This window comes from Paramisgurnus dabryanus, chromosome 17 (assembly GCF_030506205.2).
Source record: "Paramisgurnus dabryanus chromosome 17, PD_genome_1.1, whole genome shotgun sequence".
Taxonomy (NCBI): domain Eukaryota; kingdom Metazoa; phylum Chordata; class Actinopteri; order Cypriniformes; family Cobitidae; genus Paramisgurnus; species Paramisgurnus dabryanus.
Window position 1 is genome coordinate 11,983,105 of NC_133353.1, and position 70,293 is coordinate 12,053,397.

Sequence of the window (70,293 nt, forward strand, 5' to 3'; positions counted from 1 at the left end):
ACTACAGTATGAGGGTAGTATGTACTGTTGTGTGCTCTGCTACAGATACGTTTTTGAACCAAAATATCAGAATATTGGAAAAGTAATCGGTTACATTTACAAAGTAAATAAAAATGAATGAAGGAACATGACAACAAAAAGAAAAGCTTTTTGAAATTTGTCTAAGATGTTTTATTTTTACACCATTGGGATCTGTAATAGATTTATTTAACAGTACAGCAAATCAGAACACAATGCAAGTCAAGGTCCAGCATTGTCTATTATGTTTTTATAGGCCCCACATGTATGTTTGCAGGAAAGATGTTTCTGACTGTGTCCTACCCGGAAAGGCAGTGTATTATGGTTAGCCCAAAAATAATAACTTAAGAAAGCTGGGCCTAACATTGCCCAACATTTGGTTAAATGTTAATAAGGTTTAAAAATGTATTCTTCCCTTGCACATTCATCTATTAATTATTGGTATGAACTGGTGAGTACAAAATGTTCTAATGCCGTAGGTTACGACTTAGTCAGTACCCTCAATGTCCTCTATGGTCTCAGGTAGACACCTGCCTCGTGTCTCAGGTAACTGCCAAGCCACCAAACTAGCCACAAGTGCCACAGAACAGAGGGTGATCTGAGGGAGATACCTCCAAATGCTGTCCAATAACAAGACTAGAGGAGCCAAAGCCACACCCAGACGACCCAGGAAGGAGTTATAGCCCAGCCCATTTTGCCTACAAGAAACCACAAAAATGCATTGCACTTTCATATAAATTGTACATTGATAATTGATTTCCATAATCATTACGCAGTTAGCTCCAGTTAAACTCCATTAAATATTTTTAAAATGTTTAGTATTTATTAAAGGATAATTCAAGTTAAAAATATTGTTTGATGGTTACCTGAGAACAGTGGGGTAAAGTTCAGAGCTGTATAATATAATTGTAGCAAAAGCACCAACTAAAAAACCTTGTCCCAATACAGCTACAACAGTACGACCAACCCATTGATCTTAATGAGAAAGAGAGAGAAAGAGAGAGTGAATAAACACAAAATGCAAAACTTAAGCTATAGAACATGCCATTATATGAGTGTTTGTCTTATTTTAAAATCAGTTTACACCAAGGCTTATTAATTTTTCATTTCTCTTGACATATTACAGTGTTTCTTTGTTACATTTTTTTCCTTGTTAGCCCATCATTGGTCTCACCTCTGGGTACAAATATGTTAATCATTAGGCAGATTCCACCCAATAGCAGGCCTCCTGTCTCTGTTTTACGTCTGCCAATCTTTTCAAGCAAATAATAGATGCTCAGTTTAACTGGAATCTCAATGCCTCCATACACAAACTGAGTCAGGTACAAGTTCAGCCCAAAGTCTGCAATGTTGAGGCTTATTCCATAGGTGGCAGTAGCAACACAAAACCTGTTGATGATGAAAAGCCATTAAAGGAATAATTCACCCAAAAATGAAAATTTGCTGTTGATTGACTAAACTTCCGGTCATTCTGAATGTAGGAGACTTTTTTATTTAGTAGAAAAAAGTAAAAAAGATTTTAAGATGAAACTGTGCTTTTGGGGATTCATACAAATGCAAGTTCACATGTATAGAGCTTTCAAATAAAACGAGACAATTAATATATACATTTAAAACTGTTTCTTAAATTCATGGTGTAAAGTGTATTTGAAAAGATCAATAAAACTGTGAATGTAAAAATAATTTTTTAATTGAATAATAAATAGACAATTTTAAAACGATTTGATTCATTATTAAAAGGGGACATATCATGAACATCTGACTTTTTCAAGTGCTATAATTGGGTTCCCAGCCTTTCATCCTAGAAAATATGAAGAAGAACAACCCAGTAATGTAGTTTTTAAAAAATAATTCTCTGCAAGCCTGTAAAAAAATTGGTAGTTGAATTTGGCTCCCCTTGTGATGTCAGAAAGGGAATAATACCACCCCTTAACCTGCACTATCCAACCATGGCACTGCCATTTATTGCAGAGATCAGCTCATTTGCATTTTAAAGGACACATTCCAAAATGGCACATTTTTGCTCACACCTACAAAGTGGCAATTTTAACATGATAAAATAAATTATCTAGTGGTGGGCCATCAGGACCTGAAGGGCCTTCTCTGCTGGCCCTATAAAAATATTTTTTAAGAAAGTTTTAAAGGTTAAATAGTGCACTATTTAAGGCTATATGTTTTTTTCTCCCACATCTAAGCGTCACAAAGAGTCAGTTCTTCTAAATAAAAAGTTTGATCTAGTTCACAAAACTAAATAATCTGTTCATGATTCAAGCTGATATTTTTTAGTTCAACTAACTGTGTTGGTAATACGATTTCTCACTGAAAGGAAGCATGAATAAAAGAAAACACTAGCATATGAAACAGAATGACATTAATATATTACATACCATATGGTCCCTGTGAACAGAGCAAGTCTCCTCATTTTAGGAGTTCTGAGGAGATCTAGGTAAGAATGCTTCCTCTTTTCTGTGTCAGTAACAGTGATGATAGAGAGAGCCTATAGGAAGAAACATATTATTATTCCAAAATTGCTTGAGACAAGCTTTAACCATCATGAATAAAATTAACATTTTAAATATGAATGAAACGGTTATTGTTGTAGGGTACCCTACATGGACATGATCAACAGGGAAGAGGGAAGTTATTTTACTCACCTCAGGTTGAATGTTTAAGATTACTTCCTCCTTACAGTTTACAACTGCACATCTATGAAGATAATAATGAGCTTCTTTTATCTTCCCATTGACTATCAGCCATCGAGCTGACTCTGGAATCCACCTATATCAGGAAAATTGGTAGATGAACAACATGGGTGTTAGGTCTTAAAGAGCTACACAGATCCAAAATCGAAAATTACGTGTATATACAGTGTATTTTAAAGTACAGTAGTTAAACCAAAAAGTGCACAATTAATAAAGTTATGCTTCTAGGTAGTCGACTCTGAATCACTGAAACGAGTTGTCATATGTATTGAATCTCCTGCCTGTCTCTACTTAGATACGAACACTTTGCATAATAACCTCTGCCTACAGTCTACCCCAGGAAAAACGAAAACTGTAACCTGCCCACAGACACTTCAGCTAGTTAGTGTGTAGACATCATGTCGAGAAGACAGCTTTTTCAGCTGTAAAGGCAAGTTTGTGTTGTTTTCACTACCAAAGGATGAAAATACGAAGAATCATAGGTTAAAATTACTTTTTCAAGGAGGGATTTACTAAATGTTTGGCTAGTAAGAATCAGTGGTTAAATTTTTTGTATTTGGAACAACATGTCCCACAACCTGTAAGTATGATTATTACGTTATGTGTTTATTTTCCCCAGATTGTTTTAAAATGTCTAGTTTACGGTAATGTCTTCTCAGTAAGCCGCGCTAGCGACGCATGTTGCAGTTAAACTACTGTTTAGATGTGGCCTTGTTAGCTTACATACTTGCTTAAATGAGTGTAAAACTTGGACTAAAGATGAATGATGTGTATTTATGTGGGTGTTTAAACTCTTAATTTACTGACAGTGAGTAATGTTAGCAAGCGGCTAACGCATGTTGCACTTACGGTTTTGCTATGGTCTGGTTAGCTTACATTCTTGCTTAAAGGCACACCGCAGAACTTTTTGGCCACTAGGGCCAAAAAAGCCTAGCGCCCCTAGAGGCCACAAGCGCCGCAGCACTGTCAAAGGAAAAGAACTGGCCAACCTTAAACTAAACTAAACCTTTAAAAACTAAACACTAAACGATCAACATTTTGAGGCATCAGGGAGAAACGCAGTCATGTTACATCTTTTTGATGAGGAACTCGTGGCAGAAACCATTTCTCAATCTGAAGGTTGCAGCCTCCGGATGTCGTATTTCTAGGCTGCATACGTCATCTGTATTATTTAAGAATATTAAGAATTATAAAGTTGACTATTATACTTAGTTAATCGTAAATTGTTGCAGTATGCTTATGATTTGCGAATGTAATGCTCAGTTTATCTTAATAAACCAGGCTTGATGACGTATGCAGCCTGCATATTTGACCTCCGGAGGCTGCAGCCTTCCAATTGAGAAATGACTAGAAGTATTTCCTTGCCTTTTTCGAAACAAATATTGTTGCATCGTCCCTCTCTCCCTCGCCACCAGGATTTTCCGCAATGGTACTCGTTTTTTCTCTCTTTTGTGTGAAAATTGTCGCTCCAAATCCAAGTAAACCGATGTGTTTAGGTCTGCCGCTTTGTAATACGTCACGCGAGTGACAGCGGAACGCAGCAAATGAGGAAGAGAGAAGAGAGAAACGCTCGGATCTGATTGGTGAATGAATAGGGATTGGTGAATGAATAGGGTTTGGTTTTACACTGTGTGAGTTTGAGCAAGTTTGACTGCTATAGCATCCTGGATTGTAATGTAAATACCATAGACAGTAAAAGAAAGTTAATACATGAATGCAGCTTCTGAATACAGGGAACTATATGCAAGATAATCGCCTTCATTTATAAAGAAGATCGCATTTATGTATGAAGCAAGATCGTGAGTTGAAAAATTGCCTTAAAGGGGAATCAAACCCAGGTCACCCGTGTCATAGGTCCATAACACTAACACGGTGCCACAGAGTCACATGATAGAAGTTGCGCTCTACACTTGTTAAGTAGCCTCCAGCAAAATTCACGTCAAAAAAAAATTGTGTTGAGGAAGTGGAGGAAGTGACGTATGCCGTAAAGCAGTCGAATTTTGTAGTTTTTTGTGCTCTGGTTACTACCCGAAACCCTAAGTTTTAAAGTATGAGAAAAAGCGATAAAGACCCCGTCAGGCTATGGTAGACATGTCATTCAACCTATTTAAAGTCGTATTTTTTTGAGTGAACTATCCCTTTTAAAGCGTTCTGAGAATTTGCAAACATGCCTGCTGAAAGATTTATCCGTAGAAACTGTGTGTTTACCACCAGAGGATTGTGCACAGAAGTAAAGGTGAAGTGACGGCCACTGTCAACCATCTCCAGTCTCTCACACAGAATGCAATCAGAGATAAAGAGGTGCTTCCACAAGCCCACGCCATACTGTCAATAACACAGACCAGTCTTCTGTGCTTAATGTCAACCCACTCCACATCTAATACAAAAAGTATAAACATGCACATTTTAGTAAACTGCTACATCTATGAGAATTGACAAAATAATTGAACATTGTTTATGAACATTTTGGGTATAGCAACCTCTGTCTATAGAAATATTTTTTTCAGCTGTAATTATTACATCACAAAGAAAGACCTTAACAAAAACAAAATGGGTACACTCTGTGTGCAGTATCTCACTGAGTACAGATGAGATGATGATGATGCCAGTTATGGTGAATCCCGTAAAGAACCTTAGCACTGCAAACATGATGAAAGAGGAGGAAAAAGCGCTGGCCACTGCAAAAGCCATTCCTGATACATACGACACCAGCAACATCGGCTTACGCCCAAATCTACAACAAAAGCTATGATTAATCAAGCAGATTTCTTATAAAATGGGTTTAATTAAAAGTTATAACTGTCAAAAGTTTTGTTAAAGCATGGTAATAGACTCTATGCACTGTCACTTCCGCGTTTTGTCTCAGTTGTACTGTAGCTTCCGGCGCAGCGCTTATCGCATACTGTTTTAATAAGCGCTGTCAGCATGTCATTTTACACTCGCTACTTGCAAGAGCTTCCCCGGATTACGGTGAACGACGTCAACCGAATTGTGAGGTTGGCATCTGTCACTCCTTTTAGTAAAAAGGAGAAAGGATTTAAATTGTACATTTCGAGTTACACGGACAACTTTGAGGGTATTCACAAGCGTACAAACTAGCTAGGTAACGTTACGCTTCGTTGGTAAACGTTCCTTAGAGTCAGAGTTTTGTTTTCTTCCTATTTTACCTTTTCAGATTGTCTGTTTTTATATTTTTGCAAGTTGTGTTGTCATGTTAATACACTGTTACTGTCACTTTGTGCATTTTTCAGTTTCTAATAAGGATCACGTAACAGGAGAGATAAGTGTGAAGGCGACTTGTTTCAGATCTATGAGGAAGACAGAGAAGCCACATAGTCTGAGAGTAGGCAGACAAACATAGACATGTTGTTTATATTTTAAGTTTATTGTCTTATTAAATTTATAACAATTTCTTCAGTACATTTATGCAAGTATCTTAAGTAAATGTTTAGCACTTTAAAAGCTAAATAAGTCATTGTTTATGCAAATGCTCGATAATTCGGGGTCTTTTAATTGACATTTTGTCATTGTCCATTTTTTTTTAATGAAAACTAAAATTTCTTCTTTAGTACCTCCTATGATAAACTTGAGAACATGTAAGTGTACTCAACTGTGCAATTTTTTAGACATCAACAATATAAATTAAAACACACCTTTAAGATACTATCTCTCAAAACCTAAAGTAAACTCAAACCTTACTTTTAGACAAAAATGGGTTTAAGTTTACTACAATTGGTAACTACATACATTTCAGTTCATATTCATGGTCTCTCAAAGCAGAATACACAGTTGAATACACTTAGATGGTCTTAAGATTATCCATAAATGATGAGAGAATTTTCATTTTTGGGTGAACTATACCTTACAAGCTGTATCACAGTTATTTACATGTTTACGTTAGTGGCGCTCAGCTGCATCAAAGTTATTTACATGTTTACATTAGTGGTGCACTTTACAAGCTTAGCTTTATGAAAGTTATTTATATTTTCTCTTGTTTACAGAAACACTGTATCAGTTATGTACATGTTTACAGAAACTGTATCAAAGTTATTTTCATGTTTACATTAGTGGTGTACATTAAAACGGCATCAAAATTACTTATTGACATTGCTGCATTACAGTTTTTACATTAGCATTGTGAAAGAAATGCTTCTGTTACTCGATTACAAAAACATACATAGCAAATACATTTAATTTACATAGGTTTCTCTGCCAATCAAAATGTATCCATCCCATACAAAGTCTTTAATCCATTGCCCATGCTTTTACCAAGGGCCCATTCTGGTAGTTGACAAGAAGGCAAGCAACAGTGTATAGCTGGTTTATGCTTCCTGTGATTGAAAGAGGGATGACAGCATCAAACAGTTTGTGTTGCTTCACCCTGCGGATGAGACGCTCAACGTGGACCCTCAGACGAGCAATGGACTGCGTCTTCCTTACCTCATCAGCCGACATTAGGGATTGACCCTGTTAAAATAAAATGTAAAATACAGTTTACATACATAAAAAGTACTACATTTGTGTTCCTTACCCCTCCCCACACATAATATATATTTATAATGTAAATAAATGATAGGAAGAAATAAAAAAATATATATTTACAGATGCATTGCCTGTTGCTCCAACTTCACCACTTCTTGTAGCTGCTTTTGCCCTTGTCACACGAACCATTCTGTTGGTTGCAGGCTCAATGAGTCTCCAGAACGCCATGAGATGACTGTAGGTCACAAACCTACATAAAACGTTGGGCATGTTTGAGATAATATACATCTAAGGTAATGTAAGCCCAACAGTTTTAGCTAACTTTCATACCGAAATGTAAAAATCACACCATGTCTTGATATGTCATCTTATAATAATGATATTAAAGCATCTGGTAATTTCCTATCTTACCTAGTAAAGAACCGTATGTCATCGTCAGATGCAGCAAAACGCCCCAAGCAAAAACTGTGACGGACAGACAGCTCTTCCACTTGCTTCTTCAAGCGCTTCACCTCCTTTCGGAGTTCTTCAGTTTGATCTAAAGAAAGATCGACTGCCGCCGGAACGGGAGATGAACAGTAATCATGTTCGCACCTTAAAGCGTGTTGAACTCAAAACTACAATGTTGTATAAATATAACAAACTAAAACTATTATGTAACTAAGGTTGATAATATGTATAATATTTTAAATTGCTATCGCTAGTTAGTTGAAAATGACAAAAAGACCACACTACCACCACGTCTTGCTATCGGATAATGCTAGACCGGAAGCCAACGTAAAACTGAGATTTTGGCGGAAATACGTAGGCAGTAAGGCGTGCATAGAGTCTATTATAATACTAACTACATGCATATCACAATTATGTTAAAGAGGACGTATCATGAAATTCTGACTTTCTCCATGTTTAAGTGCTTTAATTGGGTGCCCAGTGCTTCTATCAACCTAGAAAATGTGTTAAAGCAGACATATCATGCTTTTAAATCTGTCCTTTTTACATATAAATAATCTATTTGTGGTCTATATAAAGCGAAACTGCAATGCTTGGGTCTGAATTCCTCATTATTATAGCCCCACAGGCCCCCTTTCTACCCCTTTTCTGATGTGCATCTGAGAGCAACTCATTTTGGTACTGTCTTTTTAAATGCACGTCATACCCTGCACCCTCTCCAGGTTGCAGAGGTGACACTCGGTTAAACTCCGACCCCCTCTGCCATTTTTGTAGTTTTATAGCAGAGATACGATTATCTAGCGGCACAGAAACTTTTTATTCACTCGTTATTCACAAAATGTCAACAACGGAAGACTTGTCCATCCAGCCTTACATGTTCGAGCCAGAGTCGGAAACGGAGCAAGATGAAAATGAAGACGACGAACCTGCAGAACAACGTCTTCATATGGAGGTATCGCAATGCTGTGTTAATGCCGTTTGTCAAACCGAAGGCTGCAGCCTCCGGAGGTCGCATTTCTAGGCTGCATACGTCATCAAGGCTGTCTTATTTCAGAATATTAACAATTATAAAGTTGACTATTATTCTTAGTTAATTGTAAATTGTCGTCTCCAAAGATATAAGTAATTGACCCCTCAATCAGACGAAGTCTATCGGCAAATCCTACTTTATACTGGTGGAGGTTGGTGAAATAGTTATCCTTTAAGTGCTTCGCGCACAAAAAAATGACATTTCCGTGAAATATAAAACTCAACCTGGCACAGGTTCAAAAACCGAACCGAACTCCTCTCTCGTAACTTCTGCATCCTTGAGCTTGGACTACAATATTGCAGCGAGAAATTGAAAATGGCGGATTGCTCGTAGTGTTGGGCTGGAAGTCGATGTCCTTATTTGGCAGTTCCGCTGCAAATACTGTGACGTAATTGTTCAAAAATCGTAATAGATAAATCAGAACAGGTTGGAAAATATGACCAAAACAGAATATAAAGATATCAACAAAGCACCTGAAGAGACTAATTTCAACTATTATGTACTTCTAAACACTACAAATATACAACAAAATGCATTTAAGAGCTAAGAAAGTGGATTTAGCATGATATGTCTCCTTTAAAGATCAGCCCAGCAACTTAGTATTGGTAAACTGTTCTCTGCAAGCATTTGGAAAATAGGTAATTGAAATCTGGCTCCCCTTGTGATGTCAGAAGGGGATAATACCGCCCTTTAATCAACACTATCCAACCACTGCCATTTAGTGCAGAGATCAACTCATTTGCATGTTAAAGGACACACACCCAAAACAGCACATTTTTGCTCACACCTACAAAGTGGCAATTTTAACATGCTATAAAAAATGATTTATATTGTATTTTGAGCTAAAACTTCACATATGTATGTTTTATTTGACATCTTAAAAATGTCCCCTTTAAGAAAATTTTTGACTTTAGAACATTTTAAAGGTACAGGTCTGTAATAGTCTTTTTTTATCAATAGAAGTATTACCTGTCACTCAGACCTCCAAAAAATACTGCTCCAAACATCACTCCAACAAAAAAGATGGTGGCAACTGCTTTATTCAGCCCTCTGTTATCACATACCAGATCCCACTTTGCAGAGAGAGAGAGAGAGAGAGAGAGAGAGAGAGAGAGAGAGAGAGAGAGAGAGAGAGAGAGAGAGAGAGAGAGAGAGAGAGAGAGAGAGAGAGAGAGAGAGAGAGAAAAGAACCTACTTTACAACCTGATCAGAGATAGTTAACCGATATACCACACCACCTTCACATTTACAAACCAATAGACATATATTACAAATGTTTTATATACATTTGTTTATGTAAAACAGTCGGATGCATGGGAATAACCTGTAATGCAGCAACAATTCCTGAGGAACATCAACAGATTTACATCAAAGGATAAAAGCATCTTACCTCTGTGGCCAGAGTGCTGATGAATGTACTGTTATCATACTCCCATCCATTCTGACACTGAACTACAGGAAGATCTGTGGTGCTGGATGAGTTTGACAGCAGATGAAACTGAGGATGAGAGAACATGAGACAGGAAGCAGGAGTCCCATCTTCCTGTGCTGGAATACTGACAGTCAGTCTCTCCTCCCAACTTAGATTGCAAAAGATTCCTTTAGCATCCAGGTGACTGATGTCACAGTGATGAGACGGGATGGCAGCAATAAAGTTGGTTAGCAGGAAGTGACATGGAATTGTAAATCGTCCTATAAAACTGATGCAAACAATCATCTTCTGGAATCTGCCAAAGCCATTGATCTCAGTAAGAAGATCTTCAAACTTCATCCTTCTTTTTGAGTCTTTTTTGTCTTATTGTAAAAACCTTGACTTATGAAGTGGTTTAAAAAATGTGTCCGTTTTAAGCCAGAGGTTGCTTGTACTTTGGTCATTTAAAAAATGCTGAGGTTGTATACTTATCTAGGTACATATTGTATACTGAAAGAGTTAATGATTTGGAAAACTAGATTGGTTTAGGTCAGAAACGTCACTTACAAAATGACAATGCATTACTTCTAAATGTTAATTATTGTTTTTTAACCAACTAATTATTTCAGAAAAGAAAGGTGTCAGAATCCTGCCAGATCCTTGTTGGTATTTAGATCTAGTTTAGCATGGCAGGGTTCTGACAGTACATATGTTCTATGTGGGAGATGAGTGGTTTAGTATTGGTTTATTCTGACCATGCATTTCCCGGGTCTCGTCACTTTTTCCCCGATCCCTTACTTGTGATTATTTTCCAGGTGTATGTAATTTACTTTGTCCCTATTTATTGTCCTTGTGTTTGCTGTTCTGTGCACGTTCGTCTTGTCACTTATCCTGTTGGTTTGCCTGTAGTAAGTTGTGATATCTTAGTTGTAGTCTGTTTAGTGTTTTTTGTAAAGTTTAGTGTTTATTCAGTATCGTGTTTCCCTTGTCTTGCTTTGCCCCCTCGTGGGTTTTGTTTTCTGTTTTACCCCGTCTGTTTAATAAATTCCTTTGTTGTCAACGTCCGCATTTGGGTTCGTGTCTTGTGTCTCAAGAATCCTGACAAAAGGTACTTAAACAATTTCTGTACAATATGTTTGTAACAAATAAGAGGCATAGAAATAAATTCACAGCGATTCAAATCGAAATGTATTTCATTTTAAACGTTTAATATTAAATGCATTTGGCAGGCAAAATATGTTGTTGTTTTCTATACAGCTCTAATAGTTTAAATTTACACAAACACATTATAAGCACTTGGAAACAATCCAGATTACTGGTAAATAAACAGCATCACACAGTGGATCACACCTCTTTTTTTAGTCATCCAAGAAGTGATTTTCTACAAGAAGTGAACTCTACAATCAAAGCATTTAGCACCTGCACTGATAAAGCGATGTGTTTCTGTAACGTAGGGTCAAAGGTCTGCCTTCCACATGACTTTAACTCTCATAAACACATCTATGGCCATAGTTTGTAAAATGTTTCCTTACAAAAACCGTGAGTTTGTTTTGGAGCTTTAAAAGTAGGAGGACACTATTTAATGTCATATAAAGCTGAAAAGACTCGTTTGGCTAAAAAAGAAATCCTAGGATTACACCTATCCTAGGATTTCTTGTGGGTGGGTAAAATATTGGAAAAGAATCATTTTGAGATAAATATTTTCTTACACCCTCTATTTTGATATTTTTATCTAAGTCTTGGCCACTCTACTGATGAAAGACAGGGGTCATTTGGTGATTTAGAGTTTAGACGAGCAGTAAAAACATCAGTTGTTAAAACCATTAGGGTGCGGAGGATTGGAAGAGACAGAAACTGGAGGGCTACTGAAATAACATTGCAGCAATTGTCATTTTTCGTTTGTTGTAACTTTCTCAGCTTCATCCTGTTTTTCATAATGTTTAATGGGATTTTTCCTATGTAATAAAAAAGACACAGGACTTTAAAGAACACACAAAGTGAACACAATAACTATACAGTCTGTTTAATAACTTTACATTTGTTACATTTTCTGTAAGTTTGTAAAGAGTATTTTTTAAGTTTTAAAATATTTGAAGGTTAGTTATTGCTTCGTTATATGTCAAATGACACATTGAATCAGCTATATACTCACTTTGTACCCTCAATGTCCTCTATAGTCTCAGGTAGACACTTTCCTCGTGTCTCGGGTAACTGCCAAGCCACGAAACTACCAACGAGTGCCACAGAACAGAGAGTGATCTGAGGGAGATACCCCCAAACACTGTCTAAAAGTAAGACCACAGGAGCCAAAGCCACACCCAGACGACCCAAGAAGGAGTTATAACCCAGCCCATTTTGCCTGCGGGACCCACACAAATGTATTACACACACCCACACATATATATTGTACATACAATGTAAAGCTGTTATTAATTCTGACAGTGCAGCTACCTGAGAACAGTAGGGTAAAGCTCAGAGCTGTATAATACAATTGTAGCAAAGGCAGCAGCTGAGAAACCTTTTCCCAGTATAGCTACCACAGTACGACCAACCCACTGATCTGAATGAGAGAGAGAGAAAAAATCAAATTGTTGAAATTATAAAATGTTTGTTTTCAACTCCTAAACAGTTGTCCAATGATTTGATAAATAAATAATTGATTGCTGAGTATTGTAACCCTAGTTGAAGTAGCTGTTTAGTGATCATGATATTTTGGTTTGCATACCATTGCATGAATGAATGCCTGACACACAATATGTTATAATATTTATGATAACAATCAAATGATTAATTAGTTAGAAACTAGTTGCTATGAATAAAGGTGCCTTCAGTTGTCTTCTTATGAATGACTTGTTTGTCAGTGTTGCTAATGCAAAGTAGGCCCTTCGTTACCGGTTGCATGTGTCAGATTTTTGCATCCTGACTGATGGCAGCCTAATCTTGCATATAATGTTTTGTTCCCACAACCACTTAGTTATCACTTTCACCTTATTATCACTCTGGCAAGGTGCTCCAGCATGCTGGAAAAGGCATTGTTCGTCACCAAACTCTTCTCTTACGCCAGTGAACTTGGCATGCAGGTATTTGCATCCCCAAGCATACACGCGAGTATTTAACGAGCAGCAGGTGCAATACCAAATCAGCTTTTTTCGTTTTGAAAGCCGGCAGATATCTGCACGTCAGAATCTCTTTACCTGCTTGGAAAACTCTCTGTGTGTCTGAAGTTGGTTTGGATGGACAGCACCACAGCGGAGACTCGCAGTTTATTTCCACCTCTTTAATATGTTCATTTATTTTGAGTTAAGTGTGTGCGTTGCCTCTCCCCTGCGTGCTTCATCATCCACGGACGCCGACTCGGATTTGCTCCCTCCTTTGGGTAGGGTTGCGGAGCCCATGCTTGACCCTGAGATGGCGGCCATGTTCGCTCGGGGTGACAGCAGGAGGCTTAGGGTGGACGCAACCTCCCCAACTCAAATCGTCCCGCCTTCTCGCACAGACCCAGTGCAAAGTCAGGGAGGACAAGGAGCATATTCTACTGGTAAGGCCTTACTGGACCACCAGGAATTGGTTCCTAGAACTCATGCTTCCCATAACAGCCCTCCCCTAGTGGATTCCCCTGAAGAAGGACCTTCTTTCTCAGACAGGGGGCACATTATGGCATTCGAAGCATTTATCGCAGGCGGTATCTAACACTATCTCTGCAGCACAAGCGCCACCCACGAGACAGGCTTATACACTGAAATGGAACCTGTTCATTGAACGGTGTTCTTCTCAACGAGAAGACCTATGGAATGCCTGATCAGTGTTGTGCTTTTGTATCTTCAACATCGGTTGAGAGGAATTAAAGTTGAAATCACTGTGATTTCCGCTCACCACACCCTGATAAACGGTAGGTCAGTGGGTCAGCATGACCTGGATATTAGATTCTTAAGAGGTGCGTGATGGCTAAACCCTTGGGGCACCCATCTATTCCTCCTTGGGACCTATCCATGTTGCTGAAAGCCCTACAGGATGGTCCTATTCAGCCTCTGCACTCTGTGGGCTACGTGCCCAAGGTTCCCAACACTCCTTTTAGAAGCCAGGTGGTAAACCTGCAAGCGCTGCCGGCAGAGGAGGCAGACCTAGCAAAGGCTTTGTTATGTCCTGTACGTACACTGCGACTGTACGTGGACCAAACTAAAAGCTTTAGGACCTCAGATCAGCTCTTTGTCAGCAGAAAGGGAAAGCTGTCACTAAGCAGAGGATGTCCCATTGGATAGTGGACACAATCGCCCTTGCCAATCAGGAGCAGGAGCAGGGCATCCCATGCCCTTTTAATTTAAGAGCTCATTCTATGAGAAGTGGGCATTATCTTTTGCATTAGCTTGTGGTTCCTCGCTGACAGACATTTGTAGAGATACTGGCTGGGCAACACCTAACACGTTAACTAGATTCTATAGTGTTTGTGTCGAGCCTATATTCTCTTGGGTTCTTTCCTCAAACCGATGAGAACCCTAAAGGTCTCTACACTATTGGGCCATTATGGAACGCCATTAGTAAAAAAATGCCTACAAAAAAGTTTGGTACCCCTCCATCCCCTTGACAGTCGATGTTGTGGAGCATCGGCTGTCAGCCTCTCACTAAATGTATTCTCTAAAAACCTGCGTTAGACTAGGCGTTCACATTGCATCCCCCATGAGGGTTCCTATGTGTGTATTTCCTTGGAGTTAAAATGTACCACGTTTTCCCCTAGCAGAGTCCACTCTGCGTCTCTCTCTCTCTCTCTAGAATGTGATATTACTTAGAGAGTTTTCAAGGCTAATGACCTTTAGGGAGTGGCATTCCCTAGTTCCGCCTGAAAGGGTCAGCTTCAGTGGGGCTTTGGTAGGGATTCCCAATTAGTTGGTCACAATGTGACATCACAATGACCAACCGAAAGAGATCGTCTTGGTTATGAATGTAACCCTCGTTCCCTGAACTGGGGGAATGGAGATGTCATGTCGCCACAGTTTGTTGTTCCATTGCTGATACCAACCAGGCACTGATGCTCGACTTTCTTAGCAAAAATAGCTGATTTGGTATTGCACCTGCTGCTCGTTAAATACTTGCATGGCGGATTTAAATACCTGAATGCCAAGTTAATTGGCATTTTACTAGCTTCTCAAAGTAGATTGGTCCCCCAAAGCACGTTCCCAATTCATCCATCACGACGTAATCGAGACGTTCTTCACTCTAAAAATGTCTGGGTTATTGTACAGAACACATTCTTTATTTCTGACCAATCTGCGCTGTTAAACGTCACATTTTAGTATCGGTATAGCTTGCTTGGAACTTCAACTAAGGTGTTAATAAAAAAGTATCAGGTACTAAGTGCTGTACACACAGTGGACCCCCCCCAAAAAAGTGAGCTTTACCGGGACACACCATATAAAGCGCCAATAGTTAATAGAATGATTACAAGTGTCACAAGGTGACGATCTTTTGGGCGGAACCGAAAGTCGGGAAACTTTGGTTCCGCCCGGATGTTTCCGCCCAGACCGGGAAGAGGAAACACCGGACATCCGGTAGCATCGCGAGGGCTGTAATCAGCGAAATGGAGTACAGCTGTGGGCGTTTAAGAGAAACGCCGGTTGATTGGAGGATGGCAGCACACAGAGGAGTATTTTAGACCAGTGTAGATCACAGTCTGGGTGTCTAGTGTGTGAGTTGAGGTACGGAGCTGTGCTCGTCCGGTACACGTTGGCAGTTGGTTGCACTTTCTCTCTTTCTCTCTCGTAGTTCTCAGTGGATGCTACCGTAAGAGGAAGCCCTGTGGGTAGAAGAAAACACGAGATTGTGACACGCTTGGAGTAACCAAGGAGGAAGGAAACGAAGCAGTTTGTAAACTATTTTCCAAGAGGACCGCTGTGAGTATTGGCTCTGGATTTAACTGAAACATAACTACTAACCTGTGTATTATCGAACGCCTCCAGGAAGGCGGCCCTACCCCTGATCTAGCGTGGTAGGTGAGCCGCAGGAATAAGTGGATTGAGCAGCCGTAGCAGCAGAACCAAAAGCTCCGACCGTAGTACCATCGCCCCCATCCGACCTTAGTGAAGTGGAGGACGTCGGACGTCTTGTGTGTACACTTGTAGTGTGGTGGGTGAGGCTATGTCATTTTGAAAAACCTTTCACGTTGAAGTGGTGCTGTGTATTTGCTGTGGGTTGCTGTGCAAGTGCTGTGTGTCTTGTCAGACGTACCCCGCATCATCCTTCTACTGAGGAGGAGACGGAGAGGCTGACGGTTGTGAGTAACCTTAATTATTGTGTGCTGGGTGCGATTCAAGTGTAAAGTGACGGCGTGGGTTTTGGAAGGCGCCCCGTCTGTGTGTCGACAGTTACAGAGTGTGGCGGTGAAGACTTGGAAGCTGGCAGTGCATGTGTGAGTACCACCTCGAACCTGTATATTGCTATTTTACCTGTGTGTTCTATCTTGTGGCAGAGCGAGAGGCGAAGCAGTTCCGCCGCCCGTGGCCTCTACAAAGGGGCGCCCCTGTCCGGTATTCGATCGGCCTACGGGCATTGAGGATAGGGCAGCGCTCGGCCCGGTGAGACGGTGTGACAGTTCGCCCCTGCTGATCAGTGCATCCGCCGAGAGGGTTTTTGCCCCCGGCGACCCCTAGGAAAACAATCGTCGTTTGCCTTTCTGTGCAGGCCAGCTGTCGTAAGCCCGCCCTCGTATATTGTCGAACAGAACGCCGTACAACGAACTGTGAACAGCCATACCTGCCCCGAGCTGTAAACAGCAGAGAGGTGAGAAGTATCCAAGTTGCACTAACTGTGTTATTGTGTCCAAGCTGCCTGTAAAGGAAGAGAGAACGAGAGTGAACGTCAGTAGAACGAACTGTGAACAGTCATACCTGCCCCGAGCTGTAAACAGCAGAGAGGTGAGAAGTATCCAAGTTGCACTAACTGTGTTATTGTGTCCAAGCTGCCTGTAAAGGAAGAGAGAACGAGAGTGAACGTCAGTAGAACGAACTGTGAACAGTCATACATGCCCCGAGCTGTAAACAGCAGGGAGGTGAGAAGTATCCAAGCTGCACTAACTGTGTTATTGTGCCCAAGCTGCCTGTAAAGGAAGAGAGAACAAGAGTGAACGTCAGTAGAACGAACTGTGAACAGTCATACCTGCCCGAGCTGTAAACAGCAGAGAGGTGAGAAGTATCCAAGTTGCACTAACTGTGTTATTGGGTCCAAGCTGCCTGTAAAGGAAGAGAGAACGAGAGTGAACGTCAGTAGAACGAACTGTGAACAGTCACACATGCCCCGAGCTGTAAACAGCAGAAAGGTGAGAAGCATCCAAGTTGCACTAACTGTGTTATTGTGTCCAAGCTGCCTGTAAAGGAAGAGAGAACGAGAGTGAACGTCAGTAGAACAAACTGTGGACAGTCCTACACGCCCCGAGCTGGAAGCAGCAGAGAGGTGAGAAGTACCCAAGTTACACTAACTGTGTTGTCGTGTCCAAGCTGCCTGTAAAGGAAGAGAGAACGAGAGTGAACGTCAGTAGAACAAACTGTGGACAGTCCTACACGCCCCGAGCTGGAAGCAGCAGAGAGGTGAGAAGTACCCAAGTTACACTAACTGTGTTGTCGTGTCCAAGCTGTCTGTAAAGGGAGAAAAGAGACGGGAGTGAATGTCCGGAGAGTGACCTGTGGGAAAGAACCATACTTACCAAGAGCTACCAGCAAACCGACCGGTGAGGACGATCCTAGTCCAGGTTACACGAGCCTCTACGTCCCAGTCGAAATCTGTGGAAAGAAACACAAAGTGGAGTGAGAAGTGAAGTATCGGCCAACGTGACACAGGTACCGCAGTTAGAAGGAGAGATAACACCCCAAGTTCACACTATTTTGTCTTTGCCTCCAGGAGAGAAGAGGAGGGCGCCACGGATAGCGGAGTTGGCAGGAGCCTGTGTCCCCTGTCCCCTCTTCCCTTATATCTTGGTCACCAGCCCCTGGAACCCCCGTTGCCCTCTTCCCCCTTCTGCCACTTTTCCGTGCTGTGGTCTGCCTGGAAGGCAGAGAGGCAGCTAGTTTTAATTGCCCCTTTCCCCATTCCCCCAGTTATTTTAAATATTTAAATAAAGTTTGTTTTAATACTTACCTGCTCTCGTGTTGTTTGGTCATTGGGTTGGCTTTGGGGACCTCCTCGAGGTGGAAGTTGAGAAGGGGCGTGGCGTTAGGTTTAGTAGCCAGCCCCTGGCCGTGACAGATTTTGGCGTAGTCGGCAGGGCCCCACCTCGAGTTGAGTAACCAGGGTCGCCCAATGACCGACAACGCGGGGCCCGCAGCCCCACCCCGTGCCACGTCCATCATCATGGGTAGCCCATGGATGCAGAAGTATGGAGGAGCGGAGTCAGAGGTCCGACTGACAGAGTGGAAGGCCCAACTAGAATATTTGGCTGACCTGCAGGGCCTCAGCGCCGCCCAGCGGCTCCAGTTTGTGTTAAACTCCCTAGAGGGAGAAGCCCGGCGAGAAGTGCAAGCCGCCCCTGAAGCAGTTAGAGCCACCGCCCAGACCGTATTCCAGTTTCTCACCGAACAATATGGTGACCACACCCCTGTAGCTGTCCTTCGGTCCCAATTTTTTAACGTTAAGCAAGGCCCCCGACAAACCATTAGAGCATTTGCCCTGAGGCTGCGAGAGCAGTTTACCCGATTACAGGCCCGACGCGACCATGGGCTGGGAGACGGGGAGAACCTGCTACGTGACCAGTTCCTCCTGGGGATGAAGGAGGGCCCCGTGAGACAGAGCCTGCGGGTCCAGTTTCGGAGGGACCCCGGGCTCACCTTCGAAGACCTTAGGAAAGAGGCATTGGCCTTGGAAGGTGACGAGGTCGAAGTCAGCGAGGCTCCAGTATGCGCAGCGGTAAGCGAATTGGCACCCACACCACCTGAGCGGGCGGATTGGAAGCAGGCCTGGAAGGCAGAATTACTGAAAGACGTCCAGGAACAGATATCGGAGCTGTCTAAAGCTCTCCTGGGAGAGTTGCGCCAAGGAAGGGCGCGGGAGGAACCGAGGCCGGCCCCCCGAGAACGAATATACTCGGAGCGAGGCCGAGAGCCGCCCGGACGTCCAGACCGCTTTAACCGGCCCCGTTTTGAATGGGATGACCAAGGGCGGCCTATTTGCAATCGCTGTGGTAAACCAGGACATATCAGTCGCCAGTGTGGGCCTCGTAGGGCATCGGAAGGGGGTTTTTAGATCGGCCGGCCACAGTGGGTCGTGTGGCCGGGAACCCTCGGGAAGACCCCAGAAGAAATAATCCCAGGCACCAGATGATTGGGCATAGCCCAATAGCGGAGGTAAAAGTGTGTGGCAAGACAGTACAATGCCTGGTAGATACGGGCTCTCAGGTAACGTTGTTTGCAGAAAGCCTTTCACAAGAAATATTTGGGAAGAAAGGAGCACAAGGGGCAGAGGCCCCCTGGTTGACGTTGCGGGGTGCAAATGGCCTGGAGATCCCTTATGTCGGTTACCGACTAACGGACTTGGAAGTCCATGGGGTGTTAGTCCCCCAAAAAGGTGTGATCATTGTCGAAGACAGGTGTTTGGGTGCCCATCGAGCCCTACTAGGCATGAATGTCCTCTCTGAATGTTGGGAAGAATTATTTCAGGCTAGGCCTGGCCCCAGGATTCCACCTGCCGAGAGGCCCAAATGGGAGCGTGTAGTTGCCGACTGTCGTCGAGTCCAGATGGCCCAGGTCCGTAGAGACCGAGAAGAGGTAGGAAGAGTGATGTGTCGTTTTGCTTTGTCTATCCCCCCTAGAAGTGAGGCTATTGTGTGGGCGAGAGTGCCCCCTCGAGAAGTCGACCCGGAGGAGTGGGTATTGGTCGAGCCTCATGCAGACTGCCCTCAAGTGGAGGTAGCACGGGGCCTAGTGGCGGTCCGCCAGGGGAGAGTCCCCGTGAAAGTACGAAACGAACACCCCTATGCAGTCCACTTACATCGACACCAACGGCTGGCCCGACTAACGGCGGTCGCGCCCCATCAGGTGAGGGAGGAGAGAGACGTCAGTTTCCGTCAGGTGTGCCCCTCCGTGATTGAGGTGGCCCTGACACAGATGGATGCCCCCATGAGCAACAGCCAGAGTGAGGTGCCGGAACATCTTGAGGGTGAGTCGCTACGAGGGAAAAATTTGGAACCAGTACAGACACAGAAGCTCCAGGCGCTTCTTCGAAAATGGCAGCATGTGTTTGCAAGTCATGAGGAAGACTATGGGTGCACCAGAGTGGTGGAACATCATATCCCGACTGGAGACGCCGGGCCGAGCAGAGAGAGATATCGGCCGATTCCACCTACCCTATACACAGAGGTACGCACACTCTTGCAGGGCCTGTTGGAGCGAGGCATTGTTCGGGAGAGCAGTAGCCCGTGGGCGGCCCCCATCGTGCTTGTACAGAAGAAGTCAGGGGCCTGGAGGTTCTGTGTGGATTATCGTAAGCTCAACCTGGTAACCAAGAAAGACGCCTTTCCCCTACCGCGGATCGAAGACTCCCTTACCAGCCTCACACAGTCCGCATGGTATTCCACTCTGGATCTGGCCAGCGGGTATTGGCAGGTACAGGTGGCCAAGGCAGATCAAGAGAAGACCGCCTTCACGACCCCGTTTGGATTATTTGAGTGGGAACGGATGCCCTTCGGGCTTTGTAACGCTCCGGCCACGTTCCAGCGACTGATGCAGCGCTGTCTTGGAGGTCAGTTGATGAAGTCAGTTTTAGTATATTTGGATGATGTGATTGTGTATTCCCCAGATTTCGATTCCCACCTTCAGCACCTCGAAGAGGTCTTTCAGGCTACGGAAAGGTACGGGCTAAAGCTGCAACCTGATAAATGCCATCTACTGAGGCGAGAAGTTCAATTCCTGGGTCACGTGGTCAGTGCTGCAGGGGTGTCCGTGGACCCCGGAAAAGTCTCTGTTGTGAAAGACTGGGTTGCACCCAAAACCGTAAGGCAGGTACGATCATTTCTGGGATTTGTGGGGTATTACAGACGATTCATCAAAGGCTTTTCAAAGATTGCTAAACCTCTTAACCAGCTGTTGGTTGGTACAGGGCGAAACCGGGGACGTGGGTCGCCCTCAATCAACTGGGACGACCCTTGTGAGGCTGCGTTCCAGAAACTAAAGCAGGAACTGTTACAGGCACCTATTTTGGCATACGCAGACTTTACTAAACCCTTTGTTCTGTACACAGACGCAAGCAACCTGGGGCTGGGGGCCGTATTGGCCCAACAACACGAAGGAAGGGAGCGGGTGATCGCCTATGCGAGCCGAAGCCTCCACCCAGCGGAGAGAAACGATGCAAATTACAGCTCGTTTAAACTGGAGTTGCTGGCCTTGAAGTGGGCCCTAAGTGAAAAGTTTAAAGACTACCTTTGGGGTGCCAAGGTGACGGTAATTACGGATAATAACCCTCTGGTGCATTTGCAGACGGCGAAGTTGGGGGCCGTAGAGCAGCGGTGGGTAGCCCAGCTGGCCAACTTCGACTACCACTTGCAGTACCGACCGGGGCGCGAGCACACAAACGCTGATGTCCTTTCGAGACTGCCGGAGATGGACGACCCCGGGAGCCGGGGAAGAGGAGAGGAGAACAGCCCGAGGGAGGATTATATGATAGGGGCTGTGGATGCCCCAGGAGGACAGCAAGAGGCCGTCCCTGGGAACTGGGGGTGGGACCCCCGTCGATGGATGGAGAGGCAAGCCCGAGATCAGGATGTGAGTCAGGTGAAGACGTGGGTGGAGCAGGGGCGACGACCGACGTCGCCAGAAAGACTAGCCCAGACGGAGACGGGGAGAAAACTGCTGGGGCAGTGGGACAAGCTAGAACTGCAGGAAGGAGTGCTGTGCAGAAAGGTCGGTGACCCGAAATTGGGCGAGGAGGTGCGCCAGATTGTGGTGCCCGCCGATCAGACGACAGCATTAGTCTCGGCCTACCATGATCAGCTGGGGCATCAGGGACAAGAGAGGACCATATCACTGCTGCGCAGATTTTTCTATTGGCCAGGGCTGGAAGCCACGGTTCGTAGCTTGATCCAGGCGTGTCCCAGGTGTATGCTGTTCAAATCTCGGCGAGAGGCTCGAGCGCCGATGGTGCCCATCCAGGCTAAAGCCCCCCTCCACATTATGGCCATGGACTTCCTGACTCTGGGCCGGCCGCAAGACCGCTACCAAAACATCTTGGTAATCACCGACCTATTCACCAAATACGCATGGGCAGTCCCCACCCTCGACCAGACAGCTAATACCACCGCGATGGCCCTCTGGAGGAACGTCTTTCAGACGTTTGGATGCCCGGAGTTCTTGCACTCGGATCAAGGGGCCAACTTCGAGTCAAAGGTAATCCGAGAGTTGTGCCAGTTGTATGGGTGTACTAAGACCCATACGACGTCGTACCACCCCCAGGGGAACGGCAGCTGCGAGAGGTTCAATCAGACCCTGTTGGGGTTACTGGGGACCCTGGATCAACGGCAGCAGAGCGACTGGGTGAGTGCCTTACCGAATCTACTACAGGCATATAATAATAGTGTACATAGTACGACGGGGTATGCCCCTACTTACCTGATGTTCGGCAGACATGTGCGGATGCCCACGGACCTGATCTTAGGAGTGGCAGCCGGCCAGGAGGAAGTAAGCGTGACCAAGTGGGTGGGACGCCATCACCAGCGGCTACACTTTGCCTATGAACAGGTATCGCAGAGAATACGGACAACAGGAGAGAAGAACAAACGGTTGTACGACCGGACGGCCCGGGACGCCCCCCTGCTACCAGGAGAGAGGGTCTTGGCGAGGGACAACAGGCGCCAAGGCAAGGGAAAGTTAAGTGACCGCTGGGAGACCATCCCGTATGTAGTTTGTAGGCAGCAGAGACCGGGACAGCCGGTGTACACCATCCGGCCGGAAGGAAAGGCCGGCCCTGAGCGGGTGGTACACCGGAACATGATTCGCCCCTGCCCCAACTATCCCGAAGCCGCAGAGGAAAGGGCTGTGGAGCCGGTGCCGGCGGCCCCCTGGATGGGAGGATGGGCTGTGGTACCAGGCCGACCCGTGTTGGCGTTGCCCCCGGCTGCCCCGAGAGGGCAAGAGTTGGCACTTGAGCCAGCTGAACCCCCGGCCGCCCAGAGGCAGCGAGAGTTAGCACCCGAGCCAGCCGAACCCCCGGGACAACCAGAACCGGCACACGAACCAGCTGAACCTGATTCACCCGTGAGACGCTCCCAACGGGAGAACCGAGGCCACCCCCCTGCCCGCTACGGTGAGTGGACAACCCCGAGGCATTCTAGGGACTAGAATGCATTGGCGGGGGAGGATGTCACAAGGTGACGATCTTTTGGGCGGAACCGAAAGTCGGGAAACTTTGGTTCCGCCCGGATGTTTCCGCCCAGACCGGGAAGAGGAAACACCGGACATCCGGTAGCATCGCGAGGGCTGTAATCAGCGAAATGGAGTACAGCTGTGGGCGTTTAAGAGAAACGCCGGTTGATTGGAGGATGGCAGCACACAGAGGAGTATTTTAGACCAGTGTAGATCACAGTCTGGGTGTCTAGTGTGTGAGTTGAGGTACGGAGCTGTGCTCGTCCGGTACACGTTGGCAGTTGGTTGCACTTTCTCTCTTTCTCTCTCGTAGTTCTCAGTGGATGCTACCGTAAGAGGAAGCCCTGTGGGTAGAAGAAAACACGAGATTGTGACACGCTTGGAGTAACCAAGGAGGAAGGAAACGAAGCAGTTTGTAAACTATTTTCCAAGAGGACCGCTGTGAGTATTGGCTCTGGATTTAACTGAAACATAACTACTAACCTGTGTATTATCGAACGCCTCCAGGAAGGCGGCCCTACCCCTGATCTAGCGTGGTAGGTGAGCCGCAGGAATAAGTGGATTGAGCAGCCGTAGCAGCAGAACCAAAAGCTCCGACCGTAGTACCATCGCCCCCATCCGACCTTAGTGAAGTGGAGGACGTCGGACGTCTTGTGTGTACACTTGTAGTGTGGTGGGTGAGGCTATGTCATTTTGAAAAACCTTTCACGTTGAAGTGGTGCTGTGTATTTGCTGTGGGTTGCTGTGCAAGTGCTGTGTGTCTTGTCAGACGTACCCCGCATCATCCTTCTACTGAGGAGGAGACGGAGAGGCTGACGGTTGTGAGTAACCTTAATTATTGTGTGCTGGGTGCGATTCAAGTGTAAAGTGACGGCGTGGGTTTTGGAAGGCGCCCCGTCTGTGTGTCGACAGTTACAGAGTGTGGCGGTGAAGACTTGGAAGCTGGCAGTGCATGTGTGAGTACCACCTCGAACCTGTATATTGCTATTTTACCTGTGTGTTCTATCTTGTGGCAGAGCGAGAGGCGAAGCAGTTCCGCCGCCCGTGGCCTCTACAAAGGGGCGCCCCTGTCCGGTATTCGATCGGCCTACGGGCATTGAGGATAGGGCAGCGCTCGGCCCGGTGAGACGGTGTGACAGTTCGCCCCTGCTGATCAGTGCATCCGCCGAGAGGGTTTTTGCCCCCGGCGACCCCTAGGAAAACAATCGTCGTTTGCCTTTCTGTGCAGGCCAGCTGTCGTAAGCCCGCCCTCGTATATTGTCGAACAGAACGCCGTACAACGAACTGTGAACAGCCATACCTGCCCCGAGCTGTAAACAGCAGAGAGGTGAGAAGTATCCAAGTTGCACTAACTGTGTTATTGTGTCCAAGCTGCCTGTAAAGGAAGAGAGAACGAGAGTGAACGTCAGTAGAACGAACTGTGAACAGTCATACCTGCCCCGAGCTGTAAACAGCAGAGAGGTGAGAAGTATCCAAGTTGCACTAACTGTGTTATTGTGTCCAAGCTGCCTGTAAAGGAAGAGAGAACGAGAGTGAACGTCAGTAGAACGAACTGTGAACAGTCATACATGCCCCGAGCTGTAAACAGCAGGGAGGTGAGAAGTATCCAAGCTGCACTAACTGTGTTATTGTGCCCAAGCTGCCTGTAAAGGAAGAGAGAACAAGAGTGAACGTCAGTAGAACGAACTGTGAACAGTCATACCTGCCCGAGCTGTAAACAGCAGAGAGGTGAGAAGTATCCAAGTTGCACTAACTGTGTTATTGGGTCCAAGCTGCCTGTAAAGGAAGAGAGAACGAGAGTGAACGTCAGTAGAACGAACTGTGAACAGTCACACATGCCCCGAGCTGTAAACAGCAGAAAGGTGAGAAGCATCCAAGTTGCACTAACTGTGTTATTGTGTCCAAGCTGCCTGTAAAGGAAGAGAGAACGAGAGTGAACGTCAGTAGAACAAACTGTGGACAGTCCTACACGCCCCGAGCTGGAAGCAGCAGAGAGGTGAGAAGTACCCAAGTTACACTAACTGTGTTGTCGTGTCCAAGCTGCCTGTAAAGGAAGAGAGAACGAGAGTGAACGTCAGTAGAACAAACTGTGGACAGTCCTACACGCCCCGAGCTGGAAGCAGCAGAGAGGTGAGAAGTACCCAAGTTACACTAACTGTGTTGTCGTGTCCAAGCTGTCTGTAAAGGGAGAAAAGAGACGGGAGTGAATGTCCGGAGAGTGACCTGTGGGAAAGAACCATACTTACCAAGAGCTACCAGCAAACCGACCGGTGAGGACGATCCTAGTCCAGGTTACACGAGCCTCTACGTCCCAGTCGAAATCTGTGGAAAGAAACACAAAGTGGAGTGAGAAGTGAAGTATCGGCCAACGTGACACAGGTACCGCAGTTAGAAGGAGAGATAACACCCCAAGTTCACACTATTTTGTCTTTGCCTCCAGGAGAGAAGAGGAGGGCGCCACGGATAGCGGAGTTGGCAGGAGCCTGTGTCCCCTGTCCCCTCTTCCCTTATATCTTGGTCACCAGCCCCTGGAACCCCCGTTGCCCTCTTCCCCCTTCTGCCACTTTTCCGTGCTGTGGTCTGCCTGGAAGGCAGAGAGGCAGCTAGTTTTAATTGCCCCTTTCCCCATTCCCCCAGTTATTTTAAATATTTAAATAAAGTTTGTTTTAATACTTACCTGCTCTCGTGTTGTTTGGTCATTGGGTTGGCTTTGGGGACCTCCTCGAGGTGGAAGTTGAGAAGGGGCGTGGCGTTAGGTTTAGTAGCCAGCCCCTGGCCGTGACACAAGCACCACTAGTCTGTTATTGTACCTGAATCAGCATGACAGAGTGATCTCCTGCCTTGTCCTTATTAACACCTGTGTTAACCTTTTGTGAGGGCATCAGGGCTAAAAAGTAGTGAAGTGTTTCTTTTTATTGGGGGGGGGGGGGTGATTAAAATCATTTTTGTGGCAAAGAGGGACATTGCAATTCCTTTGATCACTTTCATAACATTCTGGATCATATGCAAATTGCCATCATAAAAACTGAGGCAGCAGACTTTGTGAAAATTAATATTTGTGTCATTCTCAAAATGTTGGGTCACGGCCGTACACTGTGCATCACTGTGTAAAGCCATAACACGCCCTCTAGTGTCTTGAATACATGATTTAGAGTGTCTGAATTACAATACACTGTATTTATTACATACATTTAGCCTAATGTTTTCTCAACTTAATTACCAATAAATCTGATCATATTTATTTTCATTGTTAGTCATTGTCCATCACTGGTCTTACCTCTGGGCATGAATATGTTTATCATGAGACTGATTCCTGCCAATAGCAGAGTGAAGGTAGATGTTTTGCGTCTGCCAATCTTTTCAAGCAGATAATAGATGCTCAGTTTAGCAGGAATCTCGATGGCTCCATACACAAACTGAGTCATGTATATGTCAAAACCAAAGCCTGTAATATTAAGGCTTATTCCATAGGTGGCAATAGCAACACAAAGCCTGTAAATATCCAATAAAAGCGATTAATGCACAATTTAATATCTAAACTATGTGTTTGTGCTATAATTAAACATGTATAATTATAGAATTTAGGTGAAATTATCCTTTAAGTTCAGTTACACACCATATGGTCCCTGTAAACAAAGACAATCTCCTCATTTTAGGGGTTCTGATGAGATCCAGGTAAGAAAACATTTTCTTTTCTGTGTCTGTTACAATAATGCTAGAGAGAGCCTATGGGAAGAACAAAGAATGAGCACCCCTTCCACCAAAACGAATGTATTATTGTGCAGCTCCCAGAATCATTACCACTTTTTATTACATTAACCAAGGCCTTGTATGTTGTTCTTTAATCTCCTAGGACCTAGCACTTTTTTGTTGTTTGCACCATAATACTTAATTCTGTGTAACTGGAACTTGTTGTACACAAACATGGAAAAATACAGTGCTTTATGTTCAAAGAAAAATATGTGGTTATTATATTTATTGGTTCTTCCTAAACCCAAAATAGCTGACAGAAATCGAAAAAAACAAAAACAAACCAAAGCTCAGGTCTTAGGAGGATAAACAGGAAAGAGAGAATATCCGTCTCACCTCAGGTTGGATGCTTGCACTAACGTTATCCCTACGATTCATAACGGCACATCTTTGAAGATAATAATGAGCTTTTTGGGTCTTTCCATGGACTATCAGCCATCGAGCTGACTCTGGAACCCACCTACATCAAAAACATTGGTCTGTGAAACACTGCAGAACTTAACAACACAGACTAGACTTGTACAGTATAGAAGGGTAGGCAGGACAACCCTTTTTGGAATTTTGCACGTTTCATTTGTTTTTGATTAATTTCTAGGAATGTATTCACCACCAGAGGATTGTGCTCAGAAGTACAGGTGAAGTGACGGCCACTGTCAACCATCTCCAGTCTCTCACACAGAATGCAATTAGAGACAAACCGGTGATCCCAAAAGTCCAACCCAAGCTGTCAATCACACGCACCATTCTTCTGTGCTGAATGTCAACCCATTCCACATCTAAAATTAAAATCACAAACTCACTGTAAAAAAATCAATGTTATTTGGAAACATTTATATAACTAAAATATTGCACAAACAGTGGAGTTGGAAAAGAAACCAAAAGTGATTCTCACTGAGTACAGATGAGATTGTAATGATGCCAGTGATGGTAAATCCAGTGAAGAATCTCAATACTGCAAACATGATGAAGGAGGAGGAAAAAGCGCTGGCCACTGCAAAACCCATTCCTGATAAATACGACAACAGCAGCGTCGGTTTACGACCAAATCTACATGCAGTACAGAACAACGATTAGTTATGTAAAAATTGCTTATTATTGACCTATGTTTCATATTTTTACTGAAATATCACCTATCACTCAAGTCTCCAAATAGTACAGCCCCAAACATTGACCCAACAAAGAAGACCGTGGCAGCTGCTTTATTCAGCCCTGTATTATCACACACCAGATCCCACTTTGCAAAAAAAAAGAGATATAGAAAACTGCTTTTTTTCAAATCTGTCATGAAATTGGTAAAAGCTGATCAATAAATGTACATATCAAAGAATGAAAAGTTTTTAGTAATATTTTTAATGCTTTTGTATCTTACCTGTGTGGCCAAAGTGCTGGTGAATGTACTGTTATCATACTCCCATCCATTCTGACACTGAACTACAGGAAGATCTGTGGTGTTGGATGAATTTGACAGCAGGTGAAACTGAGGATGAGAGAACATGAGACACGAAGCAAGAGTGCCATCTTCTTGTGTTGGAATACTGACAGTCAATCTCTCCTTCTGAGTCAGATTCCAAAAGATCCCATCAGCATCCAGGTGGCTGATGTTGCAGTGGTGAGACGGGATTGCAGTGATAAAGTTGCTAAGTAGGAAATGACATGGAAGAGTAAATCTCCCTATGAAACTGATGCAAATATTAATCATCTGGAACCTACCAAAGCCATTGATCTCAGTAAGCAGATCTTCAAACTTCATACTTCTTAATGATCGGAGTTACGTCTTTTCTGTGTTATTACAAAACGTCTGGCTTCTCTAGTGAGTATTTATTGTTATTTGAGAGGTTGGTAATTATAAGCCAGACATGCTTGTACTTTGACCATTAAACACTTGCCGTGGTTGTATGTGTCTGTGTTAATGCCAGTACATAAATGATTGTACTGTACCAAACCTCGTACTTGCCAGAAAGTGTTAAATGGTTTACAAATTCACAATATTAGCCACAACATAGTAACTTCTGTCTTCTAAAATTAATTACATGCAATAACTGGCAAAGAGGCAGCATAATAATGATAAAAATCAAACCGAATAGCTTTCAAATAAAACTTTTAATATTAAAGGAATAGTCTACCCTTTTGCCATATTAAACTATGTTATTACCTCAGCCTAGACAAATTAATACATACCTATCTTTTTTCAATGCGTGCACTTTACAGGGCGTTGTGAATGTGTTTGTCACGGTGATCCGTGTCATGTTTTGTGTCTGTTCTATATTGTCATCACCTGGACACTTGTTAATTATCACATCATTCATTCCACCTGTGTGTCATTAGTCTTTGTGTATTTATACCAGTGTTTCTGTCACACTCATCGCCGGATCATTGTCATTGCTTACCATGTCTGTTTCCTGTGTTACTGGTTCTGGATGTTACTATGTTTTTGCTACCCTGTTACTCCTCGTGTTTTTGTTTCCCCATTTTATTATTAAATGTTATTTATATTTTGAACTCTGCGTTTGCGTCCTGGCTCCCGTCCCGTGTCGTGACAGAATGATCCGGCCAGACTGGACGCAGCGGGTTCACGGAGGGCGGCTCCCCCAGGAGTTTCGTCGAGGGGGAGTAGTGACATCGGGGTTCATTCTCCACCAGCCCCGATGTCTCTTGGGGACCACCGTGAGCGATCGCTCGCTCCTGCGGCTCTGCGGGAGGAGGATCGGCCCAGGCGGTCCCCCAACGGTTGAGTCGTCGTCGTCGACGGTCCCTCGGAGGACCACCGTCCCGCTCGTAGGGGGATCCGGAACGGACCACGCCCGATCTTTTCCCCGGGGTGGCTACCGAAGTGAGGGTCCCCATTTCCGCGAGGGGACGGGAGATGACTTCCGGGGGGCATCGGATCGTCGGCGATTCCCAGGAGGGGGGTAATTCGCCTGCCTCGGTTCTCGGAGCGATCGCTCCGGTTCTCCTGGCGCAGTCCGGCCCACCGTCCTGTTGGTTTCATCCCGGCGGCTGCCGGCAGCGCCAGGGTCCTCAAGCACTCCACCCCTCCCTTGGACTCTTGCTACCAGACTTTTGTGTTTGTTTTGTTCATGTGAGTGTCTGGTAGCCACTCTTAGAGGGAGGGGTCATGTCACGGTGATCCGTGTCATGTTTTGTTTGTCTCTCCGATTACGTCACCTGGACATTCACGGACTGATTCATCACACCTGTTCCCTGTTAAGTGTCGTGTATTTATACTGCTGTCTGTTTCTCACCTGTCGCCGGATCATTGTCATTGTCATTACTACCCTGTCTGTTACCCGTGTCACATTTTGGATGTTCCTGTGTTGCTGTTTTACTCCTCGTGTTTTGTTTCTGTTCATTTTATATTAAATATTATTTATTTCATGGTGAACCCAGCAATTGCGTCCTCACTCCTGTTACCAGTCGTGACAGTGTTAGCATTTAGCCTAGCCCCATTCATTCCTATGGTACAAAAAAAAAGTTTTATTTTGTGGCACCATACTTACTGGTATAACTCCTCATGTAACAGTCTTTAAATAGGGAAAACACGGAAGTGTTTGGTGGCTTCCCTGTTTGGTACCATAGGAATGAATGGGTCTAGGCTAAATGCTAACACATTCAGTAAACGCTGTACAGTGCATGCATTGAAAAAATATAGATATGTATTAATTTGTCTAAGTTGAGGTAATAACATAGTTTAATATGGCAAAAGGGTAGACTATTCCTTTAAGTGTATTTGACAAGTGCATTTTTTATTTCCTTTTCTATACATTGCTAATAATATAAAATATCAAAGACACATTTGAATAAAAATAAACACTTGGAAACAGTCCAGAATACTGCTTAATAATTAATATTGCACTTTGGAAGCAATATCCACATTTTCGCCTACAGTCATCACAGAGATTTCATTCAATTCTAGTCAAAGCATTCAGGAGTGCATTATATGGCCCATGTGGGCTTTTTGCACTGTACAATTATATCTGATTAATTCTCAATTTTTAAAAAGCAGGTGATGCTTAATTCTATCCTGGAAACTCCAGTTGCACATCTAAATGTTTGTGGGACTGTCACTGCTGTAAAACACATTAGGTAATATAATTTAGATACACTGTAAAAAATCATATCTATCTTTAAAGCAACACTATGTACTGTAGTTTCCATGTAAAAATGACTTACAGCTCTCCCATGTGGTTGAAAAGCGCAACAGTGCCTGGTATCAGACACTCTTCTGCAGGCAGGGGGAGGGGCGGGGCTGTGTTTCCTACCCTCCACCGCCATTTTCAGAGTGTGCTTGTAGCAGCTAGGAGGCTGCTCAGGTTGCAACAACAGTACAATTTGTCCAGTTAAAAGTTGTTCTATCACTGAAATAATTTTAGAGACATTATTTAAATGTAAAAAAACTACATAGTGTTGCTTTAAGTTAAATAATTTCAACTTATTTATAAGTTATGTCAACTATATAAATATAATAGTCAAAAACCTATAATAGTAGGTTTGATTGACTTACATAACCAATTTGATTAATTACCATCAAATTATTGATTAATTATTAAGTAACATTTTCTTTAATTGAAAGTAATGTAATGTAAATAATAATAAAATAATGTAAAAGTTTGAGAATGCCATTTTGTGTTGTGTTCAGTGTTCATGTCTTTTATTTTGAAGTTCTCTGTTCCATGTTCAAGTCTTTTATTTTGAAAGTCTTCCCTGTCATGGTTGTCTCTTGTTTCCCTATTTCCTGATGTGTCATGTTCTGATTGGTTCCATGTCAGTATGGCCCTGTCCCAAATGGCACACTCCGGACTTGTGGTCCTCCTCAGAGTCCGCACTTTGATGACATCACGTAGTCCAGACTTTAGGGACCCTTGATGCGAGTCCACGTGGGTGCACCGGAGTCGTATTTTGGGACAGACTCGAGCATCACACCGGAAAATAGGTAGAGAAGTTGCCCGTCAGTGTGAACTCCTCCCTTCCGTCGTCTGATTGGTTCGATTGCCCTTTCGCAAGGACTTCTGGGTTGGCAAAGTGCGCGAAGCCTGCTGCAATGCAGGCTTCGCTGAAGACCGCATCAAGGGGGCAAAGGAGGCGCTGATGAGCACACTTCAAAGCGTAAAAATGACAGATGGGACACCCTACGGACTCGTAGACTACGCGAGAACGTGCAATTTAAGGCCACGAGACCGAAAGTCCACATGAAGTGCGCCATTTGGGACAGGGCCTATATAAGCCTTCTTGTTCGAAACTGGGGTCTCTGTGGAACAAAAAGAGGCGTTTCCCAATTTTTGGGCGTTTTCAAACTGAAATAGGTGTTTAAAAAAATAATGATGTATGGCTTTTCAGGGCTTCCGTACTTTTTGATTGGATGATTAAAAATGCCTAATCCCAGTTTGAAAACGGCCCAAAATAACTTAAAAGTTATACTTCTAAATTAATTATTATTTATTAAATTAAAATTATACTTCTCTTGTTTCCCATTGTCCTTGTCTAGCTTTGTTTAGTGTACCTGTATCTACTGGGGTCTCTTGCCATGCCATGTTTTATGTTTGTTCATGTTGTTTTGTTAATAAAACTGCACAATTCGTTTACGCTCGGTGGATATATGGTTACAGAAAGTTTGAAGGAGCCAGGAACTGATCAAACTCTATCCCTGTATTTTTGAACAGGGGAAATAACTCAGAATTTCAACTTAAGACAAATAAATCCATCAAACATTTCTTCTTTCAATTATTACACTCTGGTGGTGGTTATGGATTAACATAACAATTCTGTTACTTATTCTAATAAAAATGACTACAGCAATTTCAGCATTATGGATGTGACATTCAAAACTTGAAATATAAACTCACAGAGAATGCATTCAATGCATTAAATCATCTTTTTATACTAAACCACTGATGATAAGAGTGTAGATATCAGACCAAATATCAATCTGTTAACAAGTTTTCTATTTAAGATGAGGGAAAAATAACAAAAGGACAGGCATTTTTGGGAGACACATTTGTAGGAATTCTGTGAATTAAAAGGCAATGCAATAATACCCACCAAATAAAGAAAGGAAGGCTATTCAGAGAATAATATTTATTTTAGGCTTAATTTTTGTATCTGCATATACACTATGAGAATGTGGAAAAATCAACATTGTGGATGTGACATTAATTTTCTCTGAAATGGATGTGCCAATTCTGAAATGTACACACACAAAAATGCTTTAAAAACTTAAACAAAGACTTAGGTATTTAAACAAGCATATATTGAAATTAAAATATACTGTATTGAGATTACAGTATTAATTTACCTACTGTTTTTCGCCGAACTCAGAGGTCCTCTGAGAAATTCAATCCCGTCCGGATGCAAATGTCTGTGTTTGCCCGCAATATCTTTTGAAAATGCGGTTCTTGTTGTGTTTTGGCTAACGTGATATGCCGTAAGGTCTCATTAACGTGCTTATATTGTACTTCCTGAGTTCATTCAGATATGGATGTTTTTTCAAATCAGCGAAATAAAATAACTAAAATCAAGACGAGCTGAATATTAAACACTGTTAAGACTGGCCACTGTAATATTATGCCGTGTTCCAGGCAACCTGTAACCCGTAAATAACAACTTCAAAACCACGACTCACGACTCTGAACTGGGAGTACATCGATCTAGTACGACTTCACGGGTTTGAAGTCACAAGTTTGACTACCTGGAATGCAGCATTAGTATAAGGTAAACCCAACCTTATTAACTCCGGAATGGTAATGTTAATTAATAAAGATAATAAATTGTTATTAATCATTATTTCTTTATTTCTTTGGGTTTATTATAAGCAGCCAGTTATTTAAAATACGTAGGCTACTTTAGTAGGATTTGTATGAGTTCTTTTAATTTGTTAAAGTTAAATTAATAAATGACATGTTCTGTAATAATTTTACATTTAAAGCAAAATATCAAACATTACAAACACGTGTATCCAGAGCACGTGATATTCTGCAACGGCCAAATGCATGAAACAGACACTCCCATGTCTGGAATAGCATGAGAATTTTAATCCCGTCCGAATCGGTACATAAAATCACAGACGTCGTGGGGGACACGTTGAAACTCAAACGTCGTTTGGAAAACTAATCCCGTCCGTATAGTGCTTAAGTCTTGGTCACTCTACTGATGAAAGATAGGGGTCATTTGGTGATAAAAAGTTTAGACGAGCAGTAAAAACATCAGTTGTTCAAACCTTTAGGGTGCGGAGGATTGGAAGAGACCGAAACTGGAGGGCTACTGAAATAACATTTCAGCAATTGTCATTTTTCGTTTGTTGTAACTTTCTCAGCTTCATCCTGTTTTTCATAATGTTTAATGGGATTTTTCCTATGTAATAAAAAAAGACACAGGACTTTAAAGAACACACAAAGTGAACACAATAACTATACAGTCTGTTTAATAACTTTACATTTGTTTTAAGTTTGTAAAGAGTATTTTTTAAGTTTTAAAATATTTGAAGGTTAGTTATTGCTTTGTTATATGTCAAATAACACATTGAATCAGCTATATACTTACTTTGTACCCTCAATGTCCTCTATAGTCTCAGGTAGACACTTTCCTCGTGTCTCAGGTAACTGCCAAGCCATGAAACTACCAACGAGTGCCACAGAACAGAGGGTGATCTGAGGGAGATACCCCCAAACATTGTCCAAAAGCAAGACCACAGGAGCCAAAGCCACACCCAGACGACCCAAGAAGGAGTTATAACCCAACCCATTTTGCCTGCAGGACCCACACAAATGTATTACACACACACGCACGCACGCGCGCACACACACACACACACACACACACACACACACACACATTGTACATAAGATGTAAAGCTGTTATTAATTCTGACAGTGCAGCTACAGTACCTGAGAACAGTAGGGTAAAGTTCAGAGCTGTATAATAAAAAAGTAGCTACGGCAGCAGCTGAAAAACCTTTTCCCAGTATAGCTACCACAGTACGACCAACCCACTGATCTGAATGAGAGAGAGAGAGAGAGAGAGAGAGAGAATTTTGATACATGTATTTCAAATAGGTATTTCAAATTCAAAATAGTATTTTGTAATTTGTAGTTGATAGGGTTCATGAAAATGCCTTGATATTTTTTATCAAAATACTTGAGTGTTTTATATTTTTGTATTTTTAAAATACTGTCAAATACTCATCAATGCGATTAAATTCAGATTAAATTTCTGGCTACATTTAAAATCTAATTGTTGAAATTATTAAATGTGTCCAATGATTTGATAAATAAATAATTGATTGCTGAGGATTGTAACTTGAAGTAACTGTTTAGTAGGATCATGATATTTTAGTTTGCATACCATTGCATGAATGAATGCCTGACACAAAATATATTATAATATTTATGATAACAATCAAATGATTAATTAGTTAGAAACTAATTGCTATGAATACAGGTGCCTTCAGTTGTCTTCTCATGAATAACTTGTTTGTCAGTGTTGCTAATGCAAAGTAGGCCTTTTGTTACCGGTTGCATGTCAGATTTTTGCATCCTGACTGATGGCAGCCAACTCTTGCATAATGTTTTGTTCCCACAGCCAATTAGTTATCACTTTCGCCTTATGGCAAGGTGTTCTAGCATGCTGGAAAAGGCATTGTTCATCACCAAACTGTTCTCTTTCAGTCAAATTTCAGACAAATTGGGAATGCGCTTCGCGGGAACAAACTACTTCGAGAAACTAGTAAAACACCGGTGAACTTGGCATGCAGGTATTTACATCCCCCGGCATACACGCTAGTATTTAACAAGCAGCAGGTGCAAAGTTATAACTAATTGGCAGCAGGTGCAATACCAAATCAGCCTTTTTTGCTTCAAAAGCCGGCAAATATCTGCATGTCAGAAGCTCTTTCTTTACCTGCTCGGAAAACTCTCTTTGTGTCTGACGTTGGTTGGATGGACAGCACCACAGAGGAGACTCGCAGTTTATTTCCACCTCTTTATTTTGTTCATTTATTTTGAGTTGAGTGTGTGCGTTGTCTCTCCCCTGCGTGCTTCATCAGCTCAGCACAACATCTAAAGAGTGATTTCCCTAAAAGAGCAGCATGAGTTGAATTTGCGTGAACCCCCACGGGCCCCACCCACACTTCAGTTGCCTACCAGCGTCTAGGGCGCGGCCATGAAGCTTCGGAAGGATGCTTTCATATAACGGTGCTGAACCGGTCTTCTGGCTCGACCAGTAGCTCTCAGCACCCTGATCCACAGCCTGAGGTTCCATAGAAGACAGATGGCACATGTTCTACAAGACCCTCAGCCTTTGTCGATCCTCGAGGACTCATTATCTGTCGCAGTATTGGAGGGGTTTCATCATTCACGGACGCCGACTCGGATTCGCTCCCTCCTTTGGATAAGGTTGCGGAGCCCATGCACGACCCTGAGATGGCGGCCATGCTCCTCCTCTAGTAGATTCCCCTGAAGAGGGATCTTTTTTCTCATACAGGGGGAACATTATGGCATTCGAAGCTATTTATCGCAGGCGGAATCTAAAACTGTCTCTGCAGCACAAGCGCCATCCACGAGACAGGCTTATACACTGAAATGGAACCTGTTTGTTGAAGGGTGTTCATCTTAATGAGAAGAACCACGGGAATGCCCAATCAGTGTTTCAGTATTTTGTGCTTTTGTATCTTCAGCAGCGTTTGAGAGGAGGCTCTCCCCCTCCACCATTAAAGTTGGCATCGCTGCGATTTCCACTCACCACACTCCGATAAATGGTAGGTCAGTGGGTCAGCACAACCTGGGTATTAGATTCTTTAAAGGTGCTCGATGGCTAAATCCCTTGTGGCCCACATCTGTTCCTCCTTGGGACCTGTCTGTTTTGCTGAAAGCCCTACAGGATGGTCCCTTTGAGCCTCTGCACTCTGTGAGTATAAAGTTTCTAGGGGACCTCCAAGCATTTTCGGTCGACGATTCGTGCCTTCAGTTCAGGCCTGCTGAATCCACGTAACACTAATTCTCAGGTCTGCTACGTGCCCAAGGTTCCCACCGCTCCTTTTAGAAGCCAGTTGGTGAACCTGCAAGCGCTGTCGGCAGAGGAGGCAGACCTAGCAATGGCTTTGTTATGTCCTGTACTGTACGTGCACTACGACTCAAAGCTTTAGGACCTCAGATCAGCTCTGTGTCAGCAAAAAGGGAAAGCTGTCACTCAGCAGAGTATGTCTTGGATAGTGGACACAATCACCCTTGCCTATCAGGAGCAGGGCATCCCATGCCTTTTTAATTTGAGGGCTCACTCTACGAGAAGTGTGGCATTAACTTTTGCATAAGCATGTGGTTTCTCGCTGACAGACATTGGTAGAGCTGCTGGCTGGGCAACACCTAACATGTTCACTAGATTCTAGTGTTTGTGTTAATCCTGTATTCTCTCAAGTCCTTTTCTTAAACCAGTGAGAACCCTGAAGGTTGGCTCGTGTGTTGGCTTGCAGCCCTTTTTTTGCTATACTATTGCGCCATTATGGAACGCCGTAAGTGACAAAATGCGTACAAAATAGTTTGGTACTCCTCCATCGCCTTGACGGTTGATGTTGCGGAGCATCGGCTGTCAGCCTTTCACTAGATATATTCTCTGAAAACCTGTTTTAGACTAGGCGTCCACATTGCATCCCCCAAGATGGTTCCTATGTGTGTATTTCTGTGGAGTTAAAATGTACCATGGTTTCCCTTAGCAGAGTCCACTCTGCGTCTCTCTCTCTCTAGAATGTGATATTACTTAGAGAGTTTTCAAAGCTAATGACTTATTGAGTGTTTCAGACACCACACATTGGTAAACTCCTTGGGGGGTGGCATTCCTAGTTCTTCCAGACAGGTTCGCTTCCCAGTTTGCCTAGTTCACTATCATAGGTTTAGTTACAAATAATGACCGGCCTTCTGCAAGTAAGCCCAGGTTCCGCCTCTTTAAGATAGAAGAAGGAAGGTTTACGCGGGCACTGGAAGGGTCAGCTTTAAGTGGCACATTGGTAGGGTTTCCAATAGTGTCGTAGCAACAATGTCTCGGTTACCTATGTAACCTTTGTTCCCTGAAGGAAGGGAACGGAGACGTCACATCCAGTCGCCACAGATTGTTGTTCCACTGCTGATATCAGCCAGGGCACTGATGCTCGGCTTTCTTAGCAAAAATAGCTGATTTGGTATTGCCTTTTGTGAGGGCATCAGGGCTAAAAAGCAGTGAAGTGTTTCTTTTTATTGGGGGGGGGGGGGGGTGATTAAAATCATTTTTGTGGCAATTGCAGTTCATTTGATCACTTTCATAACATTCTGGATCATATGCAAATTGCAATCATAAAAACTGCGGCAGTAGACTTTGTGAAAATTAATATTTGTGTCATTCTCAAAATTTTGGGCCACGGCTGTACACTGTGCATCACTGTGTAAAGCCATAACACGCCCTCTAGTGTCTTGAATACATGATTTAGAGTGTCTGAATTACAATACACTGTATTTATTACATAAATTTAGCCTAATGTTTTCCCAACTTAATTACCAATAAATCTGATCAGATTTATTTTCATTGTTAGTCATTGTCCATCACTGGTCTTACCTCTGGGCATGAATATGTTTATCATGAGACTGATTCCTGCCAATAGCAGAGTGAAGGTAAATGTTTTGCGTCTGCCAATCTTTTCAAGCAGATAATAGATGCTCAGTTTAGCAGGAATCTCGATGGCTCCATACACAAACTGAGTCATGTATATGTCAAGACCAAAGCCTGTAATGTTAAGGCTTATTCCATAGGTGGCAATAGCAACACAAAGCCTGTAAATATCCAATAAAAGCCATTAATGCACAATTGAATATCTAAACTATGTGTTTGTGCTATAATTAAACATGTATAATTATAGAATTTTTAGATGAACTTATCCTTTTAGTTCAGTTACACACCATATGGTCCCTGTAAACAAAGACAGTCTCCTCATTTTAGGGGTTCTGATGAGATCCAGGTAAGAAAACATTTTCTTTTCTGTATCTGTTACAATAATGCTAGAGAGAGCCTATGGGGAGAACAATGAATAAGCACCCCTTCCACCAAAACTAATGTATTATTGTGCAGCTCCCAGAATCATTACCACTTTTTATTACATTAACTAAGGCCTTGTATGTTGTTCTTTTAACAGGAAAGAAAGAATATCCGTCTCACCTCAGGTTGGATGCTTTCACTAACGTTATCCCTACGATTCATAACGGCACATCTATGTAGATAATAATGAGCTTTTTGGGTCTTTCCATGGACTATCAGCCATCGAGCTGACTCTGGAACCCACCTACATCAGAAACATTGGTCTGTGAAACACTGCAGAACTGAACAACACACAGACCAAACTTGTACAGGATAGGAGGTAAGCAGGAAAACCCTTTGTGAAAACATGCATGCTTCATTTGTTCTTGGTTAATTTCTAGGAATGTATTTACCACCAGAGGATTGTGCTCAGAAGTACAGGTGAAGTGATGGCCACTGTCAACCATCTCCAGTCTCTCACACAGAATGCAATTAGAGACAAACCGGTGATCCCAAAAGTCGAACCCAAGCTGTCAATCACACGCACCATTCTTCTGTTCTGAATGTCAACCCATTCCACATCTAAAATTAAAATCACAAACTCACTGTAAAAAATTCAATGTTATTTGGAAACATTTCTTTATATAACTAAAGCATTGCACAAACAGTGGAGTTGGAAAAGAAACCAAAAGTGATTCTCACTGAGTACAGATGAGATTGTAATGATGCCAGTGATGGTAAATCCAGTGAAGAATCTCAATACTGCAAACATGATGAAGGAGGAGGAAAAAGCGCTGGCCACTGCAAAACCCATTCCTGATAAATACGACAACAGCAGCGTTGGTTTACGCCCAAATCTACATGCAGTACAGAACAACGATGTAAAAATTGCTTCTTATTGACCTATGTTTCATATTTTTACTGAAATATCACCTATCACTCAAGTCTCCAAATAGTACAGCCCCAAACATTGACCCAACAAAGAAGACAGTGGCAGCTGCTTTATTCAGCCCTGTATTATCACACACCAGATCCCACTTTGCAAAAAAAAGAGATATAGAAAACTGATTTTTTTTCAAATCTGTCATGAAATTGTTAATAGCTGATCAATAAATGTACATATCAAAGAATGAACACCAGGTTTTAAGTTTTTAGTAATATTTTTAATGCTTTTGCATCTTACCTGTGTGGCCAAAGTGCTGGTGAATGTACTGTTATCATACTCCCATCCATTCTGACACTGAACTACAGGAAGATCTGTGGTGTTGGATGAATTTGACAGCAGATGAAACTGAGGATGAGAGAACATGAGACACGAAGCAAGAGTGCCATCTTCTTGTGTTGGAATACTGACAGTCAGTCTCTCCTCCTGAGTCAGATTCCAAAAGATCCCATCAGCATCCAGGTGGCTGATGTTGCAGTGGTGAGACGGGATTGCAGTGATAAAGTTGCTCAGTAGGAAATGACAGGGAAGAGTAAATATTCCTATGAAACTGATGCAGATATTAATAATCTGGAACCTACCAAAGCCATTGATCTCAGTAAGTAGATCTTCAAACTTCATACTTCTTAATGATCTGAGTTACGTCTTTTCTGTGTTATTACAAAAAGTCTGGCTTCTCTAGTGAGTATTTATTGTTATTTGAGAGGTTGGTAATTATAAGCCAGACACGCTTGTACTTTGACCATTAAACATTTGCAGTGGTTGTATGTGTCTGTGTTAATGCCAGTACATAAATGATTGTACTGTACCAAACCTCGTTCTTGCCAGAAAGTGTTAAATGGTTTACAAATTCACAATATTAGCCACAACATAGTAAATTCTGTCTTCTAAAATTAATTACATATAATAATTGTGCAAAGAGGCAGCATAATAATGATAAAAATCAAACCGAATAGCTTTCAATTAAAACTTTTTATATTAAGTGTATTTTTTATTTCCTTTTCTATACATTGCTAATATTATAAAATGTCAAAGACACATTTGAATAAAAATAAACACTTGGAAACAGTCCAGAATATTGGTTAATAATTAATATTGCTCTTTGGAAGCAATATCCACATTTTCTTCTACAGTCATCACAGAGATTTCATTCAATTCTAGTCAAAGCATTCAGGAGTGCATTATATGGCCCATGTGGGATTTTTTGCACTGTACAATTATATCTGATTAACTCTCAATTTTTAAAAAGCAGGTGATGCTTAATTCTATCCTGGAAACTCCAGTTGCACATATTAAAGTTCGTGGGACTGTCACTGCTGTGAAACACATTAGTTAATATAATTTAGATACACTGTAAAAAAATCATATCTACACATAAGTTTGTGTTTAACTTAACATATTAAGTTAAATAATTTCAACTTGTTTATAAGTTATGTCAACTATATAAATATAATAGTCAAAAACCTAAAATAGTAGGTTTAATTGACTTACATAACCAATTTGATTAAACTTTTTTTACAGTGTTATGTGCAAAGTAACATTTTCTTTAATTGAAAAATGTAAATAATAATAAAATAATGTAAAAAAAAGTTGGGAATGACATTTTGTGTTGTGTTCAGTGTTCACGTCTTTTATTTTTAAAGTCTTCCCTGTCATGGTTGTCTCTTGTTTCCCTATTTCCTGACGTGTCATGTTCTGACTGGATCCATGTCAGTATATAAGCCTTCTTGTTCGAGACTGGGGTCTCTGGGCGTTTTCAAACTGAAATAGGTGTTATAAATAATGATGTATGGCTTTTCAGGGCTTCCATACTTTTTTGATTGGATGATTTAAAACACCTAATCCCAGTCTGAAAGTGGCCCGAAACTACAAAAAAATTATACTTCTAAATTATGTATTATTTATTATACTAAAATTATACTTTTCTTGTTTCCCATTGTCCTTGTTAAGCTTTGTTTACTTGTATCTACTGGGGTCTTTTGCCATGTTTTATGTTTGTTCATGTTGTTTTGTTAATAAAACTGCACAATTTGTTTACGCTCGGTGGAACTTAAGACAAATACAACCATCAAACATTTCTTCTTTCAATTATTACACTCTGGTGGTGGTTATGGATTAACATAACAATTCTGTTACTTATTCTAATAAAAAAGACTAGAGCAATTTCAGCATTATGGATGTGAATTCTGTGAATTAAAAGGCACAAACCAGATGCAACAATACCCACCAAATGAAGAAAGGAAGGCTATTTAGAGAATAATATTTATTTTGGGTTTAATTTTTATATCCGCATATATGAGAATGTGGAAGAATCAACATTGTGGATGTGACATTTCTCTGATATGGATGTGCCAATTCTGAAACGTACACACACGTAACTATGGAAAAAAATGCTTTAAAAACTTTAACAGAGACTTTAGGTATTAAAACAAGCAAATATTGAAATTTAGATATACTGTATTGAGATTTCAGTATTAAACTTAAAAACTTTGGGGAAAACTTTACTTTTCATAATAAGGTTGACATTTGCATGAAATTGCCCAAACATGTTTACTGTTTTTGAATCAGTCTGGTCCTTAAAAATACTATTTCTTGCCATGTCATCTCACAACCTCATTGTCTTCTTTTCCTCCATTTTTTAGATGTTGGTGTAAGCCATTCCTCCTATGATATAACATGAACATTTTTGAGTTATTTCATTTATTATACATGCATTACAAGGGCTTTCATTTTTAATTGGTAAACTGGTAAAATATGCAAAACTGATGAAAATATATGAATCACAGACATTTGAGAGTCTTAGCTTGTTACCTGATTCCCTCAACATCATCTATAGTCTCAGGTAGACACTTGCCCCGTGTCTCAGGTAACTGATAAGCCACCAGTGCAGCACAGAGTGCAATAGAAGACAGGATGACTTGGCTCCATATATCATCCAATAACAAGATAAGAGGAGCCACAGACACACCCAGGCGTGCCATGAAGGAGTTATAGCCCATCCCATTTTGCCTGTAAAGAGCAGATATGAATATTTGAGATATGAGGGATAAAATCCTCAATTGCTTTTATGACAAACATGCAAAAAGTACAAGCTACATGTTTCAGTAGCTCAAATGGCAGAGCATTACAGGTCAGGGGTTTGATTTCCAGGAAACTTACATATTGATAAAATGTATAGCATGAATGCATTGAATGTTGTTTAGGATCATGACAAATGCACCTATTTACTGTAATGATCCCTGTTATAAGATATATTAGATTGGATTCTCTTCAATGATCAAATAAGCAGGCCAGTGGTAACAAATTATATTAGAGTGAAACTTTCAATACACACTGTATCTTAATAATCCAGTATCAGACTTGCTGGACTTCTGCCACTAGTTGTCAGTATGACTCCTACCAACCAGGAATGAATTGAATACATACCTGACAACAGTAGGGTAAAGCTCAGAGCTGTACAAAATGATTGTGCCAAAAGATGTTCCTGAGAAGCCTCTTCCTAGCACTGCTATTACAGTACGAGCAGTCGTCTGATCTAGTGACAAAAACAAAAGACGGTGGCATAGATTCTGTCATAAGCCAGTTTGACAAAGGAAAAAATATCCAAATTTCGTTTTAGGGTATGCAAAAAAAGTTGTCGTTCTCTCACCTCTGGGTATGAATGTGTTAATCATGAGGCAGATTCCAACCAATAGTAGAGATCCAGTTTCTGTTTTACATCTTCCAAACTTTTCCAGCAGGTAATAGATGCTCAGTTTAGCAGGAATTTCAATGGCTCCATACACAAACTGAGTCAGGTACAAGTTTAATCCAAAGCCTGAGATGTTAAAACTAATTCCATAGGAAACAGTGGCAACAGAAAACCTGTAAGGGAAAAAAAACCATCAAGTATAAAATCTAATTGTTTTGTAAGAGCTTTACAATGAACCCTTATGGTGGGACTGTGAAATATGATTTATACATATCAGAATAACAGTTTGCTACAAACCAAGTGATTCCTGTGAGTAAAGCTAGTCTCCTCATCTTTGGAGTTCTGACCAGATCCAGGTATGAATATTTCCTGTTTCTTCTGTCAGTCACTATGATATTAGCTAATGTCTATAGAGAAATAAAGAAAAACAAATATGTGACCCTGCCTGTGAAAATTATGTGATTACTGTTTAATACATAAAATCCATAATGTATTATTACATAATTAATACATAATGTAATAACATTTTGTGAAATTATAACCTTTATATATTTAATATTGACCGAGTAAGGTCATGTAAGGTAAGATTGAACAGTCAGTGAGTGAAATCAAACTTTGATTCTCCTCACATATCATAAAAGATATTGGAGTCAGGGCTCGCAAAATCGCTAGCCCGACGTCCCGGGCTATTGTGAATTCCTGTCGGGCTACCAAAATGTATCTTTGCCCTGCCTGTCGGGCTATCTTGGGTAGGAAATAATAATTTAATGTTTTTGCTTTGTCTCAGATTTAGTTAGGTAATTATATTCTATGTATTTCGGCGTCCTCTTGTTAGTCATTATCCTCACATGACAAGTGAAACTGTCAGGAAATGAAGTGAAAGCATAAATAAACCCATCCTTTAATGTGGACGTCTGAAATGCGCGCGACCCTCTGCACGAAAGCATAAATAAACCCATCCTTTAATGTGGACGTCTGAAATGCACGCGACCCTCTGCACGCGCTTCTCCCGGCTTCGCTCTTCACAAGCACCTGCCTGCTCTTGTGCTCAGCGCGAACTCAAGTCATTTAAAAAAAAAAATTACCTCATAGACTAACATTGTTTTAGCGTTTCTTTTTTCTTTCTTCAGGTAGTAACTTAAATATATGAGAAGGAAAATATATTTGAGCTATTAAGAGAATATGATGTTAGAAGCTTTTGATAGGTGACAGCAGTGGTAAGATATTACGTTTACCTAAAGCGAATAGAATGTGTGTTTGTCATTTCATTTTACCTCAGAGTCTAACATTATTCTAGCGAAAAAAAAACGGCTATGGTAAGATCTGTTAACCTAAAGGGAATTAAATGTTTATTCCTTTATAATAAATATCTGTTTTAAGTCTTCTATATTGTGTTAAAGTCACTGGTTGTTTATATATTTGATAAAATACCATGTTATCTAAGTATGTGTTGAGGTTTTTTTTATATTAAATTAAAAATAACCTGTGTTATAATACATTCATATAATATTTCAGTAATATAACATTCGTTAGGGGAACGTTAAAATAACCTAAAAATAACTTTAGGGGAATGTTTATTTTCTTTAAGAAAACATTCCTTGCTATTAAACAAAAACCTTGGAAAATAACATTCTACAAACCAAAAACTAATGTTAGGGGAACGTTTTGGGTACCAAATTGTTAGCTGGGGATGGGCAGAAATAGTTGGCTTACATGGAAATCCAGGATTTATCAATATTCTACATTAAACAGTGTATTTTTTATTCGGGCTACTTGTATTCATTTCGGGCTACCAAAAATGAAAGAGTGCCTGCCCGAAGGGCTATCAGGGATCAAAAAAAATTTGCGAGCCCTGGATATAACAAGATTGAGCACTCCTATTACTATGAATAGTGGACAATGCGACGAATATTTTACTATGTTCTTACCTTAACTTAGACGAATTAATACATACCTATTTTTTCAATGCGTGAACTTAATCTTTGTCCAGCGTGTCGTGAATGTGTTAGCATTTAGCCTAGCCCCATTAATTCCTTAGGATCCAAACAGGGATGAATTTAGAAGCCACCAAATACAAATAAATGTGCAGTAACGTCATCACTTCTGACTACTCCCCCTCTCCCTCAATCTTCCGTCAATATTACTGCACCCGAGGTTGAAGTGCTGCAAACTAAGTGCTCTTCTACCATACAATATTGTTTTCATTTTTTATCAGCTTAAAAAATCGCCAGGTTTTATTTTGTGCCACCATACTTACTCGTGTAACTACTCATGTCTTTAAATAGGGAAAACATGGAAGTGTTTAATAATGGCTTCTAAATTAATTCCTGTTTGGATCCTAAGAAATGAATGGGTCTAGGCTAAACACATTCACGACACGCCTTACAAAGATTAAGTGCACACATTAAGTGCACACATTAAAGATAGGTATGTATCAATTTGTCTAAGTTGAGGTAAGAACATAGTAAAATATTAATGAACGGTGGTGTTTTCCTTTAACTCTGTATCATAATTTTATGATAATAATATCAAAATTAACATGTTATACAATTTTAAAAGTATTTTCCTTTTTTTCGTGGCATTGCACATATTATTCTTGAAGTTAACTGGGATTCTCACCTCAGCTTTCATACTGGCAATAGCTTCCTTTCTGTGGTTCATAGCAGCACATTTTCGAAGATAATAGTGAGCTTTATCTATCTTCCCATTGGCTATTAGCCACCGGGCAGACTCTGGGACCCACCTATAAGAATATCAACATAATGTACATTTATTTGCCAGGGAGATGGTATCGTTTTACCACATGGCATTAAAGAACAATGCTTTTATACTCACCACCATGTGACAATGGCAATAATGATGGGCAATGAGGTGGCAACAGTCAGCCATTGCCAGTCTCGAATATAATATGCAATCAATGCTAAACCCATGGTGCCAAATGTCCAGGATATGCAGTCAATCACCCCTACCAACCTCCTGTGCTCGATGCTCACCCATTCCACATCTGTTAAAAAATGCACATACATTATGCTTATCACTTAACTACAACAATGTTGTTTGAGAACCATAATTAGACACCCTTAACAAATTTAACTGAATTTATAGAGATCACTGCAGGCACTGAGACTGGGAAATAAAAAGAGGTTAAAGCATTACATTAAACTCATGCAGTTGGTAGACAGTTTTTTTCAAGTTATAATATGTGCATTTCCTGGGAATCAAGCCAATGACCTTGACATTGCTAGCCAGCTGAGCTATAGGAAAGCTGACAAAAAATAATTAAGTGGTTCTTACTGAGTACAGAGGAAATGATGACAATGCCAGTGATGGTAAATCCAGTAAAGAATCTCAACACTGCAAACATGATGAAGGAGGATGAAAAAGCACTGGCCACTGCAAAACCCATTCCTGATACATACGATGCCAAAAGCATCGGCTTACGCCCAAATCTGTTAAGAAACATGTAAACATTTCCGATAAAACTTTTCAGTGTCTAAATCCTAAAAGCTTAGTTTTTGTGTAACCTACAGGCATCCCATTAACCCAAAACTATTTGATTTCTTTAGAGGAGGCTTTGATTAATTTTTTAACCAATTAAAGTCTTATTGAACAAATTGTACCAACATCGCACTCAGGCTTCCAAAAGCAGCTGCTCCAAACATGACCCCAATGAAAAAGATTGTGGTTGTCAATTTGTTCATTGCTCTTTTGTCACACACTAGATCCCACTAGGAGAAAGAAACAAATATATAGTTCACAGATAGCGACAAGTATGAGTGTTTAGGTACACTAGGCTATAAGGTGACATTTTTGCATTTCCCAAAAACAATGACAAAACTATTACAAAGTTTTCTCACCTGTGTCGCCAGAGTGCTAATGAATGTACTGTTATCATACTCCCATCCATTCTGACACTCAATTATAGGAAGATCTGCGGTGCTGGATGAGTTTGAAAGCAGGTGAAACTGAGGATAAGAGAACATGAGACAGGAAGCAGGAGTCCCATCTTCCTGTGCTGGAATACTGACAGTCAGTCTCTCCTCCCGACTTAGATTTCCAAGGATCCCATCAATATTCAGATGGCTGATGTCACAGTGGTGAGATGGGATGGCAGCGATAAAGTTGCTTAACAGGAAGTGACATGCAAGACTGAATCGACCAATAAAATTAATGAATAGGACCATTATTTGGAACCTTCCAAATCCATTAATCTCTGAAAGAAGATCTTCAAATTTCATCTTTAAGCTTTGCTAGCTGGCTGGTGCTAGGTCTGGTGAAAGATATGTCTCATGTGGATGCTTTGTGGATAGTTTTATTTCAAAGTCAAAATATTTCCAAGTAAATGAATGGTTAACAGGAGATCTTTGTGTAACCTCAGTAAAAATTAAACCCTTTGGTTGAAATTTCAGATTGTACATTGCACAAAAGTGGTTGTGTTTATTTTTGCTTTGTCACTGTTAGTGCTTATTTACTTTCTACATTCATGCATATGAAAAATGTTTTTATTTAAAGCAACTTACACTTTTCAACCCATTGATAGTTTTCAGTTTCAGTTTTCGTGACTCACCGGGGGTTGGAGGGCTAAGAATGCCTCACTCTAACTTGTGTTCTTTATGGAGAGGCAGCACAACCCAAAAAATTTTCCATCTGTTTCAAGTCACACATATTTAATTACCTCTCAACAGAAGAACAATTAAGATATGAACTCAAACTACATGTATTGGTCCTCAACGGTCTCTACACAGCACTAAGGTTTTATAAACTTCCAGATTCCAGCCAGACGTCCACTTTGATTTCCTTGCCTTATACTGCCGAAAGGATTACATTCATATTAATATTATATAATACTGTATTGTATTATAATATTTAAAATCATATTTATAAATAAAACAATAAAGATCAGTCTGAGCACAAGTTCAATACTCTTAAATTATCTAATAAAGGCGCAAAAGGATTTACAAACATTGCATTTTCACTCTTTCACATAAATTTAGCAATTTCACATGACAACCTATATTAGCTAACTTTAGCAGTTAGTGAAACTAATCACTGTACTTGGTTGCCTCAGTACACAACAACAATCCAGGTGACAAAATTACACATAGATTTATGCCTAAAAATACAATGCTTAATATATCCATGTGTTTACATGAGGTAACCTTTGATGAAGTGGTCATAGTAAATATGTATGTACCTTGATGACTGCCATTTTTTCCCCGCAACGGGGAATTGGCACCTATTACAAATATGGCACAAAAGTTCTGGGTTTTCCTCTGTAAAAGCATTCACCAGGCTTGTCTCCTTTTCGGTTAGTGCATTATATATATAACAATTTAAGCTAAACAAAAGATATTAATCACTCTTTAACCTGCGGACACTGGCAGATAGTGCTCTATTGCCCTCCAGAGGAGCATTCCCCTAAGTTTGTGGCGTCAATGAAAACTATCAATAGCCTAATCCATTCTGCAATGCATTTCTTTAATTAGTGTATGTGTTCTCTAAGATTAAACCCATGACCTTTGCACATTACTAGTAGAGCTTCAAAAAAATTACTATTGCAGCATTACCAGTGTGGGGAAAGTCACTTTTAAAAGTAATGCATTACAAATATTAAGTTATTCCCCAAAAAAGTAACTAGTTGCGTTACTTAGTTACTTCTCATGGAAAGTAATGCTTAGATTACTTTTGCATTACTTTTTCTTACTTTCTTACTTTTTTCTTACTTTTTCTTACTTTTGTACTTTTGCATTACTTTTTCTTAATTTCTTACTTTTGCAATTTTACAATTATTCCTCTTATACCACAAACATTGCTCTGGTGCCTATTTTTAAGACATTTGACAGGTTAGGTGTGCGGTTTACAGAACAATAATCATCTCAACACCCATGGAACATTTCTAAGCCAATCAGAATAAAGCAGTCAACAAGCCTGTGGTATAAGTTCAGTTTAATTCAGTACATTCTTTTTTTTAATCAAATGAATTAATCAAAAATTGCCTACATTGAGTCTGTGATTTGCCCGCCAAAGTACAGTCTATTAATAATCTCAATTTTAATATTTGAAGAAAACGCAATGAATCTTTTGACTAATTTAGGTAAAAATGTGTTTTCTATACCAAGAAAGTGACAAGATGAAAGCCACTATTTTCTGTTACAAACTTTCACATAGCATCTTTAGGTTATAAAAACATTAAAAAGTCAAATCCATAATTTGATTTTAAAAGTTTTTTATAATAAAGTATTATTTTTTTCCCGCAAAATTCTATACATTTATTGAATCAATATATATAAATGTGCATTCATCTTTGCCATGTTATATTCATTTAGTTGACTAGTGATATACACTGATAAAAAAACATTAATGGCATTTCATTTATCAAAACACTTACTTTGTCATATTAAGAACAATGTCATTGCTGCTGGGACGTCGTAGCTGAACTTTTTTTTACAGCAATCAGGTGTAAAATGTTTTGGTCCTGCTCGATTTTCATTGACTTCGAGTAAAATAATGGAAAGTTTTTCATAAGATCCCCTGGGGTCAGGGCCGGCGTCAAGGGGGTGCATTCGCGGGCCGTGCCCCCCCAAACAGGTTGCTGTGCCCCCCTACACAGTTTTTGATTAATTAATTAAAATAAATTAAACATTGAATGTTTCATGACTTTTAATGTAATTAAATGAGGAAAATATGGTTGATATATGTTTTCTTTAATTAAAATAGACCAGTTTCTCTGATTGGTTGTATTGCCGGGTCTCACGCGCCATTAGACTTTAGCATATTTGTGACTTGATACTAGCAACGGGTTTTTTCGCGGCATTTTATGGATTGTGTAAAATATGGATATTAGAACATTTAGAACGAACCAGCACCGCCTGCTCCATCTGACTTCATGCAAACACCGATTGGCTCAAACTTGTAGAGGTCTAGGTGGAATTTTCAAATCTACAGGACACTGTATTACGGAAGGTTTTTTTTAAAGGTAAGTTAGTGTTGTTTTAATTTACGTTAGCTTAAATGTGAAGTGTGGCTATAGATTATGGTAAAGCGGCTTTCATAACGGCTTTTACTTAGGACGCGTTGTGTGCTGGGCTGCGCTATGAAACCCATTCATTTCAATGGCTTGCGCCGCGCGAGGGCGGTTTATTGTTGCATTGAGCAAAGCGCGAGCACAGCGGACAAAGTTCAAAATAGTTTAACTTTTGCGCATAGTTTGTACTTTATACGGGAAATGAGCTGACAGTCTGTAACAGTTGTATAAGTGTGTGCTTGCACTGTATTTGTTGTTTTAATGCCTTGTTTTTGCAAGTTATTGTTGCTAACTGCGTGCCCCCTGTTGGAAGCCGCGTGCCCCCCTGTCAATTAGGGTCTGGTGCCGGCTCTGCCTGGGGTCAATGTGTTATCATGACAGAAGCTTGATGCTGTCGTGTAGGAACAAGCAACAGCTGGCATTTTTCCTTCACCCGAGTGCCTCTCACGTAAATTATTCGATTTTGATGGCTTACGTTTCTTCCCCAGCACAGAAAACCACCACAGGTAGTATTATTATTTTGTTTGTTTTTTTGATGACGAAGTACAAAGTAGATGAGGAAAACTCTGTGTGTATTCAAAGAGGCACCCTTATTGTTTACAATGCGTGTAATGGTGCGCTGTGATTTGTTGAGTGGATTTATTGCATTTTGAAGAAAAGGAGGAGTGGCGTTTGTTGTGGATTTAAAAAAAGATGACAGGCGGATATCGGATTTTGCGTAAAATTAAGAATTTACTTTTTAATACTGACCTGATACAATTACAATATGGCGTAAAAAAGTTTTGAGTACCCCTCCAGATTGTTTTATCCATTGTGGTAGCTCTTGCTCTCAACAAGGTTGGATACCCCTGCTATAGCATCTTTACTAGGCCAAGAAATATATATAAAAAACTGCACTCTTTCAATATATATTTCCTAAGAAGAGGAACTGATTCAATAAAGAAACGAACAAATTCAGCAAAGAATTAGATTTTTATTAATTTCTAATGATTAGATTCCTTTTCACTTTATGTAGAGATTTGGTTCTATGCTGGAATTCATGGAAGTGGTGAACACATGGATCTTTTCCTAAATAAAAACATATTGGTTACTTTAAAATGCTGTGATATTATTAGTATAATAACATAGTTATAACATAGTTATAGTATAATCACAATGATGTTATCAGGCTTATTATCCTATTATTATTATTATTATTATTATTATTATTATTCACCTAGTTTTCTCAATATCCTCAATAGTTTCAGGAAGTCGCACATTGCGGGTCTCAGGAAGGAGCAGGGCAAGGAGGCCTGCAACGATGGCAGCAGTGCAGAAGAGGACTTGTGGCAGAGGGAGCCAGACCTCATCCAGTAGCACCACAAGAGGTGCCAAAGAGACACCAATACGACCAACAAATGAACTATAGCCTAATCCATTCTGCCTGTAATCAGAAAAGTCAAATTCAAATCACCTGTTGTTTCTGTATTCTGTATAATAGTACGCATTTATTGTTATTTTTATCAAGCACAAATTAAAATATTTGCAACTGAAAGAGATAATTCACCCAGAGACATATAGCCTTAGTACTTTTTTTTGTAAAAGATGCAATGAAATTGAATGGTGACATTCTGCTTAACATATTCTTTTGTGTTTTGAGGAAGAAAGACGGCAACCCCGGTTTGAGACAACATCATGTAAGCCATGACCGATTTTTCATTTTTGGGTGAACTATACCTTTAACAGAGAGAAAACAGTAAACAACTGACCTTAACATGGTTGGGAATATCTCAGTGGTATAAAGAAAAAGACATGTAAAGGCGGCCTCTGAGAATCCTTTACCCAACACCGCAATGACTGTACGAGGCAGCCACAAACCTAGAGACAAGAGATATCTGAAGAATCTTTTTTGCGAGTAATTTCTGACCAACAAACAACAGAATTGCAAAAATCAGGGATGTTTTAGACTAAATTAATTCAAAGTCATAATTAACAATTTGTAAATGGCATGACATGATCTTGTCCTAAAAAGAACATCTACTTTTTGGCTACAAACTGCCACATAACAGTGGTAGATTATATAAGAGACAGGTGTGACAAAATATTGTAAATGATTGGTCAGTTTCTGCAATACAGTTAAAAGTTAGAAGTAAGTTTAGATGTCAGTCACTTAATCATGACATCCTTATGAATGATTGTTCGCTTGGTAAATATGTTCATCAAACTCTTAAAATGACAGAAGACGGGAATTTAACTCAATTAACATGCACATGTTTTTATGGATCTTAACATGCTGTGGTTGTTTTCTTCTCTCTTTACGGTACCTTTAGGAATGAGAATGGTGATGCCAATGCAGGCCCCTGTTGTAACCAGCAAACCTGCCTGGCTGTACCTACGGCCCAGCTTATCTAGGCACACATAAGCCAGAAGTTTTGCTGGCAATTCTATGGCACCGTAAATAAACTGGGTTAGGTACAAGTCCAATCCGAAGCCAGTTATGTTCAAACTGATACCGTAGTATGTGAATGCTACTCCAAACCTGCAAAAAACAACAACAATCTACATTAAATTCTAAATGACTAATGCAGGTTACATGTTTCATGTGTATTTCAAAATATATTTTCAATTTAAAACATTCCTACCAGGTGATTCCTGAGAGTACAGACAGCTTCCTCATATTTGGAGATCTTATCAGGTCCAGACATGAGTATTTTCTGTCTCCTTTATTTTCAGTGATTATAACAGCAGCAAGGGTCTGAAAGGTCATATGCTTTAGGTCAAGACAAACCTCACCACAAATATTCAAAATTTGATTGCTTTCTCAATAGACAAAGCATTTGGACCAGTCGTGGCTGGTGACTGCTCTTCCGAGGGGCGCAAATTCAAAAAATGTGTTTGGAGTGTCATGTGTGTTGCTCGTGTTTTCAAAATATGTGTTTGTTGCGTCATGTGAACCATGTGCATCACGTTTTTTTGTAAAAATAAGTGCCTGCTGCACACGCGTCAAAACCTTTTATGATAAAAGAGATACTCACGTTCACAAAATACATGCAAGACACTCCCTTAACAGTAATCTCTGATTATGCATGAGATTATGCGAGTATCTGGCAAACATTTATAATAAACCCTTAAGATACGTCTGCAGCAGGCACTTATTTTGACAAAACACATGATGCACACAGGATCTCTCAACAAGCAGAACACATATTTTGAAATTACGTACCACACACATGACGGGCTACATACATGTTGTGACAAACTTCGCATTGAACACCCTCGAAAAAAGAAGTCACCGGCCCCCACTGATTTGGACACAGATTTTTCTCAATCACAATGTTTAAGATGCTACCTGCGGTTTGATATCTTTGAGGCTGTTTTCTCTTTTGTTAACTGATGCACATTTGCTCAGGTAAAGATGAGCTTCTTCCAGCTTTCCATTAACAATCAGCCATCGCGCCGACTCTGGGATCCACCTACAGGTGTGTGTGTGGGGGGGACAGGTATATTATTCATTTATTCAGAAAGCTTTGCTGTATTTGAAATTATAAACCTATATCGAATAGTTATATGTTTAAAAATGTTTTGCCCTGTAACTCGGTCAAATGTTCTGCCTTTGATAGTACTTCTAGTGTAGTTAATTTCTTTAAGATACAGTACAGTACTGTAGCTAAGTTGAATTTATTGTTAAAGCATGAGTAGCTAGTTGTGTTGCACGCTACACTGTCAGAAAAAAACATATTCAAAATATATAGCTGTCACTGGGGTGGTACCCTTTCAAAAAGTACAGCTTTTGACCAAAGAGTTCATTTTAGTACCTCAGTGTTAAATATTCAGCCTGATCTCACGAGATTTCGTACATATTTTACAAGTTGGCTAATTTGTATGAATTCATATGAAGTTAATCACGCAAAAAACAATAACGAAACCTAACCCAGCACCTAACCCCAACGTCACAGGGGTCAAGGCAAATCATACAAATATCTACAAATGAGGTCGTATGAATTGATACGAATTAGCCACCTCGTAAAATACTTCCGAATTGCCATGCGATAGCGTTGAAATACTGGTAGCTCAAAGTTACATATCGACACCAAATGTATACATATTTGTATCTAATGGTTAGATGGGGTACAAATTTTGACATTTTTTCTCTTATAGTTTCAAAGTGGCTTAAAGGATAATTCCGGTATTTAACACTTTGAGTCTCATTTCTGGTTTGTTTTGGATGAACTACAGTGATGGACACTGAAATTTTGACAATGGGTCGTGTTTTGAGTTTTTGACTCGTTTAGAAGCGTCTCTTGACTGCTTCAGAATGGAAGTCAATGGCCATGCACAAACACGTCATTAAAACAACACTTAACGTTCATTTTCAAAACTGTACTACTCACCGAGTGGTTCGTGGTGTTCGTTGATGATTAAAAACAAATATATTGGCGCAATGTATGATTTCAATCTGTGTTATTTGCTATAGTGGAACTATTTTTTCAGATACCTCACAACCGCGTATATACTTCCGCTCTATATTTGAGTCTGAAGCCTTAGCACACTCCCGACCACTTGATGGCGACAACCACTTTGCCATACAAGTACGCTCGGTGTCTAGCATATAGACAGTCACAATTGAGCTCAACTTCAAACTTAAGGCTGGTCACTGAGCCATCAAATATGGGAAAAATGTATTTAAACCGAGCGAAAAAACTACAACCACATGTAAACAGACCCCTTTTCCGTTTCCAGCGGCGGAGTGATATATCAGCGAGCAATGAGTCTTCCAAGAGAAGTCAATGGAATTTTACAAAATGTCAGATAAAACACGACAGAAACTGTATTTCGCTACACAACTTGTTTTTAATCATCAACGAACACCACGAACCACTTGGTGAGCAGCACAGTTTTAAAAATGAACGTTAAGTGTTGTTTTAATGACATGTTTGTGCATGGGCATTGACTTCCATTCTGAAGCAGTCAAGAGACGCTTCTAAACGACTCAAAAAGTCAAGACACGACCCATTGTCAAAATTTCAGTGTCCATCACTGTAGTTCATCCAAAACAAACCAGAAATGAGACTCAAAGTGTTAAATACCGGAATTATCCTTAATTACTTACAGTCTAGTAACATCTTACCTCCATGTGATCACAGCCAGTGCGAGGGGAGCTGTTACTGTGAGAACAAGACTTCTCCAGTCTTTGACAAAATAAGCAATGCCTGGCAATATCATAGTGCTGATCGACCAGTCGAGACTGATTATAACTCCAGCCAACGTCCTTTGCTCGATGTCAGCCCATTCAATACCTGATAAGATATATACTGTCAAATGAATTGAAATTTTAAGAAATCCACGAGGCCACTGCAATGTCAGGGAGCACTTACACAAAACAATGGTGATGATGCTGATGCCTGTAATGCCCAGTCCAGTGAAGAACCTCATTATAGCAAACATGATAAATGACTGGGAGAATGCACTGGCTACACCAAAGGCAGCAGTTATGAGGTAAGACACCATGAGCATGGGCTTCCTACCAAACCTGAATAAAAGAGTTACCATGATACCAAAATATTGATGCCATGGTGGTAATATCAGAAGAGCCTCTGTGCGAGGACAAGTTAGAGTACGTAGATATGATGATCTCACCTGTCACTCAGCCATCCAGAAAATGCTGCTCCAACCATTACACCAATGAAGAAGATGGTGGCTGTGGCTTTATTCAGACCTCTCCTGTTGCACACCAAATCAAACTAAAAAAGAGCAGGCCATAGATATAATTTCTTCATATTGATCAGTAAATTCAACCCTACTATGAATATTGTAAATAAAGCATGGCATAATCATGGCATTTGAGTGCATATCTTTTTGAAGTAACATGAGAAAGTAATAATAATAAGAAAGTGTGGTCAGTTTTTAGACAGGTAATGTAATATATATTATTCATAAAATAATTTACTTAGTTAATTTGTTAATTACCTCTGTAGACAGGGTGGATTTAAAAGTGCTGTTGTCGTACTCCCATCCATTCTGGCACTCCACTACAGGAAGATCTGTAATGCTGGATGCGTTTGACAGCAGATGAAACTGAGGATGAGAGAACATGTGACAGGAAGCAGGAGTCCCATCTTCGTGTGCCGGAATACTGACAGTCAGTCTTTCCTTCTGAGTCAGATTCCCAAAGATCCCATCAGCATCCAGACTGCTGATGTCACAGTGGTGAGATGGGATGGCCGCGATGAAGTTGATCAATAGGAAGTGAAACGGTAAAGTGACTCTCGGAATAACCATAATAAGGATGAGACTGATCTGAAATTTTCCAAAACCTCCCACCTCAGCCAACAAATTTTCAAACTTCATCTTCACAGATTTTAGAATAAATGTCAGCCGGATGATGTGCCTCAAAATGAGCAAAAAGAGAGTTGTGTTAGTTTAACCATAAGTCTATTTACACATTTACTGTTTAATGTAGATCATTAACATCAAATACAGTTGAACATACAGTATGTCGTTTTTTCATCTTCCTCTCTAAAACAAACACACAAAAAAGGAACACATAGTCGGAGTTTATGCTGCATATAGTTATACACATTGTAACTTAAAACAATAATAAAAGCATTACTCTTTAGCGCGTGATTAGGCTTCAAATGCAGTGTATGCAAACTTCATTGTTAGACTGCAGACAATGTTTTGTTAAGTAGATTAAAGTCTAACACAGGAGTCATTAAAACTTTTATATAAATGTCTTACTTCAAATCAGTCATTTGAGAGGAACTCTTTCTGCAAATAAATGAATAACAGCAATGCACAACCTATTCACAAATAGGACAATGCCAGAATGTAAAAAAAATTGATAAACCCTAAATAGTTTGCATGTAGCTATTATTGGCTCTGCTGATCTCTGTGAAAGCTTTCACTAATTATCCTTACATTAAATTGATAAAATGTATTAAACATTTTCCCCAACTGTCTCCTCCTACTCATCTTCATGTCTGATAGGTTATCCGGCAAACGCTTCTGTGGTACACAAATACATCTGTCAGGGTTGCTGCAGGTTTCACTGCAAGTCAAATTTCAGACTTTTTAAGACCTTTTTAAGACAATTATGAGTGAAATTTAAGACCAATGCAACACAATGATCTTGATGATATGTTTTTATTTTTATTATATACATTTTTTTGACAAATAAAATCCAATAATATGGGAAGATCAGTTTGGTCAGCTGCTGATATGTGCCTTGTTAACATGTTTTACACTTTGTCCACCCATACGTTATATGCATAAATATGCACTATACAGCCATCGCATTTATTCACCTCTCTAATTATACAATAACTAAATAAAAATGATATTACCATTAAAAGGCTGTTCGTGGTTTGTTGTCTGTTGCTAACAAGGCCGTTTCTAATTTTTTTTGCCTTCACTTATCCAACCTATTACTAATTATAAACAGATCTCTTGCCACTGGTTGTTTCTCTCCTTATCCAAAAGTAGCTGCCATCACCCAAATTCTTAAAAAGTCTGGCCTTGATAACAATGATCTGAACAATTATAGACCCATATCAAATTTCCCATTTGTTGCTAAATTACTGGAGAAGGTAGTTGTAGCACAACTGCAGTCATATTTAGAGAAACACAATCTTTTTGAACATTTCAATCTGGCTTTCGCCCCTCCCACAGGACAGAAACAGCACTTTTGAAAGTTGTAAATTATATTCTTTTGATCTCTGATTCGGGTGCCCATAGTATCCTTGTTCTCCTTGATCCTATTATATACTTCTTTCTCAAATATCTGAAATAGGTATGTTTGGTACTGCTTTTCAGTGGTTAACTTCATATCTATTGGATAGACAGCAATTGTTAGGATAGGTAAGAAAAGATCTCATAATGTCACTATTTCCCGTGGTGTACCCCAGGGTTCTGTACTTGGCTCACTTTTGTTTTTCATTTATGTGCTGCCACTGGATCAATCCTCAGATGTTATGGTCTTAATTTTTATAGTTAAGCTGATGATATTCAAATTTATTTTACTGTTAAACCCAACCTAGTCTGTCCACCCTTTTCTGTATTTCTTATATTCTGAATCAACCTGGATGTCTGATAACTTTTTACAGCTTAATGCTGACAAAACTAAAATCTTTTTGCTTTTCCCAGCACAACATTTTTATTGATATCAATGTAATTTGGGAATGTTGTTCAGAAACTGTCATCTATACTTTTATAACCTCCAGATTGGACTATTTTAACTCCTTATATAGTGGCCCACCTGCCAAAGCAATTAAACGCCTTCAAATTGTATAAAGCTCTGCTGCTCAACCCCTTAAATAACAAAAAATCTGTGCATATCACTCTCATCCTTTATCAACTTCACTGGTTTTCTGTGAACAATCTTATCCAGTTCAAACTCTTAATCTTATTTTATAAGGCCTGTCATGGCCTCGCACCTCAATATCTTGTCGAGTTAGTGTACCCTTATGTTCCTGCCCAGACCTTTTCTTTCAGTTTATGGAATAATTTGCCCCATAATCTTTGTGCTACCTCCTCTCTTCAGACTTTTAAGTCTCAACTTAAAACTTATCTATTCACTTTGCTCAGTAAAGAATTTCTCTTTCCTTCCTGCTTCTCTATCTTTTTGTTTGTATGTTACACAAACCCCCCTTGATATACTGTAGGACTAAGTGATGTTTATCATCTGATTGCTGGAGCTCTTATGTAAATTATCTTTAGTTATTTGTTGTCAGCCTCTGTGCTTTTGAATGTTCCCTTCTGACTGTCTGTTATATTTTGTTTGTCAATTGATTGTATTTTGTTTGTATATTTTTAGTTATTTTTAGTTTTTCACCAAAAATTATTTTAGCTGGGTTTTTGCCGGCAAAGTAACAAATATCAAAGATAGTTTGAGAGATTTCCTTATGTAATTTGTAGATACTCTAAATAAATAAAATATTATTACTTCATAAAATGTATAAGAAAAGTGTTACACAAAGATTCTTGATTTGAACTCACTGACTAAAATTTGAACTCACTGATCGGGTCATCGGGATATCACAGCAACATTAACCTGTCTGGACTAAAGATCAACCCAGTTATCCTTCACCGACAGACAGCCAGAGACAGAGTTCAAAATGTGAAACTTTACTACACCTGCCAACTATTATTTTAAATCTGTTTATATTTCTTAAAGGTCTATGATATCTCTTCTGCCATCTAGAGGTTCTGTAATTTATTGTCATTATTACAAAGTCTGAACATTTATCAATCAAAAGCAGTATTTCTTTCCAGCAGAAAAGTTAACACGCAGAGGCCATTTCAACAGACAATACCCCTGATATTACTAAAGAAATCATATTTAAACTTTCATTTATCAAATGCATACACTCAAACACACATTTACATAATTTAAAATCAATTTTTTAGGCATATAGACATTAATTTTTATTTATTATCACATGGTCAGGGCCGGAGGAATTTCTTAATACAGCTTAATTAACGGGAATATACTGCACTTTAAAAAAATGCAGCATGAACTTAAAACAACCTGCAAGTCAAGTCAATGTTCTATTTTAAGTTTTGACCTGTGAATAGTTGACATAAATAATAGCTTATGTTTTTACTCATTTTTTAAGTTAAAGTAGCATAAGAATATTTGTTGATTTGACAAAAATTCTGCATTTTTTTACAGTGTTTATGTGTAAGATTGTCTTTAAGTGACAGTTTGTAATTAATAGCAAAGCCTAGGGTAGATGTGATATTCAGTTGAAGCTGTACATGGTGTATTATAGACGGTTTCAACTTTAAAGGGGGGGTTTAATGGTATTTCAAGCATTCTGACTTATTAACACAGTTATAGAGTTGTTTCCTCATGCTAAACGTAGGCAAAGTGTCAAAAATGCAGTTGGGCGTGTTTCAGAGTATTTCTGTGCCGAATGCACTTCGCCAGGGTTCGTACAAGTTTCGGCTAATTTTTTTCGATTACGGTTCTAACTGACGTTTCAGGGGTTTTCGATACGTATCACTTCTTTATATGGGCTTCCGCCGGAAAACTTCCCCTGGAAAACCCCGCCCAGCCGTCAGTCAGCGGGAGACGCTAGAGCTTGCTAACAGCTTATCACGCCACTCAGCTTTGTTTAATTTCAAAAGTCAACAATGGCACAACAAGAAGTGTGTTTTTGGATGTAAGGAGAAGACATCCAGCCTTATGGAAACAATGGATTTAGTTTATTATCCGGATTAGCAGCGGAGTTTTGCGTGTGTGTGTTTGATGCGGTGGATTTTCATGACGAGTTACACGCGGTAAGTAAGACTTCTGTCTTATGTTGGAAATAGGCGCGTGTATATTATATAAATGATACGAAAATGTAGTGAATCATAAGTTAAAACAGTGTTGTATAGTGTTGCATGACTCGTACTCGCTCCTCCCGTGTTATAACTCCACCTTCTTCATTTTTTCGTACGTTATCGGAAAGATTCAGTAAAGCTAATCTTTCTTTTATAAATCTGATTAAACTAAAGACTCTTCAGAGATTTAAAGGATGTCATACTACTCCATAGGTACTCCAGATTAATATCAGAAATGCAGAAACAGCGTGTGTTACGTGAGCTTTAACAACATGAAAAAATGGCTTTTGTGGAATAAACATAACATCCGGTAAAATTCCACAAAGAATCAATTATAAGAGTCTTTTTAGAGTAGTTTATTACTGATAACAAGCAACATAAACAACAAGTAGATTACCTTAGTTCAAATCAGCTAAAGCGTATCAAAAACTACACTGAGCTAACGTTACTGTCCAAAATGTGTACTATATAATGTATACAATGTTAACAGATCGGCTGCCAAACCTCCCTTCACATATAGTGGTGATCCATGATCGCCATCACCCCTCGTCTTTAGGAAACCAAAACATTTTATATTTTCGACAACGTATTTGTTCCAGAGTTCAGTATAGCCACTAGCCAGATCATAAAACAAACAGAGACCGAAGAGTAAATTCTGTCCAGACGCTTAAAACCGTCTATACAATTCAATGAAACTAATGCAGGTGTGGGTGCTGTCCATGGTGCTGGGACAGATGGAGTAAAAGTATTTATTTATTTACATTATGCATTTTGCAAACACTTTTATCCAAACTGACTTACAGTGCATTACAAAACATTTTTTTTAACAAAGTGTGTTACACTGGGATCGAACCCATTTGTGCTGCAAGCGCAATGCTTCACCACTGAGCTAGAGGAAGACATATATAACTATATGTACAGTTGCAATTCTAAGGGACAAAAGATATTTGTCCAGAAATCTAAAGAAGTAGATGTCTGAAGCTATCACAAGATGTATATTAACAGCTTTTTAAGTGATACTCCAGCCGAATATCAAAATTACCCTATGATGTACTCACCCTGAAGCAATCTGAGATACATATGTTCAACATCTATTAGATGAGCACATTTGGAGTTATTTTAGTAAATGTCTTGCTTTTTCAAGCTTGATGGACACAAAAGAAGATATTTTGATAAATGATGGTAAGCACACAGTCAGTCGACTGTAACCATAGTACTTCCATAGTAGAAAAAACAAATGCTATGGAAGTCAATGGGTACCATCAACTGTGTGTTAATATCTTCTTTTCTGTTCAACACAATAAAGAAACTCATACAGATTTAGAACAGGTTTTTCGAAAAAAAAAAATGTAACGATCAGCATTTGCACATTTGAGGGACACGGCTGTAACAGTGATGAGTCTCAAGCTGTAGATAAATAAATAATATAAAACTATCAAAATAAGTAAAAACTAACAGTTGATAATTTAGTTACACTATAGAGATTTCACCCTATTATTGCTCTGACTCTCTTAAACTTATGTCTGAATTTTCAGTCTTCTCAGTCTTTTCAAATGCAGTCTTTTCCAAAGTTGTGGGGGATTTCCTTTCAACATCATCTATGGTTTCTGGCAATCTTTTGTTGGTGGTTTCAGGAAGAAGCGAAGCGATGACACCAGAAAAGATGGCAAATGAGCAGAAAATCATCTCTGGGATGTTATCTAATAGCGTGATAAGAGGAGCAACAGAAGCTCCCAGCCTAGCCAAGAAACTGGTATAGCCAAGACCATTCTGCCTGTAGACAAAAAAAGACATTTTAAAAACCAGATGAGCTCAGTTCTTTCTAAATTGGTCTAATGGTGTTGTTTAATGATGTGGTAAAATCTAACCTCAAGACTGTGGGATACAGCTCTGCAGTGTAGAGAAACACGGTAGTAAATGAAACCTCTGAAAGTCCTTTACCCAACACAGCAATTACAGTCCGGAACACCCAGTATTCTGAAGACATATTGACACAGAAGAGATCAATATGTGTCAAATTTTTTTCCTGACCATATTAGATCAAGCTGCTAAAAGTTAAGACACCCTTAAGCAAATACTTAGTTACAAAATGGTAATTGGATAGAACTGATAGAAATGATTAAACATATAATGATGTTTTGTGACATCATTCACATCAGTGTATATATGTATGTATGTATGTATGTATGTATGTGTATATGTTTATAAATAAATAAATAAATAAATAAATAATGATCAGACTTCTCCATAAACTAAATGCCTACTGTAACTATAGTTTGAATGGTACTGTATACAAACCTGCAGGTGTGATGATGTTGATGAGTATACAGAGTCCTGTTAATATCAATGACCCAGCTTGACAGAGCCTGCGGCCGACTTTGTCAAGAAAGAAGTAGGTGAGGATTTTTGCAGGGAACTCTATGGCTGCGTAAATGAAATGTGTCAGAAAAGGACCAAGCCCAAAGCCAGTGATGTTTAAGCTGATGCCATAGTATGTAAATGAAACGCCATACCTAAAAGAAGAGAGAAAGAATGTACTGAAAATCATTTTCCCTATAGCATTCCCCTTAGTAACTTTTAATGGCAGGGGACTATTTTCTGGCATTGCGTAATATCATTGCTCCTCCTGCAGCCATGTTACGGCAGCAAAGTCCTTGATTATTACAGAGTATAGTTCCTATCCATATCTGCCTAGAAAATCGCAACTTTTAATTTTCTGTCGGTCTTAGTACACAATGTACCTACAGAAGAGTCAAGTTTGAAATAGGAAAAATATCAAAACTCTTTGGTCATTTTTGAGGGCGATGCTAATGGTCTAATCGGATTCAATGATTGATGCTAAGCTATGCTAAAAGTGGTACCGCCAGATCCGGAGATCAGCTGAATGCATTCAAAAACTGTAAAAATCAAATGTTTAACTCTAGGGGAGCTGGAAAATTAGCACATTTTCAAAAAAAGTGGAGTGTCCCTTTAAGGGGAGTTTCAAAAGACATAATGACTTTTATACTGTAAAAACTGTAAACCCACCCCCTAAACGTAACCCTTACAGAAAACTTTATGCATTTTTACATTCACATACCATCTTTTATAAGTTATTTTCCTAATGGGGACAAAAAAATCCCCAAAAGGTCAAAAATGATTGGTATTAATATCTTTGTGGGGATGTAGGGATTATTACACACACATAGACACACATACACACACCTACCAAACTATGCCTGTAAACAGTGTAAGATTCCTCAGCTTTGGGGTTTTGATGAGGTCTAAGTAGGTATAAATGCGATCCGGTTTATCCACAGTCACCACAGTTGACAGAGACTGAAACGGTAAGAAACAGAAAGTGTTTTAAACCACATTATTAAAATTAGCATAACTCTTAGTATAAATACTGCACAATTGACAACATGTCACAGCTGACGGCAGAATCCCTGAATACCTCTGGCTTGACTCTAGATGTGAAGTCTTCTTTGTTATTGAACTTAGCACATTTTTCCAGATACTTGTAAGCTGTGTTTGGCTTATTATTTGCTATGAGCCACCGGGCCGATTCAGGGATCCACCTATGAAAAATGCAAAAAATTATTCTTAACACATAGAAGGCTTCTCTCAACCAGAAAATATTACATCAACATAATGTTGATTAGCTTGAATGCAGTGTAAAATGCTTTGAATGAAGGGACTTACCAGATGTATAAATGCAAACAGCATAGAAACAATATTTTTATAAAGAACAAAGCATAGCCAAAAATAGGCGGTAGGACTGTAAGATGAAGATCAAAGCATGTTGCATTTGAGAGGTCTTGGAGGTGCTCATGGACGTCAGTAATGCCACATTTGTGTTTTGTTGTTGTTGACTTAGAAAACATAACTTTTTCCAGCTGGGAAAAACATGACCTTAAAGTCAGGGTGCATGATCTCTAAAAGCCAATGTTGACATTTGAAATCACCTAAACAAACACGCCCCTACGCCAATAGAATCTGGACCTTCTTTTGATAGACCTGCCCCACACATACGCAACCCAGGCAACGATGTCGGGTACTAAACACGCCCCTTACCGCTACGAGTGTGTTTTGGGACTCGGCCCGACTCCCTTTTCCAAAGTGTTTTTCAAAAATCATGCACCTCGCCTTTAACTGGCCCTCCGCAGACACATGGCATGCAGTGCTGTTCCCTTACCACCAGGTGGCAGCTGCGAGAAGAAGTGGAGAAGTGATGGTAATAATCAACATCCTCCAATCAGTAATCAGATAAGCGAAACCTGCCAGCATCATGTTTCCTATAGCCCAGGCCAGACTGCCAAACACTGCTACAAATGTACGGTGTTTAGTGTCAACCCATTCAATACCTGCAGAATACAAAAAATCTGTATTTTAATCAGCATTACAATCATTACAAGTTAGTTTGAAATAATTATTTTGTCTTTTTTTTTCAAAAGTAAGTGGAATTTGAGAATTTTGAAAACTTTAAAACTTAACTCTTTCATTATATGCTATTTAATTCTGGTTAACGGCATAGGATGATCAGATTAAATGTGAAGGTAGATGTTATGCTTAATTGGCCATGTAAAACCTTTTTTTAATGTCAATAAAGGTGTTGATTTGAGAGAAGAAGGGAATACAAAATGTTAATGTTTCAGAGAAGAGGGAAAGACTTACTGAGCACAAATGATATGTTTGTGATACCCGTCAGTGCAAATCCACTGAAGAAGCGGAAGACGGCGAACATAATATAGGTAGTGGAGAAGGCGCTGGCAGCACTGAACACTATAGATAAGATGTAGGACAACAGCAACATGCTCCTACGGCCATACCTAAAAATAGCACAGAATCAAACATACTACTAAAATGTCACTTCCGATTAAAGTATCTGCCAAATTCGTAAATGTAAGAGCATTGAACTAAGAGCATTGAACTAAACAGAATTAAACAGCATTACATTGTAATATATTTTACACTGCTTTAGTATGAAAGTCTTAAGGGGATCGCACACCAGCCGCGCAGCTCAGCGTCGCGCCGCGTCGCGTCTAGGACAACTTGGAGGTATTGTAAACCGGAAGTGCACATTAAATAGCGCGAGCTTCGTCAGATAGCGTCTACTTCAAAATGCAAATGTTCGTTAGCAGCCAATGTTAATCGTTAATGATTTGGGACAAATATGATGTTATTTAATGTTAAACTATGTGAGTGGCGCTGTGTGGCGCGACAGGGATTTGAGCAACTACCTAAGTCACAGCTGGGCGGCGCGGACAGGCGCCACCTGGCAGCGTCGGTGTGCGTATACTCATAGAAAACAATGTGTTCGATTTTTTTAGAACGGCGCTGAGCGGCGCGGCCGGTGTGCGATCCCCTTTAGGGTGGGTTGCACCAACAAGGATTAAATTAAGCAGAGTTTAGAGCTAATCTAGGATTTGTTGATCTCAGTTTAATTTTAATTCGAGTTGTGTTGCACCACTTAAATTTAAACACAGATTAACAAATCTTAGATTAAAACTTTAAACTGGATTAAACCTTTTTATCTGCGATTTATTTTGTCCGCCATGTTGAATTTTCCGATGTAATAATGTAATTTTGGTATTACCTACATACACCGGTAGGCTAAAGGTCTGATTCAAATAAAAACATTTGACAATCTTTTAAAACAATTGTATTGATTAACAGATCAGGAAATATTGTGACAGGAAATATCGCAAAGCTCAGATATTGTGATATAATGAACATGATGTGTCGACGCATTTGTCATGAAGCGCCACCATGTGTCCATTCATTCACTGTCCTTCATCTGACTGGAGCGCGCGTGAGAGGAGAAGCACATACGAGCATCGGTAGCTGTTACCGGTCTTGTTAATAATCTTTTTGAGCCGCCTTTTTGAACAAACTCACTTTGTTGAGACGTTATAATAAACACATCTTTGAATAGCGCCACCACGCTCGCGGTATGTGTTTCTAATCATTTAGCCAGATGTTTAATTGAAAAAAAAAACATATTTAAACCTCCTCATATGCAAGTTTAAAGTTAATCCCTCACTGAGATTTAAAACAGAGTTTAAAGTAATGGAGCAACAGGATTAAAGATAATCTAGGTTTACTGTAAAATTTAAATTCAAACTAAATCAAAATGGCAGTTTAAATGAAAACCGGATTATTTTTAAACAGGTTTAAAGTTTGGTGCAACAGAATTATTAAAAAAGCTTTGATTTAAACCAGTTTTAGGCCTAATCCTTGTTGGTGCAACCCACCCTTAAAGTTTTACTTACTTGTCACTGATTATTCCAAAGAAAACTGCTCCAACCATGACACCCACAAAAAATATGGTTCCTGATGCTTGTGCCAGTCCCTTGTTTTCACAAACTAAATCAAACTGAAAGAGAAAATAGAGAGCGAGTCAGAGAGAGAAAAAACAGTGGTTAAAGGAATGAGATGGGACTATTGATGATATTTGCAGCAATAATACTCCACCTGTGTGGCCAGAGTGCTTCTGAATGTACTGTTATCATACTTCCATCCATTCTGACACTGAACTACAGCAAACTCAGAAGAACTAGATGAGTTTGACAGCAGGTGAAACTGAGGATGAGAGAACATTTGACAGGAAGCAAGACTCCCATCTTCCTGTGCTGGAATACTGACAGTCAGTCTCTCCTCCTGAGTCAGATTCTCAAAAATCCCATGATCATCCAAATGGCTGATGTCACAATGGTGAGAAGGGATGGCAGCAATAAAGTTGTTTAGCAGGAAATGGCATGGTAGTGTGAGGCGTGGTATGGCCAGTAGCAAGACCAGTGCGATCTGGTATGGCCCAAACCCATTTGCCTCTGCCAGAATGCTGTCAAACTTCATTTTGACCTGGAAAATCATTTAATCTGTTACTAAAACCATTCAGCCAATCCATTTACTTTGTTGATATGAATATGTCTCATGAGTATTTACACACCAAGGTTATGAATCTTATATATTGTACAGATTTGACTACTCTGACCTTACCTGCAACATTTAGGGAGTCTAAGGGACTGATCACACCAAATGCGTTTATGGCAGGCGCATTTTTTGAATGATTTTCTATGGGCAGTGAGCATTATGCTCGCTGTTTATGTGCTCCAAATTACTAAAATAAATAGCTAATATGGTAAAATATTAGTATTTATAAAACTGTACAAACCTTATAATAACTATTAAAGAATACTATTGTACTATAGTATAACTATAATATACTGTATACTACAATTTACTATATTAAATAATGAAGTATACTACAGTATTTTGTCATGTGGGTGCACTCAAATTAGTGTGCTGTTATTGTCACTTCAGTGAACTTGGGGAACAATGTGTACCAGTAAGAAAACTTTTCAAGTCCATTCCTTCACCCTACATTAGCCTCATAGCAGGCATTAGACCACAGGAGGTACAGAACTCCGTTTGAAGACTGTGAACAGCTGACACTCACACCAGCTGGACTTCACACAAACTCTCTCAACTTATCTGTAATGTTGGTTATGTTTTGAATAAGTATTTACCTAAATTGTCTCAATTATGCCAGGCACTACAATGTGTATTACTTTTTTGACTTGATTATTTTTGCTTACTCTTTCAGAATATCTTTATTTATCTTTTTTTAAGTGAAAATGTTCTCACATGAACCAATACTTTGTTCAGCTGGACTACATAAAAATGTCAACATTAGTGGAAAACGTTTTTAAAGTCCTAACAGGGGTTTAAAATCAAAAGTGGTATCTGTTGAAATTAGTTAAAGGGAAATAAAAATTATGTCATCATTTTCTCACTCTCATATTTTTACAAACCTGTATACATTTCTTTGTTCAGATGGCTCATGATCAGTTTGGTTACAAACATCCCTCAAAATATCTTTATTTGTGTTCATCAACACAAAAAATTTATACAGGTTTGTAACAACATAAGAGTGAGTAAATGATGACATAATTTTCATTTTTGGGTGAATGATCCCTTTAATGCACAATGAACTAACATGTACAAACAATAATAAAATTCATTGGTAGTTCATGTTAGCTAATGTATTAACTAATGTTAATGAATAGGACTTTATCATAAAGTGTTACCGATATGTACTATTTAGGTATATGTATGTATACTTGGTATCATCAATATGTACGGTTCCTCTGGGGTATTAATTATACATATATACATATGTTAATGTATGAATAGTCTATTTAAGTTATAATTATATTTAAATTTGATTACAAAACTTGCAATAACACCATATTTTTTTTATTCTTCTGTTTTCTGTAAATTGTTTTACCTTTTTCTGTATCATGTTTTTTCTTATCTTTACTGTTTTTTCTAAAAATATTTTCTGTAAAACTACTTTGCAACAACGCAGAAGCGCTTAAGAAATATTTTTGAACATTAATAAAAAAACAAAACTATTTAGTCTATGGTGTATTTTGTCTCTGATTCTTTGTATTATTATTATAGAGAAATGACTCACCTGTAGATTCCAGTGTGCAGATGCTGAAGTGCTGTGATATGGTATGAAATAAGTAATGAAAGGCAATCATAACAGCACATAAATAAAGACTAAATTAAGCCCCTCCCCAAATATCCTTACCCCTTTTTTTCTCCCTCTCCCCATCTAAAGACAGACAGAGATGCTACATCTTTAGCTGTCTTGGTTAGCACAGTTTATAACAGCAAAAGAACCCAACATTATATTGTTTGCTTGTTGATGCTGATACAAGTTTACCATGATGTAATAATTTTCCTTATCATAGGTGTTTTTCATCATTTTTAGCCTTAATTTTGCACTATTAACCCCGTACAAAAAAAATCCACGGTTTCAGTGTAAATTTTTAACACTCTGGTTGTGGATGATTAATACTGTTAATTTAACACTGGAGGTTTTGCTTTGTTCTTAAACACACAGTCTGTGGCAGTACTGGAATAAAATGTTCTGTCCAGAGTTTAGGACGGCTTGAAGCAAACAGGTGTTTCAACTGTTAAGCCAGATTTAGTGAAACAGTAACATGTACATCCCAAGTACTGTTGTCCTTTATCTCTTAAACAGTTGGGACAATAAGATCAGGTATTGTAATGACACAGTGTACTGGTTCTTTTATTTTTTTAACAGTTGGTTCAAATCTGGCCACATTTATTTTATAG

The 70,293-nt window shown here is 40.1% G+C and overlaps 7 protein-coding genes across 7 annotated transcripts; 1 reads left to right on the forward strand and 6 right to left on the reverse strand.

The window, feature by feature from the left end:
- Positions 1-301: 301 nt before the first annotated feature.
- LOC135727190 (solute carrier family 22 member 7-like) lies at positions 302-10,453 on the reverse strand. The gene is made up of 9 exons (XM_073812351.1): positions 10,073-10,453; positions 9,652-9,755; positions 5,300-5,454; positions 4,929-5,097; positions 2,673-2,796; positions 2,406-2,515; positions 1,193-1,407; positions 885-993; positions 302-716 (listed from the first exon to the last, which is right to left on the reverse strand). The coding sequence occupies exons 1-9, from the start codon at positions 10,451-10,453 to the stop codon at positions 506-508; spliced, it is 1,578 nt and encodes a 525-aa protein (XP_073668452.1). The 3' UTR covers positions 302-505.
- Positions 10,454-11,323: 870 nt separating this feature from the next.
- Positions 11,324-29,087, reverse strand: LOC135787468 (solute carrier family 22 member 7-like). Its single transcript, XM_065297451.2, has 10 exons — positions 28,544-29,087; positions 28,305-28,408; positions 28,067-28,221; positions 27,782-27,950; positions 27,511-27,634; positions 27,041-27,150; positions 26,702-26,916; positions 12,545-12,653; positions 12,246-12,452; positions 11,324-12,048 (listed from the first exon to the last, which is right to left on the reverse strand). The coding sequence occupies exons 1-10, from the start codon at positions 28,922-28,924 to the stop codon at positions 11,982-11,984; spliced, it is 1,641 nt and encodes a 546-aa protein (XP_065153523.1). The 5' UTR covers positions 28,925-29,087; the 3' UTR covers positions 11,324-11,981.
- Positions 19,105-23,400, forward strand: cuzd1.1 (CUB and zona pellucida-like domains 1, tandem duplicate 1). Its single transcript, XM_073812465.1, has one exon. It carries the CDS (start codon positions 19,390-19,392, stop codon positions 23,398-23,400), a length of 4,011 nt encoding a protein of 1,336 aa, XP_073668566.1. The 5' UTR covers positions 19,105-19,389.
- Positions 29,088-33,478: 4,391 nt separating the features above from the next.
- LOC135787469 (solute carrier family 22 member 7-like) lies at positions 33,479-40,817 on the reverse strand. Its single transcript, XM_065297452.2, has 10 exons — positions 40,382-40,817; positions 40,132-40,235; positions 39,901-40,055; positions 39,612-39,780; positions 39,340-39,463; positions 39,084-39,193; positions 38,743-38,957; positions 35,052-35,160; positions 34,708-34,914; positions 33,479-34,518 (listed from the first exon to the last, which is right to left on the reverse strand). The coding sequence occupies exons 1-10, from the start codon at positions 40,760-40,762 to the stop codon at positions 34,452-34,454; spliced, it is 1,641 nt and encodes a 546-aa protein (XP_065153524.1). The 5' UTR covers positions 40,763-40,817; the 3' UTR covers positions 33,479-34,451.
- Positions 40,818-42,590: 1,773 nt separating this feature from the next.
- Positions 42,591-48,070, reverse strand: LOC135787687 (solute carrier family 22 member 7-like). The gene is made up of 10 exons (XM_065297595.2): positions 47,690-48,070; positions 47,457-47,560; positions 47,127-47,281; positions 46,668-46,836; positions 46,452-46,575; positions 44,130-44,239; positions 43,791-44,005; positions 43,568-43,676; positions 42,953-43,150; positions 42,591-42,805 (listed from the first exon to the last, which is right to left on the reverse strand). Exons 1-10 carry the CDS (start codon positions 48,068-48,070, stop codon positions 42,742-42,744), a joined length of 1,629 nt encoding a protein of 542 aa, XP_065153667.1. The 3' UTR covers positions 42,591-42,741.
- Positions 48,071-51,893: 3,823 nt separating this feature from the next.
- On the reverse strand, positions 51,894-57,183 carry slc22a7b.1 (solute carrier family 22 member 7b, tandem duplicate 1). The gene is made up of 10 exons (XM_073812480.1): positions 56,803-57,183; positions 56,473-56,576; positions 56,211-56,365; positions 55,964-56,132; positions 54,185-54,308; positions 53,478-53,590; positions 53,160-53,374; positions 52,605-52,713; positions 52,073-52,279; positions 51,894-51,924 (listed from the first exon to the last, which is right to left on the reverse strand). Exons 1-10 carry the CDS (start codon positions 57,181-57,183, stop codon positions 51,894-51,896), a joined length of 1,608 nt encoding a protein of 535 aa, XP_073668581.1.
- A 4,381-nt stretch (positions 57,184-61,564) lies between these two features.
- Positions 61,565-69,672, reverse strand: LOC135787689 (solute carrier family 22 member 7-like). Its single transcript, XM_065297597.2, has 10 exons — positions 69,623-69,672; positions 67,618-68,004; positions 67,416-67,519; positions 65,818-65,972; positions 65,339-65,507; positions 64,598-64,721; positions 64,370-64,479; positions 63,460-63,674; positions 63,030-63,138; positions 61,565-62,935 (listed from the first exon to the last, which is right to left on the reverse strand). Exons 2-10 carry the CDS (start codon positions 67,996-67,998, stop codon positions 62,656-62,658), a joined length of 1,647 nt encoding a protein of 548 aa, XP_065153669.1. The 5' UTR covers positions 67,999-68,004; positions 69,623-69,672; the 3' UTR covers positions 61,565-62,655.
- Positions 69,673-70,293: the final 621 nt, after the last annotated feature.

Coding starts and splice junctions, on each gene's coding strand:
- LOC135727190 (XM_073812351.1), bottom strand. CDS start 10,453: ATGAAGTTTGAAGATCTTCTTACTGAGATCAATGGCTTTGGCAGATTC. Junction 2,797..4,928: donor CTGTGCACAATCCTCTGGTG/GTAAACACACAG, acceptor TTCCTGATATAG/GTGGATTCCAGAGTCAGCTC. Junction 1,408..2,405: donor CTGTTCACAGGGACCATATG/GTATGTAATATA, acceptor CATCATCAACAG/GTTTTGTGTTGCTACTGCCA.
- cuzd1.1 (XM_073812465.1), top strand. CDS start 19,390: ATGATTGGGCATAGCCCAATAGCGGAGGTAAAAGTGTGTGGCAAGACA.
- LOC135787468 (XM_065297451.2), bottom strand. CDS start 28,924: ATGAAGTTTGAAGATCTGCTTACTGAGATCAATGGCTTTGGTAGGTTC. Junction 27,951..28,066: donor TACAATCTCATCTGTACTCA/GTGAGAATCACT, acceptor TTTTAATTTTAG/ATGTGGAATGGGTTGACATT. Junction 27,635..27,781: donor CTGAGCACAATCCTCTGGTG/GTGAATACATTC, acceptor TTTTTGATGTAG/GTGGGTTCCAGAGTCAGCTC.
- LOC135787469 (XM_065297452.2), bottom strand. CDS start 40,762: ATGAAGTTTGAAGATCTACTTACTGAGATCAATGGCTTTGGTAGGTTC. Junction 39,194..39,339: donor GTGAAAGCATCCAACCTGAG/GTGAGACGGATA, acceptor TTCTCCCCATAG/GCTCTCTCTAGCATTATTGT. Junction 38,958..39,083: donor TTGTTTACAGGGACCATATG/GTGTGTAACTGA, acceptor GGATATTTACAG/GCTTTGTGTTGCTATTGCCA.
- LOC135787687 (XM_065297595.2), bottom strand. CDS start 48,070: ATGAAATTTGAAGATCTTCTTTCAGAGATTAATGGATTTGGAAGGTTC. Junction 44,240..46,451: donor TTGCCAGTATGAAAGCTGAG/GTGAGAATCCCA, acceptor ATTTCTCTATAG/ACATTAGCTAATATCATAGT. Junction 42,806..42,952: donor GATGATGTTGAGGGAATCAG/GTAACAAGCTAA, acceptor GTTATATCATAG/GAGGAATGGCTTACACCAAC.
- slc22a7b.1 (XM_073812480.1), bottom strand. CDS start 57,183: ATGAAGTTTGAAAATTTGTTGGCTGAGGTGGGAGGTTTTGGAAAATTT. Junction 53,591..54,184: donor TCAAAGATATCAAACCGCAG/GTAGCATCTTAA, acceptor ATGACCTTTCAG/ACCCTTGCTGCTGTTATAAT. Junction 52,714..53,159: donor CACCATTCTCATTCCTAAAG/GTACCGTAAAGA, acceptor TCTTGTCTCTAG/GTTTGTGGCTGCCTCGTACA.
- LOC135787689 (XM_065297597.2), bottom strand. CDS start 67,998: ATGAAGTTTGACAGCATTCTGGCAGAGGCAAATGGGTTTGGGCCATAC. Junction 63,675..64,369: donor CTGTTTACAGGCATAGTTTG/GTAGGTGTGTGT, acceptor CTCTTCTTTTAG/GTATGGCGTTTCATTTACAT. Junction 62,936..63,029: donor CTGTATCCCACAGTCTTGAG/GTTAGATTTTAC, acceptor TTTTGTCTACAG/GCAGAATGGTCTTGGCTATA.